The sequence below is a fragment of the Lactuca sativa genome, chromosome 6 (assembly GCF_002870075.4).
Source record: "Lactuca sativa cultivar Salinas chromosome 6, Lsat_Salinas_v11, whole genome shotgun sequence".
NCBI lineage: Eukaryota > Viridiplantae > Streptophyta > Magnoliopsida > Asterales > Asteraceae > Lactuca > Lactuca sativa.
The window spans coordinates 2,907,316-2,968,263 of NC_056628.2; the positions used below are offsets into that span (position 1 = coordinate 2,907,316).

General features: G+C 38.8%; 1 protein-coding gene across 3 annotated transcripts; it reads right to left on the reverse strand.

Moving 5' to 3' along the window:
* Nucleotides 1-33,696: 33,696 nt before the first annotated feature.
* LOC111886944 (flowering time control protein FCA) lies at nt 33,697-39,715 on the reverse strand. 3 transcript variants are annotated; one of them, XM_023883182.3, is made up of 16 exons: nt 39,148-39,715; nt 38,851-39,011; nt 38,577-38,655; nt 36,977-37,083; nt 36,843-36,894; nt 36,692-36,759; nt 36,524-36,590; nt 36,359-36,438; nt 36,202-36,266; nt 36,064-36,123; nt 35,250-35,832; nt 34,876-35,178; nt 34,337-34,375; nt 34,192-34,260; nt 34,072-34,123; nt 33,697-33,972 (listed from the first exon to the last, which is right to left on the reverse strand). In XM_023883182.3, exons 1-16 carry the CDS (start codon nt 39,569-39,571, stop codon nt 33,959-33,961), a joined length of 2,223 nt encoding a protein of 740 aa, XP_023738950.1. In that variant the 5' UTR covers nt 39,572-39,715; the 3' UTR covers nt 33,697-33,958. The 3 variants fall into 3 exon arrangements, with proteins under 3 accessions (XP_023738950.1, XP_052620483.1, XP_023738951.1); XM_052764523.1 differs by having other exon boundaries at nt 36,977-37,059; nt 39,148-39,714; XM_023883183.3 differs by having other exon boundaries at nt 36,692-36,753; nt 39,148-39,714.
* Between the last annotated feature and the right edge of the window lie 21,233 nt (nt 39,716-60,948).

The following is a 60,948-nucleotide window of genomic DNA, read 5'->3' on the forward strand; positions in this document are numbered from 1 at the left end:
GAAGTCATTGGGCAAAAAACATGACATTTTAAAAAAAAAAAAAAAATTGTAAATCTCTCTCTCTCTCTCTCTCTCTCTCTCTCTCTCTCTCTCTCTCTCTCTCTCTCTCTCTCTCTCTCTCTCTCTCTCCTCTCTCTCTCTCTCTCTCTCTCTCTCTCTCTCTCTCTCTCTCTCTCTCTCTCTCTCTCTCTCTCTCTCTCTCTCTCTCTCTCTCTCTCTCTCTCTCTCTCTCTCTCTCTCTCTCTCTCGTCATAAGATAAGGTTCAGGACAAACCAAATTAAAATTTAGCTTTCCTTTATGGACTGAACTTCACCATTCTAAATTTTTTGCTCTATGGTAGCTCAAGGGTCTAACAATGTTTCCATGTTGTTAGTATCCCACCCATATTGAATAATGTGTTTTCACTGACCAACGTGCTTTTTGCTTTAGCGGTTAAATGAAAAAAAATAGAACTCATAAGCATTGTCAACTCAAGTGGAAGGTGCATAGAAATAAGAATATCTCAATCAAACACGATTGGTTATGAACCTGAGGTCGCGTGCTAATGATAACTAAAAGGTTTATTATCATTTGACTCTTCAAACTCTCAACATCAATACGACTCCCACTGACTCCTTCACATATGAGTTTTCTATCAAGGAAATTTCCTTGACGATCCAAAACAAATATTCAAAAGTTCATGTGGATTCTCGACAAGACAACACTTCATAGAATAGGTCTCTATTTATCTTTTGTTTTTCAATTAATGAAAAACATCACAACTTTAATTCTATATGTGCTAGAGTAAGAAAAACATTTTTACTCCACATATTACGAGGTGTTTTTCAACCTTCTTAGTTTAAAATGAGTTTCAAGATATGATTTGTAGTTACTAGAGCATGGATCTACAACTTGATTTGGAACAAAGTATGACTCATCTATGATCAAACTATTTCCAATAATGTTCGATTTCTCTTCTTAGTCATACAATTGTACTAAGATTGTAACGCCCCGTCTTTGGTATGATGCTTTCGTGGTTTTTATTTAGAAGTTTTATTGAGGGACTCGGCGAGTCTGTGGCCTGACTCGTCGAGTAGGGTCGAGTTTTCGTGCACGTGTTAGTTGGCGACTCGGCGAGTCCATATTCGGGACGGCGAGTCTGCCTGCCTGGAAGAAACCCTAAATCCCCGGGTTGCTCACTATTTAAGCAATGCTTTGTGCCCAAAACCCGCCTCCTTCACCCTCAGAAAGCTGTGAGAAAACCCTAATCCATCCTTGAGTGATCCAAGTGTTCTTGTGTTAAATTTTGAAGGCTTGAAGAAGGAGAAGAAGAAAGGAGCAAGGAGAAGAGGTGTAGAGCAAAGATCCAAGGGCAAATTAGAGTTCTTTGAGGTATTCTTCGGATTCCCTCCTGTTTTATGCTTTTAACCTCCATTAGAACTCTTCTAGATCTAGTTTGATGCTTTCCTCAAGCCTTATGATTTTATGGATACCCTATTATGTCGAGATATCCTTAGATCTGTTCATTTAGGAGTTGTAGAGCCCAGATCTATTGCCTTTTTGAAGTTACCTTTCATGGAAACCCTAGATCTAGCCTTTATTATGCTTTTTGAGCCATTTTAGCTTCATGGATGCATATGGGCACGTAAAGATAGAATCTTTACGTGCTAATCGAGTTAAGGGGGTCCAGATCTATAAGTTTTGTACACTGGATTCAAGCATAATCGAGTTTAGAGTTGCTGCATGCAAGCGACTCGGCGAGTCAGGCCGCGAGTCCCGTTTTTCCCTTTTTGAGTGTTGTCGAGTGGAAGCCATGAGTAGTATAGTGGACTCAGTGAGTTGGAGAGCAGACTCAGTAATGGAGGGACTCGACGAGTTGTTCATACAACTCGGCGAGTCCAAGGCAATCGTCTTAAGCTCAAGAACAGCTCGTCGAGTTGTTCATATGACTCGGCGAGTCGGATGCAGATTGTCTGAGTTTTTGGATCGAGAGAGTACTCTTCGAGTCGATGCCATACTTGACGAGTAGCCACGAGTGGGGTTTTGAAATGAGAACTAGAGACTCGGCGAGTTGGCGGCCCAACTCGGCAAGTCAGGTCAACTGTGGGTTGACTTTGACCGAGAGAGAGTTGACTTTGACCAAGGGTAAAAGAGTCATTTTACCCCAGTGCAGTATTTAGTATTTGATTGAGTGTGTTTATGGACTTGTAGCCGGGGAGATACCGGAGCAGCAGCAGTTAGTTTCCAGAGCCATTCACACAGCAGCCAGTTCACGAGGTGAGTTTCCTTCCAGTAGTAACAGGTCTAAGGCCACAATGCCGACCCGTTTAGCTAGCAGCCAGCTTCGTACCTCGGTCCGATGTAGAAGTTAGTATGTTTGATGCCTTCGTGGTTCAGACAGGGTTATGTGTTTATGCTAGATGATATGTTTATGCTATGTTCAGTCAGCTTCGGACTTCGATCTGATGTAGGGGACAAGGTCCCAGTCAGCTTCGGACTTCGGTCCGATGTCAGCTTCGGACTCCAGTCTGATGCAGGGGACGTTGGTCTTAGTCAGCTTCGAACTTCGGTCCGATGTCTCAGTCAGCTTCGGACTTCGGTCCAATGTCCTAGTCAGCTTCGGACTCGGTTCGATGTAGGGGACGAAGATCCCAGTCAGCTTCGGACTTCGGTCCGATGTTCCAGTCAGCTTCGGACTTCAGTCCGATGTAGGGGGCAAGGCCCCGGTTAGCCGGACTTCGGTCCGATGCAGTGGGCAAGGCCCAGTATGTGCGTTATATGTTATGGTGTGGTATGTGGTAGTTTGGGGGAGCTCACTAAGCTTCGTGCTTACAGTTTCAGTTTTGGTTTCAGGTACTTCCGCAAGCAAAGGGAAGAGCTCGGGATGATGGCATCGCACACACCACAGCTACAGTTTTTATCCTGGGAGTTGATCAGCTATCTTAGATATGTTTTGATACAGTCGTGACACCGTTTTCTCATTTTTATTTTAGTATGGTTTTGAGATTTGCAACGCATGGTTTTATTATGATATACTCTGTTTTATGATTTTGGTTATATTAAAAATGAATTTTCGGGTCGTATTTTTGGGTTGTTTCAAGTTGGTATCAGAGCCCTGGTTTGAGGGATTCGGATACACCTCCGGGTGCATCTGAACTCAAACTAAGGGAAAGATAAAAAGATTTTCAAAAAGAAAAATGTTTTCGAATGAGATTTTGAAAAGCACTTAGAAAGAAAAGAATTTTTAAACAAGATAAGGGTGTGGTGCATGCGATCAGCCGAGCTCAAGTAAGTACTCCCAAATTACCAATACAAGTTTTATTATTATGATTAATTGTTCCAATTTCAGTAGAACAACATGCTAGTATAGGACTAAGGATCTAGGAGGATGCCTTATGTACCTGCTATATGTGTTACAGCTTTATGAGAATTGCATGCTAGTATTGAGTAGACAGCAGTAGGATAGCCTGTTTAGGTTATGCCTGGTAGCACGAGCTTAGCATTGTATGCTAGAGTAGCTTCTCGTTATGAGAATAGTTTTTCCTGAGTATGTGTCCCTTATCCGAATGCTGCTTGCTTTGTGCTTTGTGGGACTCTGATTGGTGGGAGTTAGCCATTAGGTGAATACGTAACATCACATGTGATCAGGGTTGAATAATCTCAGAGTGTTGGATTTGGCCCTATTGCGCAGCTCTTGTCTGAGTCCAACCGTTGTAGGGACAAGTCTTTTACTCGAAGGATTATCCGAGCCTCATTGCATGTGATGGTATTCAGGTGGTGGCTAATCAGCATTACAAGGAGGCCTTCAGCAGCTGAGGACCGGTATGAGTGGAGTCAGTGATTTCCCTAGGGCAAGCCTAGGATGAGAGTAGCAGAGATCAGTAGTAGTAGAAGTGACTTGGTGGAGTCAAGGCGGTTCTTGAGGAAAGTACAGATAGATGTGGAAGGTAGTATGGGCCCGTACTACTGAAAGCAGAGGATCCGTACTCGAATCAAGGAAGGCCGAGACAAGACCAGGAAGCTAGTAGTAGTATCAATGATCCCTTGAGATATTTCAGTTTCTGATATTGCTATGATGTGTTTCAGAATGGTGGTTTTGCGTCCGAGGACAGCAGCCAGCAGTGGAGGTGCCAGGGAGGGATCAGGATCAGGCTCGGGGAACGAGCACATGGATGAGCAGACCAGAGAGTTTCTTTCTTCAGAGATTACTTGTATCATTTTAGAGCAGACTCCTGTGATCTTCGGTTCGATCAAGGAGGGTATCCTAGAGCTGATGGATGAGAGATTGGGCACCTTCCGTGCCGAGGTGGCGGCCATGATGGGGTCGCGCACACTTACATTCAGGGAGTTCAGGGCATGTGGAGCTCCAGACTATCACGGGGCACGGGACCCCATAGCGAGTACTAGATGGTTGGCGGATGTGGCCAACGCGTTCCGCACTAGTAGGTGTCCTGAGGGGGACAAGGTCAGATTGGCGTCCTGTCTTCTGAAGGACAGGGCACGGGATTGGTGGGAGGAGGTCGGACATACTATGGGAGATGATGCAGCATTGGATGTCATGACCTGGGCTGATTTCTCTACCAGGTTCAGGGCGGAGTTTGCACCAGTTATTGAGGTGCAGCAGTTAGCCAGAGAGTTTCAGGACCTCACCCAGACTACAGAGACCGTGGCGGAGATCACCGTCAAGTTCAGGGAGAGGGCTCTTCTTGTTCCTCAGTATGCAGCCGAGAAGGAGATGAAGAAGGCCCGTTATCATGAGATGTTGCGGAGCGATATCCGCCAGTTTGTGAGCCGGTCCAGCTGTAAAACGCTGGACGACATGATTGCTAGGGCTCGAGAGAGGGAGATTGATCTCGAGATGGAGAAGAAGAGGAAACCGGAGGCGGTTTCGGGTTCAGGAGGTTCGGGCAAAAATCCCAAGGTTTCAGATCACAGGTCCAGGTCTCAGCCGAGCCACAGTCGATGTGGCGGGTGTGGGAAGATGCACAATGGGGTGTGCAAGGCAGGGAGTTCCAGCTGCTTCAAGTGCGGTCGGACTGGGCATTTGAGCAGGGATTGTACGGCCCCTGCTACTGCTGTTGCAGCATCAGATCTGATCTGCTTTCAGTGCAATCAGAGGGGACATAAAAAGTCCCAATGTCCGATTTTAGCTGCAGTAGGGAAGGTGGTTGCACCTGCCCCTGCTACCTTGAGGATTACAGACGGCCGGCAGGGCCGAGCTGAGGTGCCAGTGGCGAAGAGTAGAGCCTTTCAGATGACAGCAGAGGAGGCGCGGGCGACTCCTGATGTGGTGATGGGTATGTATCTTCCCTTCATCTCTTTATTTTATTGATTGATTATTGCTTATGATTGTATGTTTTATATAGGGTCGTTCTCTGTGAACGGCATTTCTGCTCTGGTATTATTCGATTCGGGGGCTACCCGATCATTCGTATCGCTTGCGCTTAGCAAGAGATTTAGCAGAGCTACAGGGGAGCTGGATTGTCCACTAGAGGTTGAGATAGCAGATGACAGGACCGTGAGGGTCGGCAGAGTGCATAGAGGGTGTTCTCTTCAGTTGTTTGATGAGCAGTTTTCGGTGGACCTGGTTCCTATTCCCCTGCGAGGGAATAAGGTTATTATGGGCATGGATTGGCTAAGCCCCAATGGAGCGGTGATTGATTGTGAGCTGCAGCTAGTGAGGGTTCGCACTCCCAGTGGGGGAGAGTTAGTGATTCAGGGCGAGAGGCCACAGCGCGGACCGACCTTTTGTTCCGCCGCAAGGGCGAGGCGCTATTTTCAGCAGTGTCGTGCTGGCTATGTAGCTTATGTCTTGGATTCCCGGGAGAAGGGCAAGTCGACAGTTGATGATGTTCCGATAGTGCGAGACTTCCCGGATGTATTTCCCGAGGATTTACCGGGGATACCTCCTGAGAGGCAGGTTGAGTTTAGGATCGACCTGATTCCTGGTGCGGCTCCGATAGCCAAGGCACCATATCGCCTAGCTCCCCCTGAGATGCAGGAGTTGTCTACGCAGCTGCAGGAGCTGCTAGACAAGGGTTTCATTCGGCCGAGCAGTTCGCCTTGGGAAGCGCCGATCCTGTTTGTGAGGAAGAAGGATGGGTCGCATCATATGTGTATAGATTACCAGGAGTTGAATAAGGTAACGGTGAAGAACCGTTACCCACTTCCGAGGATAGATGATTTGTTTGACCAGCTTCAGGGAGCGTCTTGGTTCTCCAAGATCGATCCACACTCCGGGTATCATCAGATGCGGGTTAGGGATGAGGATGTGCAGAAGACTACTTTCAGAACCAGGTATGGTCATTATGAGTTTGTGGTGATGCCATTTGGGCTCACCAATTCCCCAGCCGCGTTCATGGATCTCATGAATCGCGTGTGCAGGCCGATACTGGATCGGTCAGTGATAGTATTCATAGATGATATCTTGGTATATTCCAAGACGCAGGAGCAGCACGAGGAGCACCTGAGGGAGGTGCTGGAAGTTTTGAGGAGGGAGAGACTTTTCGCAAAGTTCTCCAAGTGCGAGTTCTAGTTGCGCGAGGTGCAGTTCCTTTGTCACCTCGTCAACCAGAAGGGTATTTTAGTGGATCCGGCCAAGATAGAGGCCGTGATGCAGTGGGAGGTCCCGAAGTCTCCATCTGAGATTCGAAGCTTCCTAGGGCTGGCAGGGTATTACCGGAGATTCATTCAGGATTTCTCCAAGATAGCAGTGCCGCTCACCCGACTGACCAAGAAGTCGGTGGTATTTCGTTGGGGGCCTGAGCAGCAGGCAGCGTTCGAGACCCTCAGGCAGAGATTGTGCGAGGCTCCGATCCTTACCTTGCCAGAGGGAGTAGAGGACTTCGTAGTCTACTGTGATGCCTCAATCACAGGTATGGGAGCAGTGTTGATGCAGCGAGGCCATGTGATAGCTTACGCCTCGAGGCAGTTGAAGCCTCACGAGGCTAACTATCCTACCCATGATTTAGAGCTGGGGGCGGTTGTGTTTGCCCTCAAGATTTGGAGGCATTATCTGTATGGGGTCCGTTGTACTATCTACATGGATCACAAGAGTTTGAGGTACCTTATGGATCAGCCGAGTCTGAACATGAGACAGAGGAGGTGGTTGTATGTGCTGAAGGATTATGATTGTGAGATCCTTTACCATCCAGGGAAGGCCAACGTGGTGGCCGACGCCCTAATCCGCAAAGTGTCGGCAGCCCCTATCAGAGATTTGTGTTTGAGGATGACAGTGATTACTCCGTTGTTGGAACGGATCAGGGAGGCTCAGGTCGAGGGCCTCAAGGAGGAGAGGCAAAAGTGTGAGAGGATAGTGGGCCGAGTAGCTTCGTTTGATTATGACAGTCGGGGATTGCTGACACTTCATGGGAGAGTGTGGGTACCGTACTGGGGAGGAGGCGGCAGGTGTTGATGGACGAGGCTCATAAGTCTCGATTTTCTATCCATCCAGGGGCGACGAAGATGTATAGAGATCTTTGACCCGATTATTGGTGGCCCTGCATGAAGCGGGATGTCGCTTGGTATGTTGAGAGATGCCTGACCTGCAGGAAGGTCAAGGCGGAGCACCAGAGGCCTCACGGCAAGATGCAGCCGTTAGACATTCCCGTGTGGAAATGGGAGGACATCACCATGGATTTTGTCACCAAGCTTCCCCGGACCGCACGAGGAGTAGATTCGATATGGGTAGTAGTGGATCGGTTGACGAAGAGTGCTCATTTTATCCCGATCTAGGAGAGTATATCGGCAGAAAAGTTAGCCGATATCTATGTGCGTGAGATCGTGGCACGTCATGGAGTGCCGGTATCGGTGGTGACAGACCGAGATGTCCGTTTTACATCCAGATTCTGGAAGCGGTTTCACGATGAGATGGGTACTCATCTTCATTTCAGCACCGCTTTCCACCCTCATATGGACGAGCAGAGTGAGAGGACGATTCAGACTCTCGAGGACATGCTCAGGGCATGTGTTCTAGACTTCGGTGTCAGTTGGGATACGTATCTTCCGTTAGCGGAATTTTCGTATAACAACAGTTATCATGCGAGCATTGATCGACCTCCTTTTGAGATGCTTTATGAGAGGAAGTGCAGGACCCCGAGTTGATCCAGCACAGAGGTGGTGCTCAAGACGACCGAGTTGATCTAGCTGGTCCGTAGTAGACTACAGACTGCGCAGAGTCGGCAGAAGAGTTACGCCGATAGAGGCGTTCAGAATTGGAGTTCCGGGTGGGTGATATGGTCCTTCTGAAGTTCTCACCTTGGAAGGGTGTTATCAGGTTCCGGAAGAGGGGCAAGTTGGGTCCCAGGTTTATTGGTCCTTTCAGGGTTTTGGCCCGGGTGGGTCGGGTTGCTTATCAGTTAGATCTTCCTGCAGAGCTTAGTCAGATCCACAACACTTTCCATGTGTCTCAGTTGAGGAAGTGTTTGGTGGATGAGTCAGCAGTTGTTCCCCTAGAGGATATTCAGGTTGATAGCATCCTGAATTATATTGAGAGGCCGGTCGCGATTCTGGACCGGAAGACAAAGACCTAGAGGAGCTAGGCAATTCAGTTAGTGAAGGTGCAGTGGCAGCACCAGAAGGGGTCTGAGTGGACGTGGGAGGCTGAGGAGGAAATGAGGGAGCACTACCCGGAGTTATTTGCAGATTCAGCCGCAGCAGACTTCGAGGACGAAGTCTGAGACAAGTGGGGGAGAATTGTAACGCCCCGTCTTTGGTATGATGCTTTCGTGGTTTTTATTTAGAAGTTTTATTGAGGGACTCGGCGATTCTGTGGCCTGACTCGTCGAGTAGGGTCGAGTTTTCGTGCACGTGTTAGTTGGCGACTCGGCGAGTCTGCCTGCCTGGAAGAAACCCTAAATCCCCGGGTTGCTCACTATTTAAGCAATGCTTTGTGCCCCAAACACGCCTCCTTCACCCTCAGAAAGCTGTGAGAAAACCCTAATCCATCCTTGAGTGATCCAAGTGTTCTTGTGTTAAATTTTGAAGGCTTGAAGAAGGAGAAGAAGAAAGGAGCAAGGAAAAGAGGTGTAGAGCAAAGATCCAAGGGCAAATCAGAGTTCTTTGAGGTATTCTTCGGATTCCCTCCTGTTTTATGCTTTTAACCTCCATTAGAACTCTTCTAGATCTAGTTTGATGCTTTCCTCAAGCCTTATGATTTTATGGATACCCTATTATGTCGAGATATCCTTAGATCTGTTCATTTAGGAGTTGTAGAGCCCAGATCTATTGCCTTTTTGAAGTTACCTTTCATGGAAACCCTAGATCTAGCCTTTATTATGCTTTTTGAGCCATTTTAGCTTCATGGATGCATATGGGCACGTAAAGATAGAATCTTTACGTGCTAATCGAGTTAAGGGGGTCCAGATCTATAAGTTTTGTACACTGGATTCAAGCATAATCGAGTTTAGAGTTGCTGCATGCAAGCGACTCGGCGAGTCAGGCCGCGAGTCCCGTTTTTCCCTTTTTGAGTGTTGTCGAGTGGAAGCCATGAGTAGTATAGTGGACTCAGTGAGTTGGAGAGCAGACTCAGTAATGGAGGGACTCGACGAGTTGTTCATACAACTCGGCGAGTCCAAGGCAATCGTCTTAAGCTCAAGAACAGCTCGTCGAGTTGTTCATATGACTCGGCGAGTCGGATGCAGATTGTCTGAGTTTTTGGATCGAGAGAGTACTCTTCGAGTCGATGCCATACTTGACGAGTAGCCACGAGTGGGGTTTTGAAATGAGAACTAGAGACTCGGCGAGTTGGCGGCCCAACTCGGCAAGTCAGGTCAACTGTGGGTTGACTTTGACCGAGAGAGAGTTGACTTTGACCAAGGGTAAAAGAGTCATTTTACCCCAGTGCAGTATTTAGTATTTGATTGAGTGTGTTTATGGACTTGTAGCCGGGGAGATACCGGAGCAGCAGTAGTTAGTTTCCAGAGCCATTCACACAGCAGCCAGTTCACGAGGTGAGTTTCCTTCCAGTAGTAACGGGTCTAAGGCCACAATGCCGACCCGTTTAGCTAGCAGCCAGCTTCGTACCTCGGTCCGATGTAGAAGTTAGTATGTTTGATGCCTTCGTGGTTCAGACAGGGTTATGTGTTTATGCTAGATGATATGTTTATGCTATGTTCAGTCAGCTTCGGACTTCGATCCGATGTAGGGGACAAGGTCCCAGTCAGCTTCGGACTCCAGTCCGATGTAGGGGACGTAGGTCCCAGTCAGCTTTGGACTTCGGTCCGATGTCTCAGTCAGCTTCGGACTCGGTTCGATGTAGGGGACGAAGATCCCAGTCAGCTTCGGACTTCGGTTCGATGTTCCAATCAGCTTCGGACTTCAGTCCGATGTAGGGGGCAAGGCCCCGGTTAGCCGGACTTCGGTCCGATGCAGTGGGCAAGGCCCAGTATGTGCTTTATATGTTATGGTGTGGTATGTGGTAGTTTGGGGGAGCTCACTAAGCTTCGTGCTTACAGTTTCAGTTTTGGTTTCAGGTACTTCCGCAAGCAAAGGGAAGAGCTCGGGATGATGGCATCGCACACACCACAGCTACAGTTTTTATCCTGGGAGTTGATCAGCTATCTTAGATATGTTTTGATACAGTCGTGACACCGTTTTCTCATTTGTATTTTAGTATGGTTTTGAGATTTGCAACGCATGGTTTTATTATGATATACTCTGTTTTATGATTTTGGTTATATTTAAAATGAAATTTTCGGGTCGTATTTTTGGGTTGTTTCAAAGATGTTCTTGGAGGAGTCAATTGTGATAAAATTTCACAATTACTAAGATGATCATAAAACATGATACTAAAGTATTCTCTTTTCCTTTCATATTAGAGAAACTTTTATCTTTCTGCCTAATATATTCTTCTTATTCGTTCTGCTACTCTTTGAATCTTTTCAAAGTATAAGAATTATGCTTAATCTCATAAACACAACCATATGTACTGAAGCATCAGTAAATCATGATGAATAAAGTTATCGTCCTTTGTAGTGGATCTGAAGATTTCATATCAACATGTACTAGATCCATTAGTCTTTCACTTGACTCACATAAACATGTGATCAATAAATTAGTCATAATTTTACAATGAACAATATTCTCATATACTATACAATGTGACTTGTACAACACCAAGTATCTGTTCATTTGGTGATGAGAGTTCTTTTTACTTGATTAATTATGACAATATCATAAGCGATATCATAAGAAAAAAATCCACAATTAATATTGCCAATATTAGAAATGTAACCAACACTTTCATAAATGTCATTGCAAGGAAATATATAAAATGAAGCAGCCAGATTAACCAAAATTTCACTTTTATTAAAAACAAATGAAAAATTAAAACTTGTCCTTACAATGCATAAAATAAAAAACTATGTTTCTAGACATCTCCTAAGAGTAATAGTTATCTATTAAATTATCCTAACTCCTAAGTAGTAGCTCCAAATTCTGATCATCGAACTGTGTGACTGAAGTCCATCTCTCACGATCATATTTAGCTCACTCTACTTAAGCTTCCTTCTTTCTCTTAGATCCATTAATATTATCAAAATATGATCATCACATCATGTACTAAGAGTCTATGAATAAGAACCTATAAAACAATGGAGTCAGATAATGGATGTACCTGAAGTATAGTCACACGACTTGACTTTCCTATCTCTAAGATCTTTCAGGTATTTTAGACAGCCTTGTTTCCAATTTCCCTCCAATTGGTAGTAAAACAAATGCACTCTTTGGGGTCAACACCTGGAACAATCCTAGAACTATCCATTTCTGTTTACCATACGATCAAACAGTTTGATCTTGAACGACCCCTTTCCATTGGAAAGAGAAATCTTTTCCTGATCACCATTGTCGCCATTGTCAACGTCCATGGAAACCTTATAATTAGACCCAATAAGCATCTCTGCTTTAGATTTGCTCTTAAGCATTTCTTCTTCAGCAACCATAAATTAGGATCACGTCGATATTCTCATATAAAATTTACCATTGAACTAATCATATGACTTTGGAAGGGAAAGAAGAACCAAAATAATGGCTTGCTTCCTTGGGAAAACGACACTCATTCTATCCAACTTGTCAATGTATGATTTTTTTCAGAACATGCACACACATAAAGTTTCCACTTTGATATTTACATGCCAATAGGGATTGATTAGTCTCGTATCTTTCAACTTGAGGAAAACGTGATGTTGAGAGAGTCATAGGAGGAGGAGGTGGTGGAAGAAAGATGATTTATAGTTCGATCATTTCCTAAGGAAGGGAAAACAATTTTACCTAGACTTGAAATTGCAAGACCATCTCTAGAAGATTTAGGAAAATTATTTCCTTAAGAATAAGGAAGACTATTTCTATCTTCATAAGATATTTTAAAATAGGATAAAAGGAGAATTCAAATTTGTTGATTTTAGTCCTTAATTATTAACCAAAATTTACATTAAGGCTAGGATCCATATTTTCGATTTGAACTTTGAAGAGGGATAACATAATCAAATTTGAATTTAGTTTAGGTAGGTAAGGTTTTTATCAATTCCAATATTATGAAACTCCTATATCTTTTAAGATTCATTGATTCTTATCAATGGCATGTTTAATCTCGGATTATGCGCTCACTTTTGTGACTGGGATGCCGAGGATCACAAACAAGATGTGAATAATCGTGCAAACCCGCTTAACAACCTTGATGTCATTTATCATCTCACATTGATGTGTCGGTTAACCACACACACTACATCAACGATGATAATTCTCGATATGCTCATCATATCTCTTTATAGTCCCGATTAGTGTGTCGGTTAACCAAACACATTCCACTAACGACATATAAAGTATGATGTGCGTTTTCATGGATTAGCATACTTTTCAAAATTTTCCTAAAGTAACTAGATTTTGGATTTAAAAGGTTCTACTACTTTTAATAGCATTATACTTTTATTGTGAATTAGTGTCCTATCAAATCCATTCAGCTAATGAACCTCCACCATACAAGAGAGTGGTGGGTAAGAATTGATACCCAACAGTATGGCTTCGTGAATGACACGTACTAGCGATTTGACCAACTTAGTCTTATACATATAGTAATTATTAAACTTATAATTTTACATACAGTATAAGGTGTATTTTAAGACTTTTCAAAATACTAAGTTTATAATTTAAATTTCGAAAATCAATAAACAATTATTTTAAATTTAAAATAAACCAAATGATTTAATATTTATCCATTAATTTAAAATTAACTACTCATATTAAATCAAATAAGGATTAACTAATTAAATTAATCAAATAATTTAATCCTAATCCTTACCCTATAATTTTCGAAAATTATGGTATAGGATTTATTCAAGTTTTAATTATTTCATTTTAGAAAAGTAAAATAATAATTACCAAAATTTGGAAACCCTAATATCCTAGCCATTTTCGAAAACTTGGGGAGGAAGGATAGGGTTTCAAAACCCTAGCCCTAAATTTTGAAATCAAGGGGATGAGGCTAGGGTTTCGAAAAACCCTAACCCTAGTCGAAATTCTTGGCTTTTAGGGTTTAATATCCATAAACCCTAATAGATCTAATCCAATAATTATAGAAATTTAATTGAAAACAAACCAAATACTCCAATACTGCTTATAGGTTTTACGTAAAACAAATAAACTGAAAACTCTTAAGTTTGCATGCAACCTAAATAGGATTTATGTTTTCTCTATTGAACCTATAACTAAGAACATCAAATAAGAAACCATAGAAACTCTAGGTTATTTGCGAAAATTACAAATTAAGGTTTAGAATTACATACCTTAAATGTTATTGTGGTAAATAACAATGATTCCATCTTGTAGATCTCCTGGAAGCAAATACCACAAGTGTTGTGCCTCTAATGGTTCACACCCAGGCTAATAAGAAGATGAATTAAGAGAGAGGAAAGGGGAGAGTAACAATTTTCATCCATGACTTAGGTAAGAGAGGAGTGGACGAAATATGGGGCTAGGGATGGCCATATATAGTTGACGAATCTTGCGGCCAAAGCTAGGGTTTAAGGGATAAGCCCTAGATTTATTTACTTGGTGACCAAGCAGCCCAATCTCCTTATTCAAGGAGCCTTGGACGGAATATTCTAGACTTGTCCTAGATGATTTTTGTCCACCTCATCCCATAAGGTTCTGTTGGGCTGAAGATTATTTTGATGTTGCGTCTTTTGGGCTCGTTAGTGTAGCCATGTACACTCCGGTTTGGGCCTGTCCAACCGAGAGCCTTTTATGTATTGTATATAAGTTAATGCTTGCATGCATATTAGGTCAACGAGATAGAGGTTAACGATTATAGAGATTTACGAATAGTGATTCATCTAGAGTATTACAGGTTTCTTTAATCGTTCTTGTAACCTACCAATCCTCTACAGTTGATGTTCTTAATCGAGCTCTTTTGAGGATTTTGTTTTAATCATTCGACTCGTTTGATTCAATCTTGTCTTGTTCTTATTATTGCGTTCTTACTGTTTTATATTCATATACTTGTTCAAGATCTAATCGATCTTTATAGATTAAAGGTTTTTAATCCCATCAATTGGTATCAGAGCAGGAGGCTGTGTAATCGATACACATCTTTTCTGTGAAAAAGATTTCCATTAGGGTTTTTCCGCTATCATCGATATTTATTGAGCCGTCATCTTAATTGACGTATCTTGATATTTATTGTTTTTCCCTAATCTGCTTTATTACAAGTCTGATCTTTGAACAGGTTTTTACGATCATAATGGACGCGACGCAATCAAACCCTATTAATATTTCCAACAGCATCGGTTCGACGACAAAGATTCCAATCTTATACACCCATGACTATGAAGTATGGGCGCATCACTTTGAAGATTACGTGATTGGATCGGAGGAAAATGGGTACCTCATATGGGAAGCCATCATCAATGGACCGTTTTCTCATTCTGCTACGTCCAGAATCATCAAGACACAAAAAGAGTACAATGATCTGCTAAAGGACGTGAAGGATATTGCACAAGATGAAAAGGACAAATTCCAGTGCAATATTAAGGCGTTAAGGTTGATCAGATTCGCCCTTCAGTCCGACACATTCAGATTGGTCAGCTCATGCACAACGGCGAAGGAAGTTTGGGATAGACTTCGCGAACTATATTCTACAGACGAAGATCTTGAACATTCTATCCAAACCTTGCTTCTATCTGAGTTTGGAGAATTCAGGCAAGGGGCCGAAGAAATGGTGACCCAGACGTTTGATCGCTTCAATCATCTTCTCAGCAAGATGATCAAACACGACATTGAAAGGAAGCTTATCGAACAGAAGGTTACTTTCTTGAACGGACTGAGGTCTGAGTGGAGAGCAGTGGTTTCCACAGTCAAAGCCCATGAGCAGTTTAAATCATACTCTTTGGCGAAACTGGTGGGCATTCTCAAGTCCCAAGAGAAGACTGTGGTGCAAGAGAAGAACGTTGTTTCTAGTCTTGGTTCTTTGGCCCTCCTATCTAAAAGTAAAGCTGTGATGGAGGATGAAGAGCTCAACTTGGAGGAATATGACCTCACGTCTGAGGATTATGCCATGATGGTATCCAATCCTAAGAGGTTCATAAAGAAGAGATTCCCCAGCAACAAAAACCGAAACTGGCAGGGGAGTTATAGCTCTGAAAAGGTGAACAATGAACCGAAGGCTGAGGAGCCCAAGAAGGAACCGAAGGCGGATGGCGATTCCGGAGTAAGTTGTTTCTACTGTGGTGGCAAAAACCAATATGCTAAGGACTGTGTCCTTAAGAAGATGGCTGAAAAGGATGATGGAAATGATGAGGAAGCCGTGCTGCAGAAGAGACTGGATGAGTTGAGAAAGAAGAAGTCTACCGCTAACCCTTCTATTAATGCTCTTATTGTGCAGGGTTCGGTTAATGACGATGAGTTCGGTAGCACAGAAGTTTGGTCTACCGACTCAGAAGACGAAGAAGTGAGGAAGCCTACCCATGGAAAGGCTTATGTGGCTAAGGAGGAAAGCAGTGGTGGAAAATGCTTCATGGTGACTGACGTATCTCAAATGAGGGGATACAACACCGATGGAAGAAGCGATGGACCGAAGGTACAGGAGGATATGTGCTTTACGGCCAAACCACTCAGCCAGCAGTTCAATGAGCTCGATGAACTGATAAAGAAGGTACAACAGACTACACCGGTCTCACAAGTACTTTGTTCACTTTCTTTCTTATATAAAGAATAGAATTGATGAATCAAAGCGAAACCACCCTCATTTAGCCTTATTAAAAGAAGCCTTTCAACATTTATTAATAAATGTTTGATCGTAATTCAACGGGATTCCACAATAACACTTTGAGGTCTCTCTTGACCTTGAAGGAAGAGATTCGTGCCCGGGATCATCAGTTTCGTGTCATTATTGACATCACAGAATATCCTTAAAAGAGTTGCTTTATTTCTTTTTCTTTTACACTCTTTGCACGAAAATCCTTGATTTTCCAAAATCCGTTACTAATTATTTACAGGCTGGATTCTATGGTTAATTATGAAGTTGTGGTCAAAAACTATCCACGTGGGTCATTAATTCAAAACTGCCGTTTAAAAGGGATAAGACGAAAAGTTGCTGACTCGGCGGGAGTTAAAGGGATAGAAATTCAAACGACGGTAAAAAGGAGGCGCATGTGAATTTGAAACGGCCGCGCTTTTCCTGACACTTATGGACGCGTGTGCAATATCGAAGCGTCATAGCTCTGGCATTAAAGGCGCGTGTGGAAATGGAAACGGTTCCTCTCTCTGAACCGGCGCTTATTGGGCGGCGTAATCCTAGGAACCTGACACTCTCTCTCCTATGTGATCATCGCACGCCCCAACTGTCACCAATCAGTCACTCAAGAACCCGTTTCGTATTTCTATAAGAGATTTGAAACGATTTTTCTCTCTCCTATCACCCACTATAAAAAGCCGTCTACACCACCTTTTACCTCTTTACTGCCTCCAAAATTTCCAAAGCACAAATACTCCCAAACACTCTCCCGTTCATCTTCTTCTCCAAACCTGCAACAATGGCTGAATCTTCTTTTGTTCATGCAACTTCACAGATTCTTCCCATCCGACCCCAACAATGTCTAGTCATTGATCTTAACCCACTGGCGTACGATTCCTACATGTCGCCGGTCATAGAATGCCTGAAGTACTCCCAGCTTGCACCTGCACTATCCAGAATTGAAACTGTGCCAATGGTGGCCCTATCGCAGGTCTACGCGACGGCTTACTACGACAAGGCCGTTGACAGGGTATTTTTCGAGCTTGCAGAACACAAGACCTCCGTTTCACGCCAAAGGTTCTGCACTATGCTAGGGTTTGCCGTTGACCCTTCAAGAATTCATCCGGATACGATTCCGATCGGCCATTTGTATAACATGTTTTACAACATGGGATACACAGAGGTTCTCACCTCTGTTGCTAAATTTAAGAAGTCTTGCCTGCCGCCCCAGTGGAATGGCCTATTTACAGTCCTTTTCAAGGGTCTGTCGGAGAGGAGCTCAGGATCTGACGGTGCAAGTCGTCTTTTCCTGTCGATAATGTATGGGGTATACAACGGGATAAACCTGGACTATGGGTTTGTCCTATGGCAACAGCTCATTCAGAGCCTCTCTTCCTCATCCCGACACTCTGAGGTGTCGTTGGCCCGGTTCTGGATCTTGATCACAAGATGGGCCATGGACAAGTTTAATGTTCCAACTGTTGATGGTGCATCGATGTCTTCTGTTGGTACATTCCATACCAAGAAGATCATCGTCTCAGATGCATCGAAATTTTCCTTCATTGGCTCCATCCCGGAGACAATGTATGCAGATGTGCCCTCCGACAGCAGACTGATCAGGACGATCAAGGAGTTTAGGCCAACTGGTCCAAGGGAACTGACACCGAACATGCTAAGGTCAATTCATGATGCCGACAAACCGGTGGGTAGGGGCAAAAAGGCAGAGAAAGGGAAGCAAGTGTCCAAAGCTCCAAAGGGACCTTCTCCCAAAAAGAGGAAACAACCGAAGGCTGCACAGTCCCCACAGCCGAAGCGGAGGAAGACCCAACAGAAGCGAAAGCTAGTTATTCCCTCCTCTTCAAGCGAATCTGAGGGTGGAAGTTCAGACTCTGAAGGATCTCAAGGAGACAAATCTCCTCAACGAGGCAACACACCACCTCGGTCCCCAACCCCAAAGATGGAACTTCATCAATCTCCAGTTCCTTCACATCCACCAACTATTCCTATTTCCATTCCCACCATAAACCCCACTATTCCCCCAACCTCTTTCCCTATACCTCCACCCATCTTTACCACATCAACCGAAACACCACCAGTTACCGAAACCCCTCCAGTAACCGAACCACCACAAACTGAAACACATACAACCCAAACTACCCATACTCAACCTCCACCCAAATTTAACCCCACACCCACCCAACCTGAACCAACCAAACCCACAACACCACCAGCTTCACCACCCCCTCCATCTCCAGAAGACGCCTCCGATGGCGACAACCAATATCTTGGTGGTGATCACATGAACTTCGATTCGGTCTACTATAGTCCGTTTCAAGTTCAGAGTGACGAGGAGGATGATGCTCCAGTAACAAAGAAGCATCTCAGAGAGCTAAACGAGAAGGTTGATCTACTTCTCGCCTCCTCCACCAACCAGCAGTCATCTCTTTCTGAAGCTGCCCTTCAGAAGATTGTTGATGCCTTCTCCAGGGCTCAACATGATTCGGTGGCCTCAGCAACTGCTGCAATCGATGCCTCCACCCGAGCCTGTGAGGCTGCGACCGAAAAAGTCGATAAACTATTCTCCGACGCTTCCATCCTGCTGAAGTCCTTGCAGGAGAGCGCCGACGCCACCAAGACAGCTCTGGAACCGGTTGTTCAACAATTGGCCAAGTTCGTCTCGACGGAGCTGTCTTCGTTCGCTACACTCCGACAACATCTCAGCGACGACAACTCGGCACTTCGTGCCTCCATCGATGCCCGCCTGGCAAAACTACAAGAGGATCTTGCAGCTGAGAATTCTCTGATGGACGTTTTGGCGAGCAAGACTACCGCCCTCAAGGTCAAGAGCACGCAACTTTCCATCTCCCAACAACAATTGGAAGCTCTTCGATCCGAAAGGGAGGTGATAAAGACGTGTGTTTCGGATGTCCACGCAGCGTTATCAAACATCCTGGAAGCACACGACCCCATCCTAAACCATTCGGTGAGGCGTACCCTCGCTGAAAAGCTCTCTCCAGCCATGGACCTTTTAAGCAAGATTGAAGGTCTACCGAGTTTCGTGTCCATTCCGAAACAAGGGGGAGATGAGAAGAAGGGATCGAAACCACCTCCTTCCTCCAAAGCTACTCACACAACCGAACCACCTCCAACTGGTCATGCTCCGGGTTCGGGTGTGAAGAACAAGGGTAAAAACATAGCTGAGGAAGATGAAGATGAAGATGAAGACAAGGAGACCATTGCTGACATGTTGAAAAGAAAGAACAGTCGCAATGCTGAAGACAATGCCAGTCGTGTGGCGCGAGAGGCTGAAGAAGCCGAACGCAAGCAAAAAGAAGCCCACGATCTCCTTGAGAGTCGAAAGATGCTCTTCCCTGCCTGGACCAGGGAACGTATGATAAAAGAGGCCATAGAAACTCCAAGCATATTATGGCTCGAGTCGGTTATATCATTCGACTGCAACAACACTGTCGACTCACAGTTTGATATGCTGCTGACTCGAAAGGCGTTCATATTCCACGCCTTCTCTAACATATTCGAAGTCCCGCATCCGAATGATGAGCTTGACAGGGAGCTCATTGACTTCTACCTGGAGGCTGCTCGCCCTCAATATCTTACCTGGAGCGCCCAGAAGATTGTAAACGTTCGGGTGCTGAAGCCTTATGCCGTGGGGAGATTCACAAACGTTAAGTTCAAGCTCATTCGAGGATCAGCAAGAACTGCTCATATTATCTCCCTGGCGGATCTGCCGAATCTTAATCCTCATGATTGGATTGTCCTGTACAATATCCTTCTGACTGATGAAACCGAATATGGTCCCATCATAGACCATGTCAAAAGGATGTTGGCCTGCTACATCATGGAGGTTGCCCTAATGGATCAGGAGGTCGCCACAGTTTTCAAAAAGAAACCGAAGATAGCACCTGTGGGATCGGCCAGTGATCTAAATCAAATGTAAATGGGCAAGATTGATCCGAGGCGAAACTCAGTAATGTTCACTAGAGCCGAAGGACGGAAATGTCTCTTCGCTTTAGCTGATAAACACCTTTACACCACAGCTTGCTTGGAGCACGTCTTATCAATTATCAAGCGGTGTAAAGAGAATTCGGCTGATGACATCAAGTACTTCAATGATATGATCAATTGGTACATCCAGTTTAGACAGACCACCCTCTCCATAACCAAGTGTCTGTTTAGCATCGTGAAGAAGAAGGTACCAGCTTCAGCTGCCGGCCCAAGTAAAAAGTGAAGGTCTCGCTCCAAATTGACGCAAAGGGGGAGATTGTTGGGCTGAAGATTATTTTGATGTTGCGTCTTTTGGGCTCGTTAGTTTAGCCATGTACACTTCGGTTTGGGCCTGTCCAACCGAGAGCCTTTTATGTATTGTATATAAGTTAATGCTTGCATGCATATTAGGTCAACGAGATAGAGGTTAACGATTATAGAGATTTACGAATAGCGATTCATCTAGAGTATTACAGGTTTCTTTAATCATTCTTGTAACCTACCAATCCTCTACAGTTGATGTTCTTAATCGAGCTCTTCTGAGGATTTTGTTTTAATCATTCGACTCGTTTGATTCAATCTTGTCTTGTTCTTATTATTGCGTTCTTACTGTTTTATATTCATATACTTGTTCAAGATCTAATCGATCTTTATAGATTAAAGGTTTTTAATCCCATCAGGTTCTATAGCATTCCTTATTCAACTTTCAATAAATAACCAAACAGTCCCTATACTTTTAAGTAATCTAATTATACTTTTAACTAATCTAATTACTCCCAAAATTAATTCCAATTAATTTCTGATTAATTAATAGTTAAATAATACATTTTTCTAATTAATATATTATTTCCATAATACATTAATAAACTATTTATTTCAATTTATTAATCATAATAAATTAATTTCTCTCTCTCTCTCTCTCTCTCTCTCTCTAAAAGTCATCCTGACCAATTGTTAGGTTTGAGGGCAACCCAAAAGGACTGTGCTACTATCAATTCAAGTATATACCAATTTTTAGTTATGGGCTTAGATACTTAATCCAATAGAAAGATCATGTTTCTGATGAGTTTTGTGGGACTCACAACGTGACGGAGAGATGTTCAAATCATGAGGTCAGCCCAAAGGTTTGTATGTGACTGAGTTGGCTGAGTTAGAGCGAGCCGAGTTTTAGTGGTGGACAGTGTGGGTTGTTAACAACTCTCACGACGTGAATAAGGGCTGGTCACGACGTGAGTTTTAGTGGTGGACAATGTGGGTTGTTGACTTTGACCGTTGACTTTTGGCATGGGTTGACTTTTGATCAAATTTCCATTTTTAGAATGTAGACTTACAGTTTACCTTGTGGGGATTATTAGGAGGTGTTTAGCACCCATTCATTGGCTGGGGGAATCTACTAGCTATAGACGGTGTGGCATTGAGCTGAGTTTTTAGTCGGCTTTGTGAGTCAGGTGAGTCTTCTCACTATACTTGCTTGTGTGGTAGTATATGCATGTCGACTAGATGGGTCTTATTTGTTGGTTTCTATTATATATGAAATGAGTTGTTGATAACTCATGGACTACTATAAGTCCATGGGACTGCTGATAGTCCCCCGGGTTACTGATAACCCGTGAGGTGTGCGATTAATCCATCGGGCTTATTGTTAACCCATCGGGACTATTGATAGTCTCTAGAGTTTGTTGATAACCTTTAGCTGATTATTATGATGTGATGTATGTAGTATTTTAAGGAACTCGCTAAGTTTTGTGCTTACGGATTTATGTTTATGGTTTCAGGTACTTCCATTTCCAAAGGGAAGAGCTAAACATGATCGTATCGTATCCACCAGGGTTCTGCATTATTTGATTTGTTTTGTAATCCGATGATTGTATGACATGTTTTTATACTCTGTTTGGGTTTTTAAATTGAATGAATGGTTGTTTTGATTGATTTAAAGAAAAATTTTCACTTATAATTTTTGGAACGTTACACAATAGGATGGATTGACTGCATGAGAATCGCTCCAAGCCATCATCCAAATGCATCGTAGTCAATTTCGAAAGGAAGAGTAAAATTGGGTAAAGCTGGGACTGGTGAAGAAACCATGGCTCGTTTAAGAGTTTCAAAATCACCTTGAGCCTTCTCTCCCATATTTAATTATCCTTATTGTTGATGTTATTAATGTTGGATTAGTGTCTAAGTCCATAACTATTTTGGTATGTACTTGACCCGATGGTGCATGGTCCTTTTGGGTTGCCTTCACCAAAGCAACTTGATTGGAAAAATAAATAAAGAGAGAGGTTATTATGATTTATTAATATGTTATAAGAATAATATATTAAAGGAGAAATCATATTTGTTTAATTAATATTGGTCAATAATTAATTAAGAATTAATTTTGTGATCAAATGTAATTAATTAAACTAGAGGGGCTGAATTGTAATTATGTGATAGTTGCAAAATAGGGCAATGGTTATCCTTGTTAAAGGATGGACGAATTCAAGGATAAGAATATCCTTAAAATCGTCCAAGGTCCAAGAGATAGGGTTTTCATAGGCTTATATTATGGTTGCTTGATGGGCAAGTAACTAGATAAGGATAAGGACTGAAACCCTAATCCCAACCCTATATAAAGACTCCTAAGGCCTTAGGATTTCGGACACTTGATCCCTAGAGCATCTAAGGACGAATTTCTACCTCTCTCCTCTCTCTTTATACCTTCTCCATTTGCTCTTGGTGATTGTAAGTCATTAGAGGAGTGACACTTATGACTCTAAGCCTTCCAAAGTCAATTCAAGGAGGAATTGGGATTGTTATTACTACATAACAATCAAGGTAATATCTTAAACCTAATTATATGTTAATATCGATTCCTATATGCTAGAATTAGGGTTTATAGCCTTGGATAACTTGCATGTACAATAGAGAAACCTAGATCCAAGCATTAGGGTTTGTATGAGCACATAGGATGTCTTATGACCATAACCCATCAGTGGTATCAGAGCCTAGACTGGTTTCTATTGTATTGATGCTTGATATGTATGAAAATTTCAATTTTTTGGTTTCTGGAGGCTGGACTCGCCGAGTCCATAGCTGAACTCGCCGAGTCCATGCAGACTCGACGAGTCCAAGCTTGACTCGACGAGTCAACTCGTCAGATGGAGTATATCTCGGGATTTCTTGCTGTTTTTGCTTATGGATAGTTACCTTATCATATTAGATCAATATAAATCCGATTTTTTGATATATATGAGTATATTCTTGATCTAATTGAAGATATTTATTAATTAATAAAATATTTGTTTCCTTATGTGATAATTGATTAATTATTTTAATTAAATTGATAAATTGTTTTGCAAGAAATCATTAAATAAATAAAATATGGATAATTATGTGATTAAATGTTAATTTTAGATTATTTGTTATTTGATCCTTGTTGTTATGAAAAGTTTCATATTTTCCCCTTAGGTTTTATAGTTTAAATTTGAACCCAAAAGTTTTGTTGTTTTGAAATTTAAATAGTTAAAACCCTAATGTTTTGGAAAAAGGTTTCAAAACTTGCCCTCAATTTTTGGAATTTAAATTTTGATTAAATGGTTTAATTTTGATGTATATTTAAATTCTAAACCCTAATGTGTTGAAATGTTTCAAAACTTGCCCTCAAGTTTTGGAATTTAAAAGTTGATTAAAAGTTTAATTAGGAATGTTAAATTCGAAAACCCTAGTAATCTTTTAAAAAAGTTCAAATCACACCCTTATGGTTTTATTAATTAATTAAGGTGTATAATTAAAAGAGGTTTAATAAATCCATAAAAGTTTAGGTTTACAATTTAATTGAATTAAAAGTATAATTGTTAAATTAGACCACCTAGTATTTTGAAAGTGTAAAATACACCCTATACTATATATATAACATTAAAAGTCTAACATTATATATATGTATGAGTAAAAGTCAGTCTTACCGTTAGTAGGCCTCATTCACGAAGCTAGTCTATAAGGGGCGTTTAAGGAAATTGCCTATAAAATGGCGATTGAATGGGTATCCACTCTTACCCACCGCAGTCTTGACTAGTGGAGGGTCGTTAGCCGAACGGGTAGGATAGGACGAAACCTTCCATTATAAGTATAATGAATTATTAAAGTAACTAAATGTTTTCATAAAATTTCCAATCTTAGTTACTTAGGCAAAGTGAATTGATGCAATTCCATGAAATTACACTTTGTACCCTTGCAAAGACGTTACTGGAGCGTGTGTGGTTTACCGGCACACTAAATGGTTCTAAGCAAAGGTAGCAAAGGGTGACTCAATGTTTGTCATAGTTCGGTGGAGCGTGTGTGGTTTACCGGCACATCGAATAGGTGACTGTAACATGTGAGGGCACCATGTAAGTTTGCATGGTTATTCACACCCGCTTTGTGATCCTCGGTATCCCAGTCACAAACAAGAGGGGGATATCGAGATTTAAACATGCCATTGAAAGTTTAATGAATCTCAAAGGATCTAGGAGTTTTCATAGATTTAAAACTTAAATTTCTTTTTTCGTGGTGGAAATTAGTGAATCATCATTCACTTACCTTTAAATATTATGCAATTAGGGTTACGGCATCCCTCTCCCGAGTTGTAGAATATTGTGTTGGGTCCTAGCCTTAGTATCTCATTTGGGTCATTTACTAAGGACTCAATCAATCAACTAACTTGAATTTATTTTCTCCCGTTTTGTAGATGTCAAAGTTTGACAACTATGGTCTTCTCAAATCCCGTGGAACAAGCATTCCACATGAAGATGATATTCCACGATTCGATCGAGGAACAAGAGATCATACTTCACTTCCTCCTCCTCCAATTATTCTCCCTAACCCACAAGTTCAAAGGCTTGAAAAGTTCAAGATCACTCAAGCCCTTTTGGCAAGTAAACATAAAGAAGGAAAGTCGGTGTGTGCACACGTCCTAGGGATGAAGTCACACATTGATAGGTTAAGAACATTGGGATCCGTTGTCTGTGAGGAAATGGTTGTTGATTGGGTTCTTCAGTCACTTCCTAACTCATATAGTGAGTTCTTAAGAGAGTACTATATGATGAACCGCGACGTGACCCTTATAGATCTCACCTATATGCTTATTGCTGCTGAATCAGCAATGGTTTGGCGCAATAGAAAAGCAAAGTTGATTGTTGAATCTGTCTTCGAGACCTCTATGGATATAGACAATGGCAACGAAAGACATGCTATGATCGAAAAGTTTGATCATAAGAGAAAGGCAATGTCTGAAGTAGTTCCATGTCAAGTTCCAAAGGAGTCAATTTGCTTTTATTGCCAAGAGAAAGGGCATTGGAGACGAAGTTGTCCCATTTACTTAAGAGATCTAAGAGATGGGAGAGTCGAAACGTATGGCTCTAATATAGGTAAAATCCATTAACTAACTCTTTTAAGCTTCTATTCTAGATTCTTAATACATAATGTGATAAGATTGCAATTGATGTTTTGTAGGATCGAAGAAAAGAAAGGAAGCTTAAGGGAAGAAGTGAGCAGAATCTAACCGTGAAGGAATGGATTTCGATCGCATTTCTCGAAGATTAGATTCTTTAGCTACTACTTAGAGTTAGAATTAGATTGCTAAGAAAGATGTATTAGCATAGTTTTTCAATGAATTGCATTGTAAGGACAAAATTTTTCCGCAATAAAATAAATTTTGATTTTATATTATTTATTTATCCTTGCAATGGCGTATATGAAAAATTGATGTTTGGATGTTTCTATTATTAGCAATAATGGATTTGGTTCTTATTATGTTATTTATGGAAAGTCGAGAATTTACCAAATAGGGAGAGTTTCTCATCGCCCAAGTTACAATTGGACAGAAACTTGGAATCATGCAACTTGGTTGCACGATGAATGAGAAATTTCATATTTTCGAAATTAGGCTAATTCATTGACAAAGTGTCAAGTGAAGGACTAGGAGATCAAGTACACAAAGTTGTGTGTTGATCAAGTCCACCATAGGAGTAATATTCGTCATGATTTACTAAAAGTTTAGTAAATATGATTATACTTATAAGATTAAGTATAATTCTGAATTGTTTGAAAAAGTTTAAATCAATAGCAGAACGAATAAGAAGAATCAAGTAGGCAGAAAGATAAAAGTTTCTCCATTCTAAGAAGAAGGGAGAATAGCTTTTATGCTTTATGATAGGACTTAATGATTAAGAACCATATCTCAATTGATCCTCTAAGTGAGTCTTAGTACAATTGTATGTCTAAGAAGAGGAATCAAGAATTGAAGAAATGGTTAAATCAAAAAGTCAATCATACTTCGTTCCAAAACAAGTCTTAAAAGTTAAGATTGTGACATTGAGTGATAAGTATAAAGAAGGTTTATAACATTCATTAAATGTGGAAAGTTGTGATGTCTTGAATAAGACAAAGACCAACTAGGACCAATTTATGAAGTGTTTTGATAAAAGCTACAGTAACTCTTGAATATCTGTTTGTCAAGAAATGGTTATTGACAAGAGAGTCTTATATGTCAAGGAGTCAGTGGGAGTCTTAATAGTCTTGAAAGGTTTCAGGAACAAATCAAATGAACCTTATCGATCACCACTAGCACACGAGTTGAGGTTTACAACCTATCGTGATGATATTATTTTGTTTCCGTGCCAATCCAATCGAGTTAATTAAGCATGTGAGTTCTATGAGTTCTCATTTTGAATGCATAAAAGGCAAAGCACCTTAATCAATGAAAGGTACATTGATAGGAAAGGGTGAGCTGCTTAACTACTTGGAAGACATGGTGGGCAGCTGTGCTACCATAAGGCCAGAAATCAAGATTAAGAAAGTTCGGTCCACATGAGTTTGAATTTGTCGTAAACTTTGGTTTTAACAAATTCACATGGATAGGAACACATACACCATTTAAATCTAAGTGTCATAATATTTCCTCCTTCGTGAAAATGATTGTGAGGAAATGCTTTCACTAAGAAAGATTTTAAGAAGATAGTGATCGTAAAATTGCATTCTCGAATTCGATTATGGTTACGGTATCCCTTTCCGTAATTTGAATTGTGAGGTTTGGCAATTGTTTACACACACATATGAACTATCTAAGGAAAAGGTGTATAAGTTCAAGAAGCCTTGATAAAAGATTATCAAAGCACTAAGTATTAGAAACATGAACTTAAGAAATTCAATAAGCATTGTTTTTTTTCTGAAAGTTAAAATGTTTATGAATACATGTCGAAGCTAGTGGGAGCATAAGTGTTATGCTTATAATAATCATCATGATAGTGGGAGCATAAAAGTTATGATTGTATGATTATTAAGGCACGTATTACAAGTTGGCAATATTAATTATAGAAAACAAGAGTCATTCTTTGCAAAGTTGTAAGGAAGGAATAGTTGTTTTGCTATAATTAAGGGAGAGAATATTATGCTTCATTTCAAATCTAAAGGTTTAGGTTGAGAAATGTTAATAAATTTAGTCAACGGTACATAGTGTGTTCTTAAAATTTCGATTATGATTACGGCATTCCTCTTCACAATTCGAATTTTGAGAACATAGCAAATAAAACATTATGCGTCGTGTCCCATACGCTTCGGGTATAGGATCGATTGCAAATGCTTTAATGTTTGACCATTCTAAAATTTTCCAAATGTCTAGCACATTTAGAGGGAAAAAGGACTAGAATCGGTTTTGATTAAAATAATTAAACAACTATTAAAGGACAATCCAAAGTTCGACAAGGATTGGTTGCTTGTGAGTAGTTGGAAGCATGGTATTGGATGGACAATATCGACATTATTATGAATAGAAAAGATTCTATTAAGAATGAGTTGTCATATGGAAAATATGGAAACGTGTCCATATGGGGAATTGAATATTGAAAATCTATGTCTAGATTAGAAACTTTTATGCAAAAGGATGTTCAAAGGAATGTACTTTGAGTGAGAGACATCATATCTAAGGAATTGTCTTGTAACAATCTCCGATAGAGGACTTTGTAATATCATTGGCAATAGTCTTTGTGACTTTGGTGCAGTGACATTACGAAAGGATCGTTGCATAAAATGTTAGAATCTAGCATACTCTATAAGTGGCAAGAATTTGATATTCTTAAACTTATGGAAAAGGATTAAGAGTTATGAAATGAGAATGATTGGAAATGTGTTCAGTTTGGTCTATTTCACAAAGTAAGAACCATAGGTTAACATTGTGTGCATGCTAAGAGCATGGGACAAGTGTAATAATTCAAGTAAGAAGTTGATTAACCGAAACGACAAATAATGAGTAATCAATATGGTGATAAATAAAAGGTGTTTTATTTATGCTCAAAGGATTGAGGCCATATGGGATTAGTATTATTCTTGTGTTTCACATTTCCATGTTTTGACTTCCAGAATAATTGAGTTTATTAAGAATAATTGAATTATTCAAACGGGCCACAGTCATTCATATGTTGGAAGTAGATATGAATGACGACTGTCGTGAATTGGTGTGTGGATTGTCTAAAAGAGTATTAGACATAAGCAAATGTTTGCTGCAACGTTCATGAGTGCTTATGAATATGAGTTTGAGCATTGGATTAAATCCACGCTCACTTGGATCACTCCATGAATTGTATCACGAGTGATTGGTGAGACGATAACATCTTATATTCTTGAAACCGAGATGTGTGAGTTGTATCCTGCGAATCGGTTGCACATTGAGAATATGTAAACGCACTAGTAACTTGGTGTTATAAAACATATTGTTGTGTGTGATTCGGTGAGTGAGTGCAAGCAAGCATTGTATCAAAGTTTATCCGTTCCTTTTATTCAAAGTAGAATAAAAGCGATATCTTTGGGCCCCTCGATGATTTAGTGATGACAAACGTAAATGCTCAGTCGGGCTAGGGCTAATTTGATTTGCTCAATTAGTCAGTCGTCATAAATCGGGAATCGAGATATAGTACAAAGAGAATGATTTGAAATCATATCTCATATGATATCTAGAATGGAGGAATATATGATCCCTTATCTGAGGACACGCATATCTGATATGATCAGAGTTGACAGCGGCTTTGGAAAGCTACGATTGCAGATCAGGATCTGAAGTCATACGCAAAATAGTTATTAGACTTATCCAAGTGGGAGACTGTTGGATTAGTGTCTAAGTCCATAACTATTTTGGTATGTACTTGACCCGATGGTGCATGGTCCTTTTGGGTTGCCTTCACCAAAGCAACTTGATTGGAAAAATAAATAAAGAGAGAGGTTATTATGATTTATTAATATGTTATAAGAATAATATATTAAAGGAGAAATCATATTTGTTTAATTAATATTGGTCAATAATTAATTAAGAATTAATTTTGTGATCAAATGTAATTAATTAAACTAGAGGGGCTGAATTGTAATTATGTGATAGTTGCAAAATAGGGCAATGGTTATCCTTGTTAAAGGATGGACGAATTCAAGGATAAGGATATCCTTAAAATCGTCCAAGGTCCAAGAGATAGGGTTTTCATAGGCTTATCTTATGGTTGCTTGATGGGCAAGTAACTAGATAAGGATAAGGACTGAAACCCTAATCCCAACCCTATATAAAGACTCCTAAGGCCTTAGGATTTCGGACACTTGATCCCTAGAGCATCTAAGGACGAATTTCTACCTCTCTCCTCTCTCTTTATACCTTCTCCATTTGCTCTTGGTGTTTGTAAGCCATTAGAGGAGTGATACTTGTGACTCTAAGCCTTCCAAAGTCAATTCAAGGAGGAATTGGGATTGTTATTACTACATAACAATCAAGGTAATATCTTAAACCTAATTATATGTTAATATCGATTCCCATATGCTAGAATTAGGGTTTATAGCCTTGGATAACTTGCATGTACAATAGAGAAACCTAGATCCAAGCATTAGGGTTTGTATGAGCACATAGGATGTCTTATGACCATAACCCATCAATTAAGGGGTCTAATTATTTCATCATAACCATCTATGAATTTCAAGTAGTAATCGGTTAGTCCCAAGAACCCACAAACAACCTTTATTGATTTGAGAACCGGCCAATTAGTAATAGAGTTAATCTTTGTCAGATCCATGGAAACTCCCTTATCATTGATAACATGGGCCAAATGCTTGACTGATGTTAGGGGTGTCAGACCCAGCAAATAATGGGGTACGATATACTCCAAAAGAATCCCACTATATTGCACTAAAAGGTAGTACAAGGCAAGCAGGGTCGATCCACAGAGACACGGGATAATTAGTCTATACCTCTTTGCGCAAGGTACTATGGTCACCAACAGTAAAGAGGGGGGTTTAGGATAAAATAATTAAAACAAACACTTAAAAACACAAGTAATCAACTAAAAGAGTGAATTAAATCCAGAAAAGGTAAGGACTCCAACCTCATGTATGACAACTTAGCAATGTGATTCCAAGATAACATGATATTTGTTTAATTCTATCAAAGTTGGTACCCGAAAGTGTTAACAAGCTCTAACACTTCCCATTCACCACATTAATTAACCAAAACAAGCTCTTTGATTAACCCTAACCTTACTAACCTAATCTAAACAAGCTCTTAGAATTAGATTATAAGATTGCATGAAGCTTTATGTGAATGTTCCCAACAACACCCAATACTCCTCATAAGCTCGGGAGTGTAAAAGTGTATGAATAAGATTTACACTAAATTCATTCAATAGAGATCAATTTAATGCTTGTTACTTGTTCAATTTCACAAAACAATTACGGATTTTGTAAAAGAGATAACTTGAATGACCTAACCTTAATTCAAATGGCCAATAAGAATCACAATTAGAATCAAACATTCGATTGAAGCAAAATCAAATTCATTAGATAGAAATTAAGAACAAACATCATGTCATATGATTGAAGTCACTACCAAGAAGTTAAAACATGAAATTGGAGAAACTAGGGTTCTAGCCACACATGGCTAGAACAAGATCACAAGTCTAAAAGATGAAATTAAGTGTAATTACAACTTACAAAAACAAGAATTAATGTTTCCAAATGATTGACGGACAAACCCTTGCAAAAACCTTCGAATTCTCTTCTCCAATGGTGCTCTGATATGTTGTGTATCTGTAAAAATGACCCTCAACCCGTAATATGAAACATAGGAAAAACTGCCAAAAGTTGGTTTTTGGGTCGAACACGGCCCGTGTTAAAATAGGCTAAACTGACACGGGTCGTGTTCAGCAACACGCCCCGTGTTGATTTGCACTAAACTGACACGGGTCGTGTTCAGCAACACGCCCCGTGTTCCTCTCTGACTCCAATTCCAAACTTGATTTTTCCAACTTTTTCGTTCTTCATCCGATCATCCCGAAATCTTCACCAATGCTTCCCGGCACTTCCCAAAGCGCGTTCCAAGCTCCGGTTCACCTGAAAAGGACATGAAAGAGTGCAAATAAGGTTGTTCAAGAAATTAACCTAAATATGCTAAAATGCAATAAAAAACAACGAAATTATGCTAAGGACATACATAAAAAAGGGGCTAAAAGTTGTGCAAAAAGGTGCACAAAATGCACCTAACAACTGACTTTCTCCCAAAGCTACTTTTCTTTTGGTTAACTACCAATTTATTGGTTTGCAATGGTGTTAAGACTTCAACTAGTAGGTTCAAATGGTCCCACATCTACTATACACCAAAATGTCATAAAAACAAGGACCCCTTTTCGTAACATAGGTCGGAAAATGTTGTTCATCAAATCTTGAAATGTCGTTGGAGCATTGATTAAGACAAATGGCATAACCAAAAACTCATAGTGGTTGTTATGTGTGCGAAAGGGGATCTTTGCAATATCGGTCTCACATACCCGAACCTGATAGAAACTCAACTTTAAGTCAATTTTGGAGAAAAACGGTGTTATCGTGGAGTTCATCCATTATCTCGTCCACAATAAATATATGGTATGTCTAAAAATGTAAGTCGATTTAAAGCCATGTAGACGATGCAAAGTCGCCAAGTAGAGTCCTTCTTTTTAACCAAAATTATTGTGCTTGAAAAGACACTTTGAATTGGTCTAATAAGACGCTGATTCATCATATCAATGGCATGTCGTTGTATCTCATCCTTGTGTAAGTGGGGATGACGATATGGACGAACATATACCGGTCCTTGGCCTTTCAACAAATTAATCGTGTGTTCAATAGATCGGGACACTGGCAGCCCCCTTGGAGCTTGGAAGAGATGGGAAAGTTGTGTAATAAGGTTATCTAGTTGCGTCTATTGATCAACAATTAGGGGGTATTGTCCGGTAACGATTTTGGAGTTGGGGGTATTGTCCGATTGTTCCTCAAGGCATGCATGGAGTAAAGAAAGTCTTTAGTCATCGTGACTTGTTCCTTGAAGCTTGACTAGGGAAGAATTGTCCGAAAATTGAGTACATTATGTAAGCTAATTGAAAAGTACGTCATCAAAAGTACCCAACCATGCAATTCCCAAGATGACATCTAAATTCCCAAGGTCATAAACTAAAGCATCAATGACATGGGAGAAAGTGCCAAGCTAAATAGGGACATCCTGACATTGTTTTGTTATCCACACTCTTTTGTCATCCCTTAATTTAATACCAACCTTGGGAATGGATCGGATAGCAAGGCCAAGGGCTAAGACAAGTCTTCTATAAATAAAATTGTGAGATGCACCGGTATAAATCAGAATAAGAGTAGACAACACATTAATTTCTCCAACGATTTTGATGGTGGTAAGGGCAAGGGTAAGGTCCGACGGGAAACCCCATGATTCAAGGGACAAACGTTCATCCTCGTCTGGAATAGGGTGATTAGCAGGAGACACCTTGTCGTCTTTGTCAATTTTGTCACCCTCAAATTTCCCTTAGCACATTTGTGTTGTGACGTGTACTTCATACCACAACTAAAACAGATAACCTTCTTCTTACGATTTTCCCATTCGAGTTTTGATAGGTGATGGGTACTAAGGGTCTAGTTGGAAGTTATGAGTTTATTTGTATAATAGTTTTGGGTCAGCTCAGTCGTTTGAGTGGGTTTTTAGAGTATATCGCCCTAGTGGCCTAGTGGATCGTGACTTGCTTCCTAGGTTAGGGAGAACAAGAGTGGATGAACCAAAGCAACTTTTAGCGGTCGTCTTCTATTTTACCATCTCATGGCAGTTTTGATGTTTTAAGAGAATTGCATCGCTTGGTTGACCGTCAAGGTGTTGAGAGTTTGCATCCAGTTTTTACTTCTATTTCTGGTTTAGCCCACTTGAGAATCAAACGTCTATATGCTCCTCCGATTGATTTGGAATGAAAGTTGAGAGTTCTTCAAATCAGAGATGTATTCTTCCACTCCTTGATATAGCGATGCCAATGCCTCGTGATATTACTATTATTCATGTAATATTATGATCCTTATCGTGGCTTTGTGCTTCATTCCTTTCATCTATATCCATTTCATATGCAAAACATTCATGTATAGCATACCCTCAATATGTTGTTACCCCATTCTCATGATCATTATGAATCGTCTATAACAGTCGTCATCTCCAAATTATTTCACAGATTTAAGAACTCCGGGTAGATGACAAACATTTTTTTCGGCCCAAAGTCTCCAGATTTATGATGCAAGTTTCAAGCACCGTCAAAATTTAAAGAAATCAATCACGGCTCAAACACTACAAATCTATAAAGATCCATAACAGATCATTTTTTTTTTTTAAAAAACAACCTAATGGTAATAGTTATGTTACAAGATCGATGACAAGCAAATAAATCTATAAAAGTCAACAATTTTCTTCAAATTGCCTAACTGCCTGGACCTGAACAAATAAATCCAAATCACTCTCATTTCAACATATAAATATATAACTATATTTATTATTAAAAAAAAAAGTATAGATGTTGGAAAATAAGTAAACCTGGTGTTTTATTTTTCCACATCCAGTCCTGACCTCCTCCTCCCTGCATCCCCTGTTAAATCAAAAGATTAATTTAAAAATATAAGAATTTTTGGTGATTTTTTAAAAGAATTTTATTACCTGCTGAAAGCGTTGTGCAGAATCATTCATGGAACCACCACCCACTGGCATTTGTCCATACCCAAAGCCCTGCAACACAAATCAGTTTTATTAAAATTAAAAAAAAACAAAAAATAAATCATATAAAAATAAATATAATCAATACCTGAATATTTTGATGGCCTGCAACCCCAGCATTTTGATACTGCAACCAAAAAAAAATGGATAACAAGATCATCAAATATACTAATCAGAAGATAAACTAAAAAGTAAATTGCATTTTTGGTCCCTGGGTACAACCGAATATTACAATTTTGGTCCTTATTTAAGCTTCTTGTAACATTTTTGGTCACGGTTTTTGCAAATTTCATCCTGAATTTATAGTCATTTTCTTGGTACTTGTTACAAAAAACTTCAAATAAGGACCAAAATAGCAAGACAAAAAAACCTTTGGGACCAAAACAGCTATTTACTTTAAATTAAATTACACAAAACCTTTCAGAAAAGAAGAAATAACAGTTTTGGTTCCCAAGCATAGCTGATTTCTCCAATTTTGGTCCAAAAAGATTTGAGGCTTTTGTAAAGTGTTAGAGAGTAAAATGATTATATACTTATTGCAAAATAGAACATTGTAAGAGCAAAATTGTCAGGGACCAAAACTGTATTTTAGTCTACAATAATAATAATAGCGGAAGAAAATTTTACGGGTGTAGAGTGAGTGGGATTTTGCAAGTGTTGAGGGTGTCGCCCCTGTGCTTGCAGTTGCATCTGATTCTGAAACTGTGGAATCTGAGTTTGCTGATGTGGCACACCTTGAGTGAGAGTTTGCATTTGCTGATGTCCTTGATTGTGTGAAAGACTTGGAGTTTGCTGATGTGGAACACCACCTTGACTGTGTGAAAGAGACTGAGTTTGCTGTTGTTGTTGTTGTTGTTGTTGTTGTTGTTGCTTTTGTTCTTGAGGCTTCTGTTGTTGTTCAAACAAAGCCAATTCCTCCGGTTTCTCCCACTGTATGTAGGTATGTATGTATTTCAACATATCAATCAATTTTAAAAAATAAATAAATAAATAAAAGTTACCTTGCTTTCGCCAGTTGTACTATTGTAGTAGTACTTATATCCATCAGGCGATGTGTGCTCAGTCCAGTTACATTTCAAGGATGGCATGAGCGGAGCAGAATTAGGCTGTTGCAATCTAGCAGCAGGAGGAGGAGGAGGTTGAAGATTCTGCTGAGGTGTGATAAGTTGCAGTTGCTGTTGAAGCTGTGAGAAGGCTTGTTGAGATGACTGGTAACTCGCCTGTAAAGTTTGTTTTTGCTGAGTCAGCATCTGAGCAAGGGGTGAAGCTGACTGGTGGACAGGTGGCACCTGATACTGATTTTGGGGTAACATTGTGTTGAAACCATGGCCATGTGAATGTGTTTGACCACTGGAATTGGGTGGTGCTACTACTTGTTGTTGACCAATTGGTCTTATGGTGTTGGATGATGGAGGCTGTGGTGATTGATTTGATGCTTTTTTTAAAGGCGATGATGAAAGCTGCAACACTTTTGCATCACCAGATCTAGCTGCTGCCATTTGGTTGTTCAAACCACCAACATCACCTGGGCCCATCGGATGCCATGCGTTACCATGCATTCCTGCCTCCCCAGGATTCGGTGGTCTGTAAAAAAGAAAAAAAAAATTACATTTTTGATCCACGAATATAGCTGATTTTTAAGTAAAATGACTATTTTGGTCCCCCAAGAAGAGTGATTAAAAATACGGCACCTCAGACAAGGACCAAATTTGCAAAGGAAAACTCTTCGGGACCAAGATTGAAAGAAACGGTTGTCCTCAAGGACCAAAAATGTAAATTATATATACAAAAAGTAAATGGGATGGGAATGGATACCTAATTCCTGGGGGCTGCATCCGAGGACCAAACCCAGGGCCACCAAATGAAGGAGTTCCCCTGGAAAAAGAAAAGAAAACTATATAAATTATAATAAATATTTATACGTATAATATTAATAAATAAAAAAGAGAGAACCTTGTTTCCCCAGGTCTAGGTCTTTTAGGGTCGGCAAATCGAACAATTAATGGCTGTTCACAACCCTGATTTTTTTTATAAAAAAAAAAAAATTTAAATTAAAAAAGGTAAAATGATGAAACTCTAGAGACAAAATTTGAAGCATGAAATTGCTTACTCTCATTGTGTAAATTCCATTAAGAGCATTAATAGCTGCCATTGCCACATCTCTATTTGAGTATTTAACAAATCCACATCCTACACAAAATATTGATATCATATGAAGACAAATTACAGAAAAAATTTAGAAAATAATACTAATAAAAATGACACGAGGACAAACCACGACTCTGTTTCATTTCATCGCGCATGAGATAGACATCTTCAACACGACCATAAGGCAAAAAAATCTGAATATTAATTTTTGTTACATTATTTTCATGTATATATATAGATAAATAGATAAGCAAATAAGAAAGTAAACATTTATGAATATGTGATGTCAACTTACTTGTTCAACTTCTTTCTCTGTTGCTTGTTTATTTAATGAGCCAACAAACAATTTGAACTCCACTGCACCTAACACATAAGAACACAACATCAGGATCAAATCCCAAAGGAAAACAAACCACATAAGCATATGCATCTATCATGTAAATTACCTAAACGTTCACGCTCCCCATCAGCATATCTGACCTGGATGGGACCCATTCCCTGTAAAAAAAAAATTACATTTCAGACTTAAGTAGACTTCACCCATTTATTTTTATTTTTTTAAAAAAAAAAAAAGACTAACCCCTGGCAATGTGTACTGATTGTGTAAGGCACGTATTGCCCTGTCAGCATCTTCTGATGTGGCATATTTAATAAAGCAACATCCTGCAGAGGCGAACACCGTTTGTCCTGGTAATATTAACAACACTACAATCAACCATTCAACTAGAAAACATAATAAAACAATTGGGATTATGTGCTATTATTGAATTTGAATCAATCAATTATATCATCATTCAATCTCCCATCCCATCTACTCTAAAACAACAACCACAACCATAAAAAAAGTAAAACACACCTAGGTCCATTATTTTGCAATATCTCACAACCACAAAAAGTAAAAAAAGCAACTACATAATGATGCAAATGGAGCAAAATGTACATTCAGTCTCTCAAAAGCTCATCAACAACCATGATAAAGTTCCTAGATTTGTGAGGTTTAACCAATGAAAGACATTACTACTCATTCACATTCTATTTGAATCATACACACATTTTTATTTTTAACAATGGAATAAAGTGGCAAGAATCAAATACAAAAAGATACAACTATTGGAAAACCATCACATATTATCACAACACCACAACTTAAACTACATACATAGAGAAAAAAATATGCACATCCAACATTCATCAAATAAAGCTAAAAGAAACATTTCCAATGATACGATGTCATCAATGATACAACTAAACCAAACATGCACTATAGGTTAAAAGAGTGCAACTAATTTCCCACTAAAATCATACACAAAGCAACCAATAGAATCATCAAGTTACCACAAAACTGCAATAGGAAAAGATCCATTGTATGGAAAACTAAAACATATCCCCCAATGACAGAAACATTCAGCAATTCCAAAGAATAAAATAGCAACCATTAAAGACAATCAATCTAGTGTCGCTGAATAACTCAACCAATGAAATCAAACAAGATTCTTGAGCCCAAAAAAGTAACTGATAAGTTAAGAAATTCACTCACAATGTACCTACAAGGCCTAAATGTTCCAAATATGATTTCAAAACACAAACAATACACTATAGTCTATAGTCTATAGCTTATAGCAACCACATAATTCCAACCAGAAAACTAGATGTTAGTAGAGCAACTATCAACCCATCCATGCAACCACCATATTTCCAACATCACAACTAAATTATACTAACAAGCATTCATAGATTAGTTTTTCAGGGTCTAAACGCCAAAAAGAAGTAGAAAACCTCAAAAGTTACAATGCTGCAATCTACCCACATGCTACAAATAACCTAGTTGTCTGTCAGTATCTCAACACTATTAGCTAAGCTTTTTAGGTACCAAAAACTTCATCTAAAAAGAAGCTTGCAATGTTTATATGACACATTATTCTGCCCCCAAAGCAACATCTTCCATGAACCAACTGTTATAGTTACTGATATTTAATGGTTTAGTTTTATCTTCTTCTTCTTCTTAGACAGATATGATCTTGCAAACCATAATAAGAGGCCTGAAGATTGCCAAAACAACTAACTGGGATTCTGGGAAGAAACATAACTTTACATTTGCTTCCCTTCAGCCCCTCAAAGGACCTGAAAAGAGATATCGACACATATCAAATTACAGAAAGCATCTATGTAATTGCACATACCTTGTTGTTGCCCTGTTCTCTTGTCTTTAATCAATGCAACCTCAACAACATTTCCATGTTCTTCAAAAACAGGTCGAATCTGAGATCATATATAGAATTCATTAACATTATACCAAAGTTAGTCATCATGCAAACAGAAGGCAACAGCAGGCTAATCAGCCTAGCAGGATAGATGGAATTGCCACATTCTATAGAAAACTAGAAAAAAAAAAAATACTTCAGTCTTAGGTAGAAGTAACAAAAAAAAATGCCATTTCACAAGTTCGGAACTTACATCTTCTTCTGTTGCAGTCTTGGGAACAGAACCAACAAAAAGCTTGGCGAAGCTGCCTCCTTCAACAGGTTTTTTGTCAAAATTGCCTCCATCAACATTTCTTTTATCAAAATTATCTCCATCGAAGTTCCTTTTCTCAAAATTGCCTCCGTCAAATCGATCTATAAAGAATAACAATGCAATATAAGCTGGACGAATGAGGCTGTAGCTAATGCTTGATACTCCTTCACATGAAGGTCAAAATAACAACTTTAACATGCAAAATCAACGAACAAATAGTAAATTTAAGCAAGCTACCTGGAGAAGGCCCTCCTCGGCCAGGAAAAGGAAATTGACGTTTCTGGCCCGACATAGGCACCTCGTAATCAGGATTAAACCTTTTCTGCCCAGAAAGAGGTACCTCGAACTCTGAAGAAGGATTGTTGTAACTCCTAGCACCACGCACACCTAAAGGCCGGAAACCACCGTCGCCATCCATCGGGTGAAAACCTCCACCGCCGCCACCACCACCACCGCTAAGAGAATAACGAGGTGGACTGTTATCAAAAGGACGACGATTTCCAGAGAAACCTCCATGGTGACGATTCATTGGAATATCATCTGAAGATCGTGAAGGTGGTGGACCTCCACCGCCTCCACCTCTAGGGTGTCTGTAAGGATGTGAGTCGTTAGGACTATTCCCGTACCTGTCTCCTCCTCCTCCTCCTCTATGTCTGTCCATGAACGAATGAAGCTTCTCCAGAAATTATTTCAAGAGATAATAGAAACCCTAACCCTAGATTTTTGAGATTTTGCGATAAAGATTATGAAATTAATTTTGGGATTGGAAATTAAACTTCAGCAGCGGAGAGCCGGCGACCATGATTTATTGGTCATGTTTGTATATATAACTCCTCGAGGTATTGTTGTTTCCATTTTTTACCCCCTGACATGAGTTTTGCTATTTCTTGTCTCCTGCTTCTTTGGTTGATAATATGCTTCTTTGGTTGATAATATTTGGGATATCTACCATAAAGTTTTTATATTTTGGAAAAAGTTTCAAAAAAATCCTAAAAGAAATTTTTTGAATGAAAAAGCTCAATTAACTGGATAAACCAGACAATTTAGCCTTTATCATCCGGTGACCCTCATTTAGCTGGTTACAAAAGTCTACATGACATCTTAATGGTGATTGTATCGTTGACCTCATTAATTTAGGGTTATTAAACAAAACCCCTTTTTCTCGTCTCCTTTATTCCCGACAAATCGATCGATCGATTTTGCTCGTGTCCTTTGGCGATGGATGAAGTATTTGAGCCTGACGCAATCGACGTTCAAGTTGATGATTTTGTAAAAACCAAATCAGTTTCAAGATGCAAAAATGGATTCCTTAATGTTCTTTGTGAAGACAATGATGACGAACCAGTGGAAGGTGAATGAGAGAATGCTCGAGTGGAAGTAGATGATGAGAAAAACACTGAAGAATCTAGTGATGAATATGAAATCGTATACTCCATCCATAATCTGAAGGTCAAATGGAATGTGATGAAACCGGTTATTGGAGAAAGGTATGAATCTAGACATGAAACTGAAATATGTTTAACAAATTATTCCATCTATAAGGGTTATAAAATTTGTTTCAAGAAGTGTGATAGTGCTAGACTAGTGGTTGTGTGTGTTAGTGATCCAGAAAAAATGCCCTTTTATGGTTTGTGCTTCATTGATAAGTACTGAAAAATCATTCTAGGTGAAAAAGATGAATGATAGGCATACATGTGTTAGGAATTATAGTAGTTCAAGGCTTATGAATCCAACTTGGTTAGCAAAGCAGTTTGTGAAAGAACTATTAAGGAAACCAAAGTTAAAATGCAAGGAAATACAGGCAATAATTCAAAGTAAATTCCATTGCAAGGTGTCATGGTCAAAATGTTATAGATCAAGGTGTATGGCATTGTCCTTTATTGATGGAAAATTGAGTGACCATTATGAAATAGTGTGGGATTATGGACATGAAATGATGAGGTCCAATCCAGGTAGCATAGTTAGGATTTTTGTTAATATTAACCCTAATCAGACTACAACTTTTCATAGAATGTATGTGTGTTTTAAAGCAACCAAAGATGGGTGGAAGATAGAATGCGTAGGGTTATAGGGTTGGATGGGTGTTTTTTGAAGGGACAATGCAAGGGTGAGCTACTAACTGCAATAGGTAGAGATGCAAATAATTAAATTTACCCTATAGCATAGGCTGTTGTGGAGGTTGAAAACAAGGTTAATTGGAAATGGTTCTTGGAACCAGTTAGTGAAGATCTTTCATTGGATGTTGGCAGGGGATTATGTGCCATTAGTGATCAATACAAGGTAATGACAGGTTCATTTAATCCATATCATCTATTATAGTTTTTAATTACATTTACTAATATATTTTTTTCATTTCCTAGGGTCTTGTTGAAGCAACAAAGGAAATTCTACCCCATATAGAGCACAGACAATGTGCTAGGCATATTTATGCCAATTTTAGGAAAGTGTATAGTAGGATACAACTCATAAACATGCTTTGGGCAACTGTAAAATCCACAACAAAATGTGATTTCAAGATAAACATGGATAGGATCAAGACTTTAAGTGAAGGTGCTTATGATCATCTTATGGCTAGAGAACCTCATACATGGTGTAGGGCATTTTTTGGTAGTGATTTGGCATATGAGTCTGTAGAGAATGGGATGGTTGAGTGTTTTAATGCAGTCATTGTAGATGCTATAAAGAAGCCTCTTTTAGCTATGCTTGAAGAAATAAGACTCTTACATGATGGGAAGGTTCTACAACTTAAGAAATGAAGCACAGAAATGGGAAGGTGACGTGTGTGTGAAGCAGCACTTCTAAAGATTGAGGAATTTGTTGAGGATATAAGGTATATTTTGTATTTCGTATATAAATATAGCTTTTTAATTGACTGTTATAACATTTATAATAACCTAAATGCTTATATTTGCAGGACTTGGTATGCAGTGCCAAGTGGTGTTAATTCATATGAAATTAGGAATGGCTTTCAAAGTTATGGAGTTGATTTGGAACACCATTACTGCAGCTGCAGACTGTGGGAGATAGAAAGGATACCTTGTGTGCATGCACATGTAGCAATCTTATACACCAACCTAGATCCAAAGGAATTCATTAACACTTGGTTGAGCAAGAGTAATTACATGGCCATATATCAGTCTAACATACCTTAGTCGATGGAAGTAACTTGTGGGAAGAACTGGTGATACCAAGCCCCCTCCACCTACAGCTAGGAGGATGCCAGGACGATCCAGTGTCAAAAGAAAGAGACGTGTCTCTGAGCATGAAGACAAGTACCCCCCAAGTGTTTTTCGAGGAAGTATGCACATCGTATTCAAATTATCATAATTAAGAGTAACATGCTAGGTTTAACAAATGACGAATGTTTGGTTAAATTGCATGAATGGAAGAGTTATCATAACTACTCAATAAATAGTGTCAATATGACCTATTCTTTAAAAAATCATAGCATTATATTCGTTTAACGTTCATAAGTAAGACCACGGTTAACAATATACCCAATATTGGAATGCATTTTAATTTTGAAATTTGTTTCAGTTTATTTCATGTGGTTGTTAAAATCATACATTACAACCCTTATTTTCCTTATATTTTCTTTAATTATTTCCAATTTAACCTATGTTTGACATGTAGCACCATACTTTTCAAAACCTAATTTCTTATTAGAAAAATGTGGTTTTACAAAAACTTTTAAAATTTTATCAGAGTTCACATTTTTCGGTGTTATAAACAATACCAATAGTTACACCATAAAAGAAAAGGATTGATTATAGACGAATTGGGCACTAGCCTCTGGTAAGTGTAACACCCAAAGTTTTGAAGGCCAAGAAAGGAAAGAAAACCCTAATTTTAAGGGGAGACTCGGCGAGTCCAAGGAGGAACTCGGCGAGTCCGAGCGGGATCCGGGTCGAGGAGTAAGTGACCGACTCAGCGAGTCGGCCAAGGAGACTCGGCGAGTCTAGTCTGTGCGAGGAAAACCCTAATTCCGGGAGTTGTATCCTATATAAAGGGTGTTATGTCCCTCCCTCAGCCTCCATATCATCCTAGAGAACCTGTAAACCCTAGATTTTGTGTGAGCTTCCATCATTTGAGAGAAATAGCTTTGGAGGAAGGAAATTTTGGAAAGGAATTTGAAGATCAAGAAGGTTGCTTCAAAGGAGAGGTGTATATCCGAGATCTACTTTAGTTTGTGTTCATCTTGGAGGTACTAAGCTGCCATTTTCCCTTCTTTGCATCTAGATCTATTTTTGTTATGAGATTTAGGGGTTTTATGGTTGATTGAGACCCGATTCGAGTTTAGGGGCTTAGATATGTTGTTGCCACTTCAGATCTAGTGTTAGGATGGTCCAATATGTCATAAAGCATCAGAAGATGAGTAGTTGGTGAAGCCCTTTTGTCCTTAAACCAAACCCTAGTATGTTTTGAGCCTAGATCTCTTTAGTTATATGTAAAGTTTGCAACTTTACGTGGGGATTGAGATTTGGAAGTATGGATCTATGGTTTGGAGTCCCTGCGTGACTCAAAAGTCCTCTGCATGTTTGGAGATTTGAATGGACTCGGCGAGTCCTTTGAGTGGACTCGGCGAGTAGCATGAAGACGAGGAGGAACTCGACGAGTGGGATGAACAGCTCGTCGAGTCAGATGATGTTGGGCAAGAACTCGGCGAGTTGGATGAACAACTCGGCGAGTCTGTTGAAGGTTGTCCTGGACTCGGCGAGTCTGTTCTTGGACTCGGCGAGTCAGGTCGCGAAACCCCTAACCCTTCGAGTTGAGACTCGAATCAGTGAGTCGAATGGAGACTCGGTGAGTTGGACAGGTCAGGACTCGGTAATCGGTAGACTCGACGAGTCATGGACTGACTCAGTGAGTCGAGTCGCTAAGAGAAGGACTCTGAACATATGAACTCGGCGAGTCAATAGGGTGACTCGGCGAGTAGGGTTGACCTGGAAGGTTGACTTTGACCAGGACTTTGACTTTGACCAGAGTTGACTTGGTTGTCTTTCGGGGGTCAGTTAGACTCAGTGTTGCTTTGACATTGGTAGCTCGGGGAGCGAGTGGAGCAGGAGTTCAGAGAGTTGTCGGTCAGCAGCCAGAGGATTATCAATAGAGTTCAGCAGTGCGAGGTGAGTCTCCTCACTGTTTGTATGGGTCTAAGGCACCAATGCCGGCCCATTTAGAATATGCATGAAAGACCAGGGGCGGCTCCTGGCACACTATATGTTATTATGTATGGTTGGAAGACCCGGGGGTTAGCCCTAGGAAATATGCATGAAAGACCAGGGGGCGGCTCCTGGCACACAGTATGTTATTATGTATGGTTGGAAGACCCGGGGGTTAGCCCTAGACAATATGCATGAAAGACCAGGAGGCGGCTCCTAGCACACAATATGTTATTATGGATGATAGGAAGACCCGGGGGTTAGCCCTAGGCAATATGTATGAAAGACCAGGAGGTGGCTCCCGGCGCATTGTATGCTATTATATATGAAAGACCAGGAGGTGGCTTCTGGCACACTGTATGTTGTTTAGCTAAGTAGAGTAATATGTACGGTTGTCTTTGTGATACTTGCATAAAAGACCAGGGGGTGGCCCTTGGCACATGTATGTAAGACCAGGGGGTGGCCCTTGGCACTTGTCTGTAAGACCCAGGGAGCGGCCCAGGCTTGACCAGGAAGACCACGCGCGGCCCGTGGCATAATGGCAAGACTATGATTGGCACATAGCACCTTACTTGATTATGGATAAGTCGGTTATGTATGGTTCTTGGCTATGAATGGTTTGTATGGTATGTGGTATCTGGGGAACTCACTAAGCTTCATGCTTACGGTTTTCAGTTTTGGTTTGAGGTACTTCCGGTAGCGGAGGGGAGAGCTCGGGGTGATCGCATGGCGCACACCATAGACTAGACAGTTTGGGAATGTTTTACTCTGATAATGAACACGTGTTTTGGGAATTAATACTCTGATTATGTTTTGGATTGACGATTTTGCTCTAAGTAATGTTTTATTAAAAGAAATTTTTAGTCTTGAATTTTGGGTCGTTACAGTAAGTTTTCGAATATGACATTGACCTACAACTACAACTATATCACATATTCCTTTAGTTACAAACTGAATCTGACAATTGGGTTGCCCCAATTCATAGTGCCTCTGATCATAACCGAATATGGTTCTAGCCTCCGACTAATAATCAAATTTTGCTCTAACCTCTGGTTATTGTCGAATATGGATAGCTAACTCTAAGTTGTCTTCAAATAAGATCCTAACATATATCAAGGAGTCAATACCATTGGCTAACACGAAGCTAACTACTTAACGTGGACCCGTAAAAAATAATTTATTTATGCCTTTATGGTAACATATACCCCTGTAAGTGTGACCCCTTTTGGGTAATGAATGTCTTGATTCTCCTCATTGGGGAACTTATAGTAATTTTGTCATGATTCCTTTCATCGGAACCTTATAGCAACGTTGTTGTGATTCCCCTCATAAGATAGAAGAGAATACTTGGTCCAACTTTATGGCGTGGTTATTGTTTAATTTAGTGCTTTCATTGGGAATAAACGTTCAGCTGTATATCTGATTTTCTTGTATTGTATAATCATTTTTTCATCTGGTGTTACGTCCATAGCAGTCTAGATTGCTGTGGGGTCTGTATGTTATTGAATTGTATGGCTTGTATTGTGGTTGACAAGTGTTGGAAGGGATGTTGACTGAGTTCTTGTAGGTCGGCGGGATGATGGTTGTATTCCATATAGGCCTATTGAGATGTTGGCCATGAGTCTTAATACTTGTGGTTAGATGATACCAAGATCGGTGTTGATTCGTGAGATTCTCGTTCCAATGATTAGATGGTGTCACGACATATCGTGAACCATAATGGATATGAATTAAATGCATGAGACCTTAGGCTCTTGATTCGTTAACCTTTTGGAATAATTAGGATTTAGGGCAATATGATATCATTTTTGGTGGCTTAGTGGCCATCCAGTTTGGGTCGGGCATTGGTATGATGTTGACTTGTTGGAAAAGTCATGGTTGTTTATCAACAATCCATTGTTGAGTTTCTTCTTAAAGGAGACTTGTTCGTTTTTGTAAGAATGGTTCCAGGGGAGTTAAGTTACTAGTGGCGAAGCTCGTTGTAGGTCTCTGGAATTAATTGTCAAATGGTTGTGCACCTGAGCTATTATAGGATTTTGGATGCCACGCAAGATTTTTGGATTGGTCATGGTTATGCTTGTGGTAGTGATGGGTTAGTGATGGCTTATCAAGAAATCAAGTGTGTACTTGGGGTCTTTTGGGCATAATTTTCAGATTTGGGATTTGCTAAAATTCACGATCGGGGTGTTTTAAGTATTCATTCTGCATGGTTAGTGGTGTTCCTAGTCAAGGTCTATTGGTAGGTATGACGAATGGATGATCACTAGTATTTAGGTATGGTTTCAGGAGTTAGACTAATGAGTTTTCATTCTTCTAAATTATATTGATGGATTGGGTTTGTAGTTGCAGTTTTAAGAGTTTCTCGGTTTGAGTGGTTTTTGTTGTGAGTTGGGTCTTACAGTTGGGGAGAAAGAGGTAGTTGTTGCAGTTGAGTATATTCAAGTGATTGGATTGTTTATTGGCATCGGTTAGGTTCCGATTGGTCTCTCGAATTTTTTTATGGATGCTTTGATTTTATGAAGTTTTTGATGGGTTTTGGTCCTAAGAACATCCTATGTGCTCATACAAACCCTAATGCTTGGATCTAGGTTTCTCTATTGTACATGCAAGTTATCCAAGACTATAAACCCTAATTCTAGCATATGGGAATCGATATTAACATATAATTAGGTTTAAGATGTTACCTTGATTGTTATGTTGCAATAGCAATCCCAAATCTCCTTGTATTGACTTTAGAAAGCTGAGAGTCACAAGTGTCACTCATCTAATGGGTTACAAACATCAAGAGCAAATGGAGAAGATATAAAGAGAGAGGGGAGGTATAAGAATTCATCCCTAAGAAGCCTTGGGAAGGTCTGGACGAATTATGAGCCAAAAGGGTGTTGATATATAGGTGTAGAGATAGGGTTTCAGTCCTTATCCTTATCTAGTTGCTTGCCTACCAAGCAACCCATAAGATAAGCCTTGAATCCTTATCATGGTCGAATTCTAAGGCCTTATCACCTCAAATTCGTCCAACCCATCCTTAGGATAATCCTTACCCTATTTTGTAACTATCACATAATTACAATTCAGCCCCTCTAGTTTAATTAATTACATTTGATCACAAAATTAATTCTTAATTAATTATTGACCAATATTAGTTAAACAAATATGATTTCTCCTTTAATATATTATTCTTATAACATATTAATAAATCATAATAACGTCTCTCTCTATTTATTTCTCCAATCAAGTTGCTTTGGTGAAGGCAACCCAAAAGGACCATGCACCATCGGGTCAAGTACATACCAAAATAGTTATCGACTTAGACACTAATCCAATAGTCTCCCACTTGGATAAGTATAATAACTATTATGCGTATGACTTCAGATCCTGATATGCAATCGTAGCTTTCCAAAGCCGTTGTTAACTCTGATCCTATCAGATACGCGTGTCCTTTAGATAAGGGATCATATATTCCTCCATTCTAGATATCATATGAGATATGATTTCAAATCATTCTCTTTGTACGATATCTCGATTCCCAATTTATGACAACTGACTAATTGAACAAATCAAATTAGCCCTAGCCCGACCGAGCATTTACGTTTGTCATCACTAAACCATCGAGGGGCCCAAAGATATCGCTTTTATCCTACTTTGAATAAAAGGAACGGATAAACTTTGATTCAATGCTCGCTTGCACTTACTCACCAAATCACACACAATAATATGTTTTATAACACCAAGTTACTGGTGCGTTTACATATTATCAATGTGCAACCGATTTGCAAGATACAACTCACACATCACGGTTTCAAGAATATAAGATGTTATCGTCTCACCAATCACTCGTGATACAATCCATGTAGTGATCCAAGTGAGCGTGGGTTTAATCCAATGCTCAAATTCATATTCATAAGCACTCATAAACGTTGCAGCAAACATTTGCTTATGTCTAATACTCTTTTAGACATTCCACACACCAATTCATGACAATCTTCATTCATACTTACTTCCAACATATGAACAACTGTGGCCCGTTCGAATAATTCGATGATTCTTAATAAACTCAATTATTCTGGAAGTCAAAACATGCAAAGTGAAACACAAGAATAATACTAATCCCATATGGCCTCAAACCTTTGAGTATAAATAAAACTCCTTTTATTTATCACCATACCGATTACTCATTATTTGTCATTTCGGGTAATCAACTTCTTACTTGAATTATTACACTTGTCCCATGCTCCTAGCATGCACACAATGTTTACCTATGGTTCTTACTTTGTGAAATAGATCAAATTGAACACACTTCCAGTCATTCTCATTTCACAACTCCAAATCCTTTTTCATAAGTGGAAGAATATCAAATTCTTGCTACTTATAGAATATGCTAGATTCTAATATTCTATGTAACGATCATTTCGTAATGTCACTGCACCAAAGTCACAAAGACTATTGCCAATGATATTACAAAGTCTTCTATCGGGGATTGTCACAAGACAATTCCTTAGATATGATGTCTCTCACTCAAAGTACATTCCTTTGAACATCCTTTTGCATAAAAGTTTCTAATCTAGTCATAGATTTTTCAATATTCAATTCCCAATATGGATACATTTCCATATTTTCCATATGACAACTTATTCTTAATAGAATCTTATCCATTCATAATAATGTCGATATGTTCCATCCAATATGGAAACAATTCCATATTTTCCAATACTATACTTCCAACTACTCACAAGCGACCAATCCTCGTCGAACTTTGGATTGTCCTTTGATAGTTGTTTAATTGTTTTAGTCAAAACCAATTCTAGTCCCTTTTCCCTCTAAATGCTCTAGACATTTGAAAAAATTTTATAATGGTCAAACATTAAAGCATTTGCAATCGATCCTATACCCGAAGCGTATGAGACACGACGCATAATGTTTTATTTGCTATGTTCTCAAAATTTGAATTGTGAAGAGGAATGCCGTAATCATAATCGAAATTTTAAGAACACACTATGTACCCTTGACTAAATTTATTAACATTTCTCAACCTAATCCTTTAGATTTGAAATGAAGCATAATATTCTCTCCCTTAATTATAGCAAAACAACTTTACAACCCTTACGACCTTGCAAGGTATAACTCTTATTTTCTATAATTAATATTGCCAACTTGCAATACGTGCCTTAATAATCATACAATCATAACTTTTATGCTCCCACTAGCTTCGACATGTATTCATAAACATCTTAACTTTCAGAAAAACAATGCTTATTGAATTTCTTAAGTTCATGTTTCTAATACTTAGTGCTTTGATAATCTTTTATCAAGGCTTCTTGAACTTATACACCTTTGCCTTCGATAGTTCATATGTGTGTCTAAACTTTTAAGACTAATTGCCAAACCTCACAATTCAAATTAAGGAAAGGGATACCGTAACCATAATCGAATTCGAGAATGCAATTTTACAATCACTATCTTCTTAAAATCTTTCTTAGTGAAATCATTTCCTCACAATCATTTTCATGAAGGAGGAAATCTTATGGCACTTAGATTTAAACAGTGTATGTGTTCCTATCCATGTGAATTTGTTAAAACCAAGGTTTACGACAAATTGAAACTTATATGGATCGAACTTTCTTAATCTTGATTTCTTGCCTTATGGTAACACAGCTGCCCACCATGTCTTCCAAGTAGTTAAGCAGTTCACCTTTTCCTATCAATGTACCTTTCATTTATTAAGGTGCTTTGCCTTTTATGCGTTCAAAATGAGAACTCATAGAACTCACATGCATAATTAACTCGATTGGATTGGCACAGAAACAAAATAATGTCATCACGATAGGTTGTAAACCTTAACTCGTGTGCTAGTGATGATCGATAAGGTTTATTTGATTTGTTTTTGAAACCTTTCAAGACCATTAAGACTCCCACTGACTCCTTGACATATAAGATTCTCTTGTCAATAACCATTTCTTGACAAAAAAATATTCAAGAGTTAGTGTAGCTTTTATCAAAACACTTCATAAATTGGTCCTAGTTGGTCTTTGTCTTATCCAAGACATCACAACTTTCCACATTTAATGAATGTTATAAACCTTCTTTATACTTATCACTCAATGTCACAATCTTAACTTTGAGACTTGTTTTGGAATGAAGTATGATTGACTTTTTGATTTAACCATTTCTTCAATTCTTGATTCCTCTTCTTAGACATACAATTGTACTAAGACTCACTTAGAGGATCAATAGAGATATGGTTCTTAGTCATTAAGACCTATCATAAAGCATAATAGCTACTCTCCCTTCTTCTTAGAATGGAGAAACTTTTATCTTTCTGCCTACATGATTCTTCTTATTCATTTTGCTATTGATTAAAACCTTTTTAATCAATTATGAATTACACTTAATCTTATAAGTATAATCATATTTACTGAACTTTTAGTAAACCATGACGAATATCTTGTTACTCTTATGGTGGACTTTGACCAACACATGACTTTGTGTACTCAATATCCTAGTCCTTCACATGACACGTTGTCAATGAATTCGTCTAATTTCCAAATATGAAATTTCTCATTCTTCGTGCAACCAAGTTGCATGATTCCAAATTTCTGTCCAACTGAAACTTGGGCGATGAGAAACTCTCCCTATTTGGTAAATTCTCGACTTTTCCATAAACACCATAAATAAGAATCATATCCATTTGTTGTAGAAATATGCAAACACCAATTTTCATAACGATTTCATTGCAAGGAAATAAACAAATAAATAAATAAGTCAAACGAAAATTTATTTTATTTATATAAGCAGCGGAAAACATTTGTCCTTACAATGCAAAATCCATTGAAAACTATGTATTTCAAAAGGAAAATTTCTAACAACTCTATCATAACTATCTAAGCTCAAAATCTAATCTTCAAGTCCATGCGACCAAGATCCATTCCTCGTGATTAGATTCATCTTGCTCTTTTACCAAACTTCCTTTCTTTTCACCGATCCTGCAAAACATTCAAATGCAATCTTATCACATCATGTATTAAGAATCAATGAATAGGAACTTAATGGAGTTAGATAGTGGATTTTACCTGAAGCGTAGCCATACTCCTTGACTCTCCCATCTTCTGGACTCTTCAGGCTCTTTGGGCAGACTTGTATCCAACGCCCTTTCTTTTGGCAGCAAATGCAGGTCGGTTCTCCTAGAATGTCCTCGGAAGCATGGTCGGTTAACTTTTCCAACAAATACGCTCCATTGCTTCGCCAAATCATTTCTGATTCAGCAGCAATGAGCATGTAAGTTAGGTCAATGAGGTTGTCGTCATGATCCATCATATAATACTTTCTTTTGAACTCATTATATGATTCAGGAAGTAACTGCAAAACCCAATTCACAGCCAACTCATCTGGGAATGACACACCCAACATTATCAACCTATCAATGTGTGATTTCATTCCTAGAACGTGGGTACACACGGGTTTACCATCTTCATGTTTCATTTCCAAAAGGGCTTTAGTGATATTGAACCTTTCAATTCTTCGATCTTGTGGGTTGGGGAGAACAATAGGAGGAGGAGGAGGAAGTGAAGCATGATTTCTCGTTCCTCGATTGAATCGTGGAATACCATCTTCATGTGGAATGCTTGTTCCACGGGATTTGGGAAGACCATAGTTGTCGAACTTTGACATCTACAAAACGGGAGAAAAACAAATTCAAGTTAGTTGATTGATTGAGTCCTTAGTAAATCACCCAAATGAAATACTAAGGCTAGGACCCAACACAATATTCTACAACTCGGGAGAGGGATGCCGTAACCCAAATTGCAGAACATTTGAAGGTAAGTGAATGACGATTCACTAATTTCCACCATGAAAAACGAAAAAGAAATTTTAAGTTTTAAATCTATGAAAACTCCTAGATCCTTTGAGATTCATTGAACTTTCAATGACATGTTTAAATCTCGATATGCCCCTCTAGTTTGTGACTGGGATGCCGAGGATCACAAAGCGGGTGTGAATAACCATGCAAACTTACATGGTGCCCTCACATGTTACAGTCACCTATTCGATGTGCCGGTAAACCACACACGCTCCACCGAACTATGATAAACATTGAGTCACCCTTTGCCACCTTTGCTTAGAACCATTTAGTGTGCCGGTAAACCACACACGCTCCACTAACGTCTTCGCAAGGGTACAAAGTGTAATTTCATGGAATTGTATCAATTCACTTTGCCTAAGTAACTAATATTGGGAATTTGAAAAACATTTAGTTACTTTAGTAATTCATTATACTTATAATGGAAGGTTTCGTTCTATCTTACCCGTTCGGCTAACGACCCTACACTAGTCAAGAGTGCGGTGGGTAAGAGTGGATACCCATTCAATCGCCATTTTATAGGTAATTTCCTTAAACACCCCTTATAGACCAGCTTCGTGAATGAGGCATACTAACGGTAAGACTGACTTTTACTCATAAATATATGTAATGTTAGACTTTTAATGTTATATATAGTATAGGGTGTATTTTACACTTTCAAAATACTAGGTGGTCTAATTTAACAATTATACTTTTAATTCAATTAAACTGTAAACCTAAACTTTTATGGATTTATTAAACCTCTTTTAATTATACATTTTAATTAATTAATAAAACCATAAGGGTGTGATTTGAACTTTTTCAAAACAATAATAAGGTTTTAGAATTTAACATTCCTAATTAAACTTTTAATCAACTTTTAAATTCCAAAACTTGAGGGCAAGTTTTGAAACATTTCAAACATTAGGGTTTAGAATTTAAATATACATCAAAATTAAACAATTAATCAAAATTTAAATTCCAAAACTTGAGGGCAAGTTTTGAAACATTTCAAACATTAGGGTTTTAACTATTTAAATTTCAAAACAATAAAACTTTTGGGTTCAAATTTAAACTATAAAACCTAAAGGGGGAAATATGAAACTTTTCATAACAACAAGGATCAAATAACAAATAATCTAAATTAACATTTAATCACATAATTATCCATATTTGATTTATTTAATGATTTCTTGCAAAACAAGTTATCAATTTAGTCAAAATAATTAATCAATTATCACATAAGGAAACAATTATCTTATTAATTGATAAAAATCTTCAATTAGATCAAGAATATAGTCAAATATATCATAAAATCGGATTTATATTGATCTAATATGATAAGGTAACTATCCCAAAGCAAAAACAGCAAGAAATCCCGAGATATGCTCCATCTGACGAGTTGACTCGTCGAGTCAGGCTTGGACTCGTCGAGTCTGCATGGACTCGGCGAGTTCAGCTATGGACTCGGCGAGTCCAGCCTCCAGAAACCAAAAAATCGAATTTTTCATACATATCAAGCATCAATACAATAGAAACCAGTCTAGGCTCTGATACCACTGATGGGTTTTGGTCCTAAGAACATCCTATGTGCTCATACAAACCCTAATGCTTGGATCTAGGTTTCTCTATTGTACATGCAAGTTATCCAAGACTATAAACCCTAATTCTAGCATATGGGAATTGATATTAACATATAATTAGGTTTAAGATGTTACCTTGATTGTTATGTTGCAATAACAATCCCAAATCTCCTTATATTGACTTTAGAAAACTGAGAGTCATAAGTGTCACTCCTCTAATGGCTTACAAACACCAAGAGCAAATGGAGAAGATATAAAGAGAGAGGGGAGGTATAAGAATTCGTCCCTAAGAAGCCTTGGGAAGGTCTGGACGAATTATGAGCCAAAAGGGTGTTTATATATAGGTGTAGAGATAGGGTTTCAGTCATTATCCTTATCTAGTTGCTTGCCTACCAAGCAACCCATAAGATAAGCCTTGAATCCTTATCATGGTCGAATTCTAAGGCCTTATCACCTCAAATTCGTCCAACCCATCCTTAGGATAATCCTTACCCTATTTTGTAACTATCACATAATTACAATTCAGCCCCTCTAGTTTAATTAATTACATTTGATCACAAAATTAATTCTTAATTAATTATTGACCAATATTAGTTAAACAAATATGATTTCTCCTTTAATATATTATTATTATAACATATTAATAAATCATAATAACCTCTCTCTCTATTTATTTCTCCAATCAAGTTGCTTTAGTGAAGGCAACCCAAAATGATCATGCACCATCGAGTCAAGTACATACCAAAATAGTTATCGACTTAGACACTAATCCAACAGTTTTGACATCCCCAAAATCATTGTCAGAAAATACCCATTTCATTTATACTTTTAAAATAATTTCAGAGTAAATCCATTGATTTAAAAGAGTTGTGGAATTTGTCCCCAAAACATTACATGATAAAATAAGATTTATCAAAGCGTTTCTTAAAGAAATGTATTTTCATTATATATCAAAACTCAGGATGTCATGTTCCGATAGAGACACAAAAAACATAAACAATAAAACATAAACCTTACGCAGTTATATACAACTAATGGTCTATAAACAAAAACATCTTCACAAGTTCTCCAACTTATGCTCTCGCGCCACTACCTATAATACAAAGAAACTGAGTGGGTCAGACTTGGGACCTGGTGAGCATATAGGGTTTTCAACCCACAATAAATAATTATATTTAATTTCACCAACCAACAATAACCCGATTACCCATTCCCGTTATCCTCACTTTACGTCCCTATGACAACAACTATTACAAGGGACCTAATTTAGGATTTTCATCGGGACGAACATTACTGCAAAGGGGTTTCCTTGACAATAGATGTCCTAAAGGCAACCATGAGAGGGATAGAGTACACCGGTGAACACATCGTTCACAACACCTACACGTTATGAACCTGCCAGCGTTCCACTGGACAGTCTAGAAAGAGTTTGTGGTCGTCATCCATACTCCACTAGATGACTAGATTAAAAACAACATCGAGGTCTCTCATCATTTTATTTCATCACACATCCACTATCTACCCATGTCTACCCAACATCTTTGTAGATAAAATATATACATATATATATATACAACATAACACATGTATAAAACATTCAATCAATACTCATTTCAAATAACACATAACATAGAAACACACAACACATATTTTATAGATAATACTTCGTATTTATGTGTCAGAAGAAAGTAACTACACACCCACTTGATAAGACGATGATCGTACAACACCTCATCTCTTAAAATAATGTTTTTCGATAAAACCAGGACGTTTTCTCCAAAACCGGGCTTTACGCGGGCAGAGTTTCGGCTCGGAAACTTTACTTCTCGGGATCCTCGGGGCTTTGGGACTTGCTTCGGTTCTCGGGAATGATACCGGGGCTTCGGGGGTAAAGCTTACACGTAAAACGAGGTAAAACGGGAGAGAGAGGAAGAAATGAGCAACAAAACTCGGCTGCCCATGACCTCTATTTATAGGGGGGATGAGCATTAGATTACGTTGGGCGTACTCCCTCTACAAGCAGTACGCTGGGCGCACGCTTCGGATCAGGCCTAATGCGTCATGGCTTACAGAGTCATGCACTTGAGTATTGGGTCAGGTCGACGTGGCCCATTTAAGTTCATGCATACGGGTACGTTAGGCGTACTCCATTATGCTTAGCGTACACTGACATACCAAACTTCAAAATTATGTAACTTTCGCATACGAGATCCGTTTTCGACGTTATTTATATCCACGCATAGATGAGACTATGCTCTACAACTTTTGTTTAGACTCCGTCGGCTAATTTTGACTTTATTTTTATTATATTATTTTTAGTAGGCCGAGACAGAAAAACTCCGTTATAAAATCATAACTTCTTCATCCGACGTCCGTTTTCGTATGTCATTTTACCGTTGGACTACTAACGACGAGATCTTTGATTCTCTTTTAGATTGTTTCGGCCAAATATCACTTGATCTTAATCTCGAGATTTGGGTTGTATACCGCTAAGTTGAAACTTAGAAAAATCACAACTTCCTCATACAAAGTCAGATTTGGACGTTTTTTTTTATGCACGCTTTCGGTTTAACGTATTCTACAACTTTCGTTTAGATCACTAAGGATAGATATCACTCTATCTTAAATTCGTATCTTACGTCATACAGTGTCGTGTCGGTTCTGTCGCGAAACTTCGGCAGGTCATAACTTCTTCGTTATAACTCGGATTTCAGCATTCGTTATATATCCGAAACCCTTGTCACGACCACTACAACTTTCTTCATAGATATTGGGCTTATCTATTATTTTATTATTACGCTTATTTTTATTCTTAATTCATTTAAGCCACACAATTAAGCATAAAACACATAATACTCAAATAATACATTCTTATTATTTCCAAATGAGTTACAAAGGTTAACCTAGACTATTACATCAACATTAATGCCTAACCCATAAACACGGGCGTTACAGAAGTGGTTAGAGGAAGCATATGGATTGTATTGGTGTTGTTTTCAGAAATTATAAACAAGACGAATCAATTTGAATGACGAAACCCAGTTTAAGTGTGGGAGAGTTGTAGAATCCAGTTTCAGGATGTTTCTAATTTCGGGATTTCGAGACATAAATTTGATTGAGTCAAGATTTTGGACTTCAAGAGAATATAATTTAGACATTATTAGATGTTGATAATGTTCGTTTAAGTAATTTAAGCCCTTGAAAAGTGTGAATTGGAGTCAATGGGTAAAATGGTAAAAGTGATATTTTTGCATGTATTAATAAATCAAGCTTTGTATGATTTAAGTCAAAAGTAATTAGATAAATTATGTGGCTTGTAAATACATTCGCATGCATATGAAGATCACTGAAAATGGAGTTAGAACGAAGAAGTTATGATTGTTTAAAGTTGAAATTTGAAAGCCAGGAATTAATCGTAAAAGCGCAGGGCACCCCGACCTAATGGTTACGCATGTTTAGAGTATTTTTGGGTTATTTAAAGGCCATTAACCTAGGGCTTCATCATTTTCAGCCTCTACCTCCTCTATAACACCTCTATTGCAACCCTGGCATCCATTAGAGTGTTTGGAGCTCATTTTCTCTCCTAAATCCATTTTGGTATTCTCTTAACGACCATTTGATGCTTTGTTTTAGTGGTATTGTGCTCTAGAAGGAAGAAGAACAAAAAAAAGTTGGTCTTTGAAGCTATGCATTTGAAGTATTCAACCCCCATTTACCTTTTATACCTTTGTAAGTCACAAAGCTCCAAGCTTTATTGTGTTTTATCTTTAGAGATGTGAATATATGGACTTTTGGTCCATTTTAATGAGTTGTGGTCCTTTGGTGGCTTATTCCATAGATTTTGAAGAGCTCTTGAGCTTTTGATTGATGTTTGGGATGATATATGGTCATTTGGTGGAGTAGATAATGCATGGATGTGACATCCCCATTTTCACGGCCAGAAAAGACCGATTTGTTTATGCTTTGTTTTATAAAATCAGAGTAATCTTTTAAAGAAAACAGTTGCGGAATTTGTTCCCAAAACAAAATATGATAAGAATTATCAAAGCATTTCTTTAAAGAAATGTATTTTCATTATATAACAAAATCTCAGGATGTCATGTTCAATACAGACCAAAAGCATAAACAGAACAAAATAGACCTTACAACAGTTATTCATAACTACTGGCCTATAATCCAAAATCTCTCGTCAAGTCCACCAACTTATACTCTTGTGCCATTACCTGTAATGCAAAGAAAACTGAGTGGGTCAGGCTTGGGAGCCTGGTGAGCATATAGGGTTTTCAACCCACAATAATATAATTATTATATTCAACCATCAAACAATCAACTCAATTACCCATCCCTATTATCTTTCTTAGGATTTTACCCAAGGAATTCAACTACCCGTCATTCATTCATTCCTAAGGATTGACCTAAGGAATTAGCACAAACTTCCATTGCCACATAAGGCGCATCTGCCAACATTATCCTTTAAGCGCCTCTGCCAGGATTACGCCATACACTATGAGGCGCGACTGTCAGGTTTATGACATTCTCTTTTAGGCGCATCTGCCGACATTATCTTATAAGCACATCTGCCAAGATTATCCTATAAGCGCATCTGCCAAGATTATCCTATAAGCGCATCTGCTATTATTATGACAATCTCTATTTGGCGCATCTGCCAAGATTACGACATTCACTACTTGGTGCATCTACCGATATTATTCTCAAGCGCATTTGTTAGTTTTATGACATTCTTTAATTGGTGCATCTACCAATATCATTCTTAATCACATTTCATACCTCATCATTTTATCACATACCAACTATCTCATCTACCCATGTTCTACCCAATATATTTGTAGATATAGAATACATATACAGTTTAACTCATTTAAAAACTATATAAAACATTCATTCCATACTCATCTCAAATAAACAACAATATATAAACACATAGCACGTATTTTATAACAAATACTTCATATTTATGTGTTGGAAGAAAGTAACCACACACTCTCCCAAACATATACTTAATACATTCAAACAATACTTGTATTATACCCGTGTTTATGAAAGGGACTATACACCCACACATATAAACAACTTTATATTATACACATAGCACGTATTTTATAGAAAATACTTAATATTTATGTGTTAGAAGAAAGTAACTACACACTCACTTGATCAGAAGATAATCGGGCAGCACTACAGCTTGCAGAAGTAGTGTTTCTCCGTAGATCTGGAAGATCTTCACAAAAACCGGCTCCTCGCGGGCAGCGCTTCGTCTCGGGAATAACGCTCTTCGGGATCCTCGGGGCCTCGGATCTTGCCTCGGGGCTCGGAAATATTACCGGGGCTTCGGGGTATAAACGACATGCAAAACGAGGTAAAAACTAGAGAGAAGAAAGAGTTTGAACAAGAGAAAATGGTTGATTTCGAGTTCTATTTATAGGCTGAGGGTCTGGGATTAAGTGGGGCGTAATCTCAAATTACGCGGGGCGTACTCGAGTTATGCAGGGCGTACTTTGACATCATTGCGTGCGTCGACTGGTGGCACTCGAGTATTGGTCAGACAAGTTGCATCCGACTGAGTACGCTGGGCGTAATTTGATTCGTCGAACTTCTAAATTGCGTAACTTTCGCATACGAGCTTCGTTTTCGACGTTCTTTATATCCACGCGAAGGTGAGACTACGCTCTACAACTTTCGTTTAGACTCCGTTGGCTAATTTTGACTTTATTTTTATTATATTATTTTTAGTAGGCCGGGACTGGAAAACTCCGTTATAAATTCATAGCTTCTTCATCCGACATCCGTTTTCACCTATATTTTTATTGTTTCACTACAATTGACGAGATATTCGACTCTCATTTAGATTGTTTCGGCTAAAAACCGCTCGATCTCAAATCGAGTATTCGGGCTGCATACTGCTAAGCTGAAACTTAGAAAAATCATAACTTCCTCATACGGAGTCAGATTTGGACGTTCTTTTTATGCACGCTCACGGTTTAACGAACTCTACAACTTTCGTTTAGATCACTAAGGCTAAATATCGCTCTAACATAAATTCACTTTTTACGTCGCGCTGTGTCGTGCTGGTTCTGTCGCTAAACTTCGACAGGTCATAACTTCTTCGTTATAACTCGGATTTCGGCGTTCTTTATATGCACGAAAACCTTGTAACATATACTATAACTTAGTTAAGATTATTCATTCTAAATAATCTTTCATCAAAAATTCATTTTTGACGCCTATCGTCTCTAAATTGACTAGCCCTGATCTACGGGCGTTACAATGGAAGAGCTCTCTTTACTCCGCGCATAAAGAACGATGGGTTTTTGATCAATTCACAACGTAGGGTTTTAGATTTTGGAAGTTTGTAGTCTTATAATAGACAAAGTTAGAGACTTTATCCATTTAGACTTCATGTTGATTTAGATATGAAAGTGGAATACTTGGACTTACTAGATTAAGACAAGAAAGATGCATTTTTGGACTTTATGAGACTTAAAGTTGAGATCTAGTTGGCTTAGAGTGTCTTAATGGTAAAAGTTTGAGTCACCTAACTTTTGAAATTGTGCTCATTTAATTGCTAAAATGTTAAAATAAAGTTATAAAACAGGTTATAAAAAACTTAAAAAAAAAAAAAAACTAACCAAATTAACAAAAATACAAAAGTTAAGTGACTAAGAAAATGTTTCATGACCATTTTGGCATAAGTCTATAAGTTCAGTGACCTTTTAAAACTTAAAATGAGTTAAGTGCCCAAATGAACACAATTCTAAAAATTAAGTGACCAAATATGTCCTTAACCCTTAATATAAACAATAAGAAAATCTATTTCAAGTAAATTGAAGAGTTTTTAGGAGTTCTTAACTTTTAGTTTGTATGTTTATATTAGACAAAATTACATAAATGATCCTTGTAGTTGGCAAAAAAAATACTACTATAACTCCTTATGAAGAATTTTAAACACGACTGGTCTTTGAGAATTTTAAATGTTGCACTAAAAGTCGTTATGGCTAACACCATTAGAAATGAAGGTTAAATTCCTATAAAATGACCAAAATACCCTTAAATATTTATTTTTTATATGCTTAATGAGGTTTTATAATTTTTTTCTCTCGATCTCACTTTATCTCTTTTCATACTTACACCTATAACATCATTTTCCTTTCCTCAAGTTCCATCCCCACTTTTCTCATTGCTCGCATCAATCTCCCCTCTATAATCACCAACTCGGATTAAACTCCATGCTTATGTTTTAATCCATTTTTATAATCTCCTATCCTAATTACATGTCTCTCTCCCGACCTTTTTTGGCAAATGCAAAACCAAATTGGAGATGAAGAGAGAAAGAAAGAGGGAGAGAGAGAGAGAGACAGAGAGAGGGGGGGGGGGGAGAGGGAGAGGAAGGAGTTAGAGAGGGGACACTATGTCGATGGTATATGGGCATGTGTCAGAGTTAGAT

Bases quoted from the DNA above. Each gene is read 5' to 3' on its own strand.
- LOC111886944 (XM_023883182.3), bottom strand. From the start codon at position 39,571: ATGGACAGACATAGAGGAGGAGGAGGAGGAGACAGGTACGGGAATAGT. The intron at 35,833-36,063 runs GTATCCATTCCC...TCTTTTTTACAG, and splicing joins ATGCAGCCCCCAGGAATTAG to ACCACCGAATCCTGGGGAGG. The intron at 35,179-35,249 runs GTAACTTTTATT...ACCTACATACAG, and splicing joins GTACAACTGGCGAAAGCAAG to TGGGAGAAACCGGAGGAATT.